Source organism: Lutra lutra, chromosome 15 (assembly GCF_902655055.1).
Source record: "Lutra lutra chromosome 15, mLutLut1.2, whole genome shotgun sequence".
NCBI lineage: Eukaryota > Metazoa > Chordata > Mammalia > Carnivora > Mustelidae > Lutra > Lutra lutra.
The window spans coordinates 31192267-31242892 of NC_062292.1; the positions used below are offsets into that span (position 1 = coordinate 31192267).

Genomic DNA, 50626 nt, shown 5'->3' on the forward strand with positions numbered 1-50626 from the left:
AGAGAGATCACAAGTAGACGGAGAGGCAGGCAGAGAGAGAGAGAGAGGGAAGCAGGCTCCCTGCTGAGCAGAGAGCCCGATGCGGGACTCGATCCTAGGACCCTGAGATCATGACCTGAGCCGAAGGCAGCGGCTTAACCCACTGAGCCACCCAGGCGCCCCTCTCTGGAACCTTTCTTAAGCTGAAATGGCAGAAGTCGAAGCAGAGCCCCTGCTTTCGGACAGTTGCGTTAGTCCACTCGGCTTTTAGGAAGGATGTGTGTTCATACCCGTTTCCACTAACGGGAACAAATCCAGAGGGGACGCTGCTTTTATGAAGAGAGCTGTCACGGCTCTGATGCAGGTGGCAGGCTTCTGGAGAGCAGGAGATCCCTGTCTTAGCAGCTCACATGCATGGTTTATGGCAGGGTCACTCCTGGTGACACACCTCCTGTGAGTTTGGACGAAGCTACAGTCATGCACATCCACGTGACAATGTCACGGAGCAGTTTCTCCATCCTCGAAAACCCCACATCCACCTGCTCCTCCTTCCATCCCCGAGAACCCATGACCACCACTGATCTTCTGTCTCAGAATGTCACCTCGCTGAGATCACACTGGGCCACATGCATGCAGGGCTTTCACAGGACGAGGAACCATCCTAGAAACTCCAGAGACCTCAGATGTCCCAGGTTGTGTGGCTGGAGACAGCACAGGGTCAGCGAGGCTGTGACCAGGGTCTCCTCCCTAGCCACCTGAAGACCTGCAGGTTCCCCGAAAACCCCATTCTGGGGTCAGACAGATTTCTTCCTGTTGTCCTGTCCCCGAGCACGTGGAGGAGGCCACCATGGGCCTGGGAGATGGGTCTCCCAGAGACGGCGGGGACTCTTTGTACACACACCAGCCACATCCCCCCCACCCCGCCCACCCTGGCAGGAGCCTCTCAGTACCAACGGGACCCCCTGGGGCACTCTGCTGCAACACCAGCCTCTGCCTTGTTCCCGCAGCTGTAAAACCGGGAATAACAGGACCCGAATATATGCAAACTTGTCAAACCAGGCCTTGCGTGGAGGACCTATTCTGAAGCTGCGAGCTGCGGGCACGATTACCTCACCCAGCCAGCTCGAGGACACTGGGTCCCCTCCCTGATATTCTGGATGTAGACTTGAGCCCACTTGTTCTCCGCAGCATGCCTCCAAAGCCCTGTCCTGTTCGCAGCTGAGGTTCCCTCTGAGCCCAGAGGCGTGGGGCAGACCCCTGGGGGCACAAGTGTTCCCCCCACCAGACCACAGCCTATCCGGGACCCATCCACTCATTCCCCCAAGTATGTCCTGGAGGACAGCATGACAAAAGGGAGCGGACTCTGTGGAACGCCTTCCCCTACCCCACCCCCATGAGTCCAAAGGGCAAAGCCATAAAAAAATGAAGTTAGTCTGATGTGACTTGTTCAGTTTGTTAACCTCCGATCTCACCGTGATTCTGATCAACCACCCCTGGGGATCTGAGGTCTAGAAGCCGTCCTTTTAGTCATCGAGCCAGACGCCGGTGTGACCCAGCACTGAGTTCCCATGTCCACGGGCCCCGCACCTGCCCTCTCCTCTCTGGCCAAGCGCCCCCCCCCCTCCCGAGGGCTCCCATGGACCCCTGACGTGGGCATAGCCAGGTCAGCCTCGGGCTCTTGGGGGCCTGGCGGTGCTGGCTGCGCTCTCTCCGCCCTGCCCCTTACGGGAGCCACGCCTGGCAAGACTGCGGCATTCAGCTTCACGTCCTTCACCAAGGCGAGGCTGTGAGCGGCCCCAGCCTCTGTCTTTTGTCTGGTTTCAACGCCACCATGACTTGTGCAGTGGGGCCGTGCCTGGCACGGAGTAAACGGCCACTATTGCGTCTGTCTCCTCTGTATGACCAGGGAATCCGGAGATGCCCCTGCATCCTTGCTGTTCCCGCTCTGTAAGACCCAGGAACCCTCTGAGGCTGGGTGAGGCCCCCCTGCAGCCCCTGTCCTTCGGGCCTGTTGCGTCCAGGCCGCTCCCCTGGGGCATCCGAGGGCCCTGCTCCTGCCCCTCCCCAGGGGCTGCCGTTGCAGTTACCGAAGTGGGAGCTGGCGGGACTCCAGATGGGGCTTCCTGGGGAACCTTGGGCCCTGAGACCAGCCCCTCTTGACCCTGAACTTACTGAAATCTAGTGTCCCAATGAGGAAGAGAATGGGCTTTTATAAAAGCCTCATAGAAAGCTCAGCAGGGAGGCCTTATCAGGATCAGTGGCTTTCAGCAGGGGAGCGCTTGCACCCCGGGGGGAATTTGGCTGGTGCCATTCTGGGCTGTCACACCATGGGGGGATGGGCATTACTGGCACCCAGGGGTGGAGCTCGGGGGTTCTGCAAACACTCTGCCTGCACAGGACAGCCCCCAACAAAGAGTCACCCCAAACACCGACCGTGCCAAGGGGAGAAGCTGCGGTTTAGGAGACGCTGCGAGAGGCCATGTCATGGACTCAGCTGACACAGGTGAGATCTGACTCCGTCTCTCTTACTCTCTTGCTCTGGATCAGGGCCCTGGGCACCCCCCCAGTCTTCGGAGGCCTCTAGAGCGTCTCTCAGAATCATGTCTTCAAATGCATAACGCAAAAATCAGTGAATTACATGGAAGCACAACTATGAAAACATTTTTAAAACAGATACGTAACAGTTTTCATCTCCTTTTCTTGATCACATTAAAGAACAAGGTAGAGCAGCAGGTCTAATCAGGACCCTAATGCAAAGCAGCAGGTGCTGTGTGACCTGTACGTGCCCCACTCTGGGGAACAGACCCCAGGAGCCCAGAGCCCACAGGCACGTGGCCGTGCATGGATGTGCAGGGGAGGACGCAGCTGCTGGGGCTGCGCCTGGGTGCCGCGCCGAGCAAGGACAGGGGCGGCAGCTCTGGGTGGGGGCTGCTAGGACCTGGCTCAGGTGCGCAGTCCCTGCTCAATGTCCCCGCTTGGACCCCTGGCTCAGATGCCCCCCACTCAGATGCCTTCACTTGTTAGGATACGGAGCCGACCACCCCTCAGTTAGAGGACACTCTCGATAATGCAAGTCACACAGCGAGGTTTATTTCCAGCTAGCTGGGGTCCAAGTATCTGCCTGACGCAGCGGGTTTCTACAAGGACCCCGAGCACTCAAAGCCAAGGGTTTATATAGCATTTTTTTTTTTTTTTAAACATCCAACTCTCAGTAACTTTCCATCACTTCAGAGACCATACATACTTTTGGCTTGTGCCCCCCTGGTGGTTTAGTAAAATAAGGTCTCTTCAACATCTGGTCCTGGTGGTTTAAGCTGATTAGCTGCAGGGTGGGTACTTTCTTTGAACTAAAGCAGGGAGGGGGTCCCTGGAACTAAAGCAGGGAGGGGGTCCCTGGAAATAAAGCAGGGAGGGGGTCCCTGGAACTAAAGCAAAGTAGGGGAAAGTTCAGCACTTGGGCCTGAGATGGCTGTACTTAAGCTAACCCACTCTTACATTCACCCCTGTTAGATGTTCATAATGAGGAATCTTGTTCATTTATAGGGCAGTCGTGGGGGCCCCCAGGAGTGGGCAACTTTTCATATTGTTGTCTTAAGATCAGGAGTTGGACAGTATTAACATGGTCCTTTACAAAATTAATAAGATTGTTTAGAATGCAGGGGCCAAAAGTTAAAATGAGCACAAAACAAATGGGCCAACTAAGGTAGAAACTAGGGTGGTGAACCAGGGGGACTTATTAAACCAAGCCTCAAACCAGTTCTCCTGTGCTTCTCTCTCTTTCTTTCTCTTAGCTAATCCCTCTCATACCTTAGCCATGGATTCCATTATTACTCCCGAATGATCTGCGTAAAAGCAGCATTCTTCTCCTAGTGCAGCACGTAGTCCCCCCGTTGGAGGAACAACAAATTAAGCCCTCTTCTATTCTGGAGTACTACCTCGGACAGGGAGGTAAGAGATAAAGGAATTGTTAAAGTAGACTTACAGGATCCTGGTCGGACCTGTTGGGGTAGGGGGTTGGTCAGGCTAGGATTGTCCTTAACAAAACCTCAAGGTGAGGGCAGTTAAGTCCCCAGGGGAGAGCCACTCTGTCTGTTTCAAGGGCTTGTCAGTAGGTAAGGAATTTTAATGATTTTCTTCTGCCTCTGTTTCCCACATCAGCTAAACTTGAGGTGGGATGGCCTTAATTTTCTCGGCTCCCACATTTCCCCCTGAACAATTTTGACCCTTAAATCTTTAAGGTTGTTGAAGGTGGAAGGTCTCATCTTCTGTAATTTCTTCCTGCTGAATAGGGGCGTAGAGTTGTCCCTACCTACTCGGGTCAACACTGGTCAGTTGGGGAATGTGTAGGGGAGTTATGAAAGACAGAGGCAGCTGAGTCCAGGGGTTTAAATCAATCATTAAAGGAGAGAGGGACTGTTTAAAGTGCTAACCTGAGTAGGTCAGAACCCAAGAAATAAAGATGGCTGCACTTATATCAGACTCAAGGTGGGTACAGCCTTGTTTTTCTTGGCCTCCACACACTCAGAACGCCTCACTCAGACGCTTCCCCTCCTGCTCAGATGCCCCCCACTCAGACCCCTCCACTAGGACACCCCCCCCCAGCTTGGATGCCCCCCACTTGGATTGCCCTGCTCAGATGCTGCGTCACAGCGCCAAGGAGAGAAGCCAGAAGAAACACGTTTTCAAACTATCAATGGTAAAACAGAAATTGAATCCGCCATGCTTACAGAAAATACAGAATTATCTTCATATTCTCTCTACAGAAACAATGATAGAAAATCACTGTCCTAGAAAGACACGAAAGAACAGAGGCCACAGCATGTAGGCAGGCATGTGATGGACTACTGGCCGCGGGTAATCGATCATTTATAGACTGTTTTATTTCTATCTCTGTGTACCATCTTTGTGATGTCTATGGGGCCAGCTTATTGAGATCTATAATTTGTTGTGATTTCTTAGTCTAAGGAAATAGTCAATTTTATACCGCACATGCTAATTTGCATCCTTTCTCTTAATGAGAGCCCCCAGACGGTGGGCCTGCCGGCTCGCTGAGAGGTGTGGGCGGCCTGGGTGACCCCCGCATCCCTCCTGGCTCTGGGGCTGAAGCAGCCCAGCCAGTGCTCAGGGTAGAGATGCAGCCCCTGTAACACGGGGGAGGTTGGACGACACTGCATTCCCCGGAGCATTGTCCCTGGCAGGGCTCCCCACCACCCTAGGGCACTAGGGAAACCATTCCACACATCTACATTACAAAGGCTTAAAAAAAAAAAGCTGTTAAACCAATATATCTTTAAGCGTTTTCCCATAGCCTGAGCCTTCCCCAGCCTTTGCCAAGCTTTGCCATGTGGCCTGGAGTCCCTTGGCCCAGTGACGTCACCCCGCGTTCAGGTGGAGCTCCCACCTGGTGACGTCACCCCGTGCTCAGGCAGAGGTCCCACCCAGTGACGTCACTGTGTGCAGTCCGGGGCGCTCCCACCCGGTGTTGTCACTGTGTGCAATCAGGCAGAGCTCCCACCCAGTGACGTCACCATGCAGCCAGGCGGAGCCCTCAGCGGGTGATGTCACCACGCAGCCAGGTGGAGCTCCTGTGGAATGACCTCACCCCATGCTGAGGTGCAGCCCCTTGCCCTCACTAAGTCCGTGTTGCTGACAGTCCTGTGGTTTTTCTATTTACTAGACAAATGTCACCATCTAGTGAAGCCAGGAGACCCGGTTTCCAGGTCTCTTTCACTGAATGTAGGACTCTGAGCTGATGTCCTTCACCTCTTCCCGTGGCTCCCAAACTTGTCAGGAGAGCACTTGGTAAGACTGGGTGGCCTCTTGCTGATGTAGCCATGCTTTTAGAATTTCCAGCTTCTGGGGCAGTTGGGTGGCACAGTGGTTAAGCACTGGGCTCTTTTTCTTTGTTAAAGATTTTGTTTATTTGAGAGGGAGGGAGAGTGGCAGCAGAGGCAGAGGGAGAGGCAGACTCCTTGCCAAGTAAGCAGCCCTACGTGGGGCTCAATCCCTGGACCCCGGAATCCTGACCTGGGTTGAAGGCAGCCGCTTAACAGAGCCACCCAGGTGCCCCTAAACTTTGGACACTTGGTCTCAGCTCAGGTCATGATCTCGGGGTCGTGGGAGCCCTTTGGGAGGCAGCTGGAGCCTTACACCCTGGAGGCCTTCCCAGGACAGTCCCACCTGCTCCTGGGCTGACCCCTTCCTCTCAAGCCCCCCACAAGGACACCTGTGGGTGGCCGGCTGCCGGCAACTTCAGGTCAGCCTGCCGCACATGGGGGGTTGCAGGCTCATCCTTCCTGTGGTGAGCGCTCCTTCCCCAGGGCTCAGCATGGTGCTGGTGCAGGGGCTCCTTCCAGGTGCCCCCAGATCCAGGGAAATCCAGGTACACCCACCTGCTGGGGCACACAGATGATTTTACATGCTATGTGGGCAGCCTTCTTTGGAAATTCAGGTTTTTGCTTTTTAGCCTTTGGGGGAAGGAAAGCGGGTCCTGGAGTGGTCCTGGCACAGGTGAGCTGAGCTACTGACCCCACCAGCCCGTGATCTCAGCCCAAAGGCCCAGAAAATGCTGGGTCCCAAGGATGCTGTCCCAGGGAGGCTTGCTCAAAGAGTCAGGTGTGGGCCAATTCGGGAATCCCCCTGAATTCAACCAGTGTCCACAACACAGACATTGAAACCTCCATGGTGCTCTGTGCCCAGAGGCCCCTGGGGGACCAAGCAGACCTGCTGGGGGGACCAGCAGGCTCTGCCCCCCAGGACAAGCCCTCATTGGAAGCCAGCAAGGCTGGACAGGGGCCTGGCAGCCCAGTGCCAGCAGCTATGGCTGCCGCTGACAGTACCGCCTGGCCATCAGACCCACCGGAGCCTCCTGCATCCATGGAACGGGAACATGGCTCCCCCCTCCACATACCAACGAACCCTCCACCGCAGACCAGCTCCGGCCCCTCCCAAGGGCATCGGTTATGCTGCCCCTCCCACCTACCCGGATCCCTGTTGGGTCTTCAGCTTTCAGAGTAAGAATCCCTGAAGGTCCTCTGTGCCTGGAGCCTTGCTCCCCTGCCAGGCCTGTCCCAGCTCCCTGCCATCCCCGTCCTCTGTGGCCCAGGCCTGGAGGATCCAGGAGGGGTAGGTTGGACTCTGCTGTAGCTACTCCTGGGGTCCAGCTCTGTGTCTCCCACCTGGTCACCAGTGAATGCTCTTTGAGTAAACAAATGAATGAATGAATGATCCTGAGCTTCTGGGAATAACTGCAAATAGCAGACACTTTTGTGCACTGCCAGAGAGGGTTTGGGGATGGACTCGGCTCTCATATGAGCAAATGGAGTCTGTCCTCTCCAGAAGGGGGTGTCTCCTCCATCCCAGAGTGGGGAGCCTGCCCCCTGAGATCCAAGGACCCTAGACCCAAGCAGCGGAGCTTCTGGGGTCCTCTCCTGCCAGACCCTGGGTGTCAGCCTGGGAGTGGAAGGTTCAAGAAGGGGCGTGGAAGCATCCCGGTGAGGCTGGTCCCCTTCTCACCTGCTTTCCCAGAAGCCACAGAAGGATCGTTCCTGTGCTCCCAGGACTGCTCAGACCCCAGGCAGAGATGCAGGATGTGTTCCCTTCCAGGACGTTCCGCTGGCACTGCTCCCTAGCATCCTCCAGGTTCGTCCGTGTGGCAGAAATTCCTTCTTTTTCAAGACAAATAGTCTCCCTTTTCGTGTTTGTGCCACACTGTGTTTATCCATCATCCATCGGCAGACATGGGCTGCTGACACCTTTCGGTTGCTGTGAACATTGGGTACAGAGAGCTCTTTGAGACCCCACATTCTGTTTTTCCTAGGGCACGCTGGGGTGGACAGCTGGATCATGTGATACTGATGGGCTCCATCCTGTAAGGAACCGTCTGTTTCCCTCAGGGGCTGCACCACCTTAGCCCAGACCCAGAATCAGCCCGGTCCCGGCACTGAATGCCCTCAGCCCTTGCAGGACACACTGGCCTGGTGCTTTGGGCCGCACGGGGACCTGGTCTCTCAATGGCCCGCTGGAAGTCACCACCAGCCACGGCTCTCCATCTGCCTTCTGGGCCAGTCCGTGTGCAACAGAAGCCTACCCAGTCGGAAACAAGGGCCTGTCTGCGGGTGGTTGGTGTGGGGAAGTGAAGCCAAATAGCACGAACAGGGCAGAGAGAGGGAGCAGAGGTGATGGTCTTCTTGAGATGTCCCTGCTGGGAGCTCGGTCTTGCCCTCTGCAATGCCAGGTGCCCCTGCCTGGGAACCCCCGAAGCACAGGAAGGACGGGCAGTGCTGCCCCCTGGCTCCTGCCTCCCTGGTCCCAGGGTGCCCCCAGGGCTGCTGACGTGGTTGTGAGTTTGGGCGGGTTCCCAGGAGAGCTGGGGTACCCCGCAAGGCAGGATGCGGACAGGCGCCCTGGCATGAAGCTGACAGCGTCGTGAAAGCCGGGTCTGTCCTTTCATGCCACGGTCTGGTCTGGGGACAGCGCTAACCCCGGATCTGCCAAAGTCGCAGCCACCTGCCCCCGCTGGCACGGACGACAGGCCTGGAGTGGGGGTGTGCAGATATCGGTCCTTAAAAACCTGCCAAGGCCTGCGTGAGCACCCTGACTTATAGACGATGAAGTGGTGGCGGAGGCAGGGCTGACGGTGCACCCGTGGTCACCTTGTGACCCCACAGTGGAGTGGGCTCAGGGCCACAATGCACACACCCAGATGCACATGCGCACCACAACTGCCAAGCCGCCCAGGCCTGCTGGGTGCCAGAGACGGCGGCGGGAAGGACGTCTGGGCTCTGGCACCAGCCTAGCTGCTGGGTTCAGGTTGAGGCCCTGTCCTCAAAGGCAGCGTGACTTTCAGTGTGTCACATGCGCAGCTGTACCACTTTCATCTGTCGTCCCCCTCGGGAGCTGGGCATCTGCTGAGAGGAGGGCCGGAGCGCGCAGTGGGTGCTCCTCAGCTGCGGGGAGGGAGGACCGTGGACACCTGCAATGTCGGGCAGTCACTGGGGGGACCTTGAAGACGTGCTCGGGGAAGGAGCCTTCTGCATAGGACTCCACTTACGCGAGCGGATGGTGGAGACATCGAGACCCTGGCTGCCTCCAGGGCTGGGCGCTGGGACCCACGGAGGCCCGGAGGGAAGGAATAATCTGGCAAGGCGGCAATGACATGCAGCCTCAAGAGTTTGGATTATGCAGCTGTTTTCCTTTTTCGAAACTCAGTGAGTTTGACCTGAACATTTCACTATAAGTACATTTACCCCAAAATAAAAATCTGTAAAAAAAAAAAAAAAAATGTTTACCTCTAGTTAATGTCACACACAGAATTTAGGGGGAACTCTGCAAATGTTCATGGTGTTCAAACCCCCATCTGGGCGAGGCCCCTGGGACACACCCCTGTCCACCCTGCCTCAGTGTGAGGCAGCTCTGTCTTCCGCATCCCAGTCCGTTCATCTGGCCTCGTCCCAGAACCTTCCTCCTCCTACTGTCCCCAGAAGCCTAGAAGAGTGCCTAGAGTTCAGCGACCGGAGTGACAGGGCCTCAGACAGCACCAGGCTCACCGGGCCAGGGAGAAATGCTGTGGGGGGAACAGGTGGGACCCGAGCCCTGCTCGGTAAGGAGGATGTCAGGTTCCCCCACAACACATGGGGAGGCCTTGCTGCCAGCTCCCCTGCCCAGTCTGCTGGTCACCGCCTCACCCCTCCTCTGGCCCAGCCCAGAGGCAGCTGTGAGGGGGCGTCCTGCCATATCTCCACAGCAGGGCCCTCCACGGGGGGCTGAGCCCAGGAAGGCTAGATACAGATGTTTCTCAGTCTGAGGGGACTGGCCACAGCCCCTGGCAGGCACACATCCCCTTCTCCTGCCAGCAGGTACCCAACACGAAGCAGCAGACCTTTGGTAAGAGGCACCCTCTCTGGCCTTGCTGACGACATGGGCATAGCCTGAGGGAGGAGGCAGAACTCTTCAGCAGCCCCTGGGGGCCCCAGGGATCCTCCCGGCAGGGCTGGGGGGCAGGCCCCACTGGCTGCAGCCGGAAGCCGGGAAGCAGGCAGGGGCTGGGGCTTAACCTCCCCACCCTCGTGAATGCAAGTACCCTGTACCAGCATCCCTCTGCCCCACGCCCTCCAGCCTCTGCAGCATCACGTCTGGTCAACAACAGCCCAACATCGGGGCTGGGACCCAAGCAGGCGTGAGCGACAATCAGCTCCATGCCCTGTTCCCCGCTGGCCTGGCTGTGGAAGTCCAGCTGAGGTCTGAGAACCCACTTTCCTAACCAGGTGGTCTAACCGGTCAGCGCTTCCCTGGACTAAAAGGGGAGTTCCTTGTTGGGCGGTCATTAACAAAATGTGCCAGACGGTGGCGGGGGGGCTTGAACAAGACCATTTTTTCTGGCAGTTCGGAGGCCAGGAGTCTGAGGTCACGGTGGTTGCATGGCGGGGTTCTGGGGAGAGCCCCCCTTCTGTGGCTCATGGCCAGTTTCCTGCGGCCTTGCCACGTGGCAGAGAGAGCGCTATTGTCTGTTTGCATGAGGACACCACCAGAGGCCCGTCATGAGAGCCCCGTCCTCGCCACCTCTTCACCCTCCAAATACCATCACCCTGGGAGTCAGGGCTTTGCACGTGGACTTCAGGGGCTCACAAACATTCAGTCCCTAGCACCCTCTGAATCTTGCCTCTCTGCCTCCCCAGCACCCATAGCACAGATTGCGTTTGTGTCTGCTGGGGGACGGGACATGCCAGGTGAGGACTGGGGAGCTGGGGGAGCCCAGGGAGAGTTCAGAAGCACGGTGTGCATGGACGTGACCTTGCCAGGTCAACAACACTCGGTCCAGTCGAGCTGCAGATGCTCCAGGCTCCTCTTCTCTCTCTCAGGACCCAGAGGTTTCTAATGCCAGACATTCCAGGCAAACAGGGACAAATATCCTTGTTTAACCTGTACTTTATGACAACGAAGGAGACTGGGCTCTTTTCCTGTGTTTACTGGACTCCTGGGTCACGTCTTGCATGGTTTTCTTACTAGGATTTCTATCCTAGTCTATCTATCTTGGGAAAACACACTTCATTCGTAGACTCTCTCTAGCCCTCTCCATCCCCTCAATGGAAATATACATCAGTTGTCCGCTCTCTGACTTTGCTTATGGACTTTCCTTGTCCTACAGAAGGCCTAATTTTCACAAGGCAACGTATTTTTACCCTTTCTTTGATGGCTTACGAGGTCTCCTCCTCAGCTAGGATGAATTCCCTCACCCAAGCTTTTACAAATATGCCCCAAAATACGCTTTTTACAAATATATGCTTTTACGGATATGCTCCTATTCTCCTACCTTCATGTTTTCTTTGGATGCAAACACTTAACTCACATAGAACTTGTTCCTATATGCACTTGCGGCAGGGTCTCTTTCTGGTCCTCTGGAAGTCGGAGAAACAGCTGTGTGGGTACAATTTAAGTAAACCACCTCTGCGTCTGGCTGGAGATGCCACCGTCACAGTGTGGCCCCCTCTGTCCGTCTGCATCTCCTCCTGGGCCCTGTCATCTGCGTCCCCCCACCCACCACTCCGGGGCCCAACCCAGGCCGTCCAGGCACTGAGGAGCGAGTCTGCGTCGTATTGTTGACTGAAGCTGGTCCTCTCTCCTTTCCACTGTTCTTCATGAATATTCTCTGAACTTTTGAAACCTGAAAGTATTTTATCCACATGAAATTTAAAGTTACTTTATCCAGTTCTTGAAAGTGGTATTTTTAGGGGCGCCTGGGTGGCTCAGTCGGTGAGCATCTTACTCTTGATTTCGGTTCAGGTGGCGATCTTGGGGTCCTGAGATCAAGTCCTACATTGGCCTCTGCACTCAGTCCACAGTCTGCTTGAAGATTCCCTCCTCCATCCCTCTCTCTCAACTAAATAATCTTTTTTAAAAAGAAGCATTTTAATTATAATTGCACTAAATGTGTATGTTAGCTTCCTAAGGCCTAACACATTCTGATATTAATACTTTTCTGCACAGAAACCCGTCTTGCACGTCTCCAGCTGTTGAAATTCCATTTTATGTCCTTTGGTTCAATTCCATCATCTTATTTGAAGAAGCAGCATACCTTTCTTAGCCTTAGGAAGTGTGTAGCTTTGTTGCTCTTATGAATGGGATAAAAAACTCTGCATTGCTCTACCTTTCTAAATTCTACCAGTTGTAATAAAACCAGGTAGATTATCTAGGTATGTTCCCAGTCATCTGTGAATGAAGGTATTTTCTGTCCTTTCCCAATATTTATTGCGCTGGGTTCACTTTCCCAACCCACAGAATCAGTTAAAACCTCCAGCACTGTGTCGACCCATCATGGTGAGAGAGCCCCAGATCTTGTTCTCGAAAGAACAGAACAACTCAAGCATTTTCTGTTTAGTAAAATGTTCGATCTGGGGTTTTAGTAAAGAGTTTTTATCATGTTTAAGTAGTTTTTCTCCATACTCAACAACTTCTTAGGAGAAAAAAAGAATACATACCTGTCAGATTCATGATAGAAGTACCAAATATCTGTGAAATTAGGTCCATAAATTGTGAGGCATAAATCATATTTCCAGTTTCTCTGCAACACTATGAAACTCATCATACTTTTGTGGTTAGAAAATTCAAAACAACAAAAAATCATGCTTTGGAAACCTCACTTCCCCCATCTCCCAGCGGGGCATCTGCACCAGGGTCTGTGGTCTCCGGCCTGGCCCTCAGCCCAGCAGCCCACTGAGTGCAGGACCTCCACGTGCTCCATTAGCCCTGGGGAGCGGTGGGCAGAGGGGAGGGCCGGTGGAGGGGAGAGAGAGGAAAGCGTGGGAGAGGCTGGCGTCCAGGTGGAGGCCAGGGTCAGAGGGGTCTGAGGTGGAGAGCAGTGGCTGCCAGGCCCGTGATGGAGAGGGGACAAAGCTGGTGTCTCTGCCACACCTGCCACACATGACCCTTATATCCCTGAATGAATCACTCCAGGGAGGGCTGTGGAAGCATGTCCGGATCCCACCGTGGGCAATGCTCTGCCACCAGGGGCATGCCCTTGAGTCCCCAAGTCTCCTCCTTGAGAGGTCTAGGTGCTCTGGCTTTGTGTCCACAGCCTGACCTGCCCCCTGGGGAAGGAGAGGTTCGCCTCCAGGGCAGCTCAGGGATGCACAACAAACATGCAGCCTGGGGGCCTAACTCTGCTGCAGGTCAGGGCCTCCTGCACCCCCCACCACCACAATTCCCAACTTGGCTGCTAATTCATATTTCTCCATATATAGATGTAGAACTGTGTCTCACCAACTTAAATATTCTCCAAGAACATCCCTGGCGTCTTCGTGTGCCCCAGGATGTCAATGTGCTCTACTTTCCTCAGCCGGTGTCCCTTTGTTAGGTGGTTCACTTTTCCCATTGTCTGAGAATCACAGACAATGCTTCAGGGATCCATCCACTCAACCATATTATTGCAAAAAGAAAACAAACAAACAAACAAAAAACCCAAATGGTTAGCAGTAAAACTAGTGTCTGAAAAGACTAAGAATTTAGTTCCCAGGAGGGTCTGAGGCAAGGGGCTCTCGGGCGGTGTCCATGCTCTCGCGCAGAAGCTAGTGGGTGCCAGGAGGGGCGTGGTGGGCTTCAGAACAGCGTGTTCTCGGGCATAACCACGCCGGCCCGGGCTGCTGGGTCGTGTGGTCCAGCTGGAGGGGAAGACACACAAACCAGACTCCCTGCACTCAGGGTCCTGGTGTCGTGAACTCCACCCAGGAGAAAAACGGCAGCCGGAGGACCAACCAGGTAAGTCGCTCCATGTCCAAGGGGAGGAGATTGGGGGGGTATGAGAGGCTGTGGATTTGGAGGAGGCCCCTCCTGCTAGAAGCAAATGTCAGGATGGGGGAGACACCTGTCTCCCAGCAGGGAGTCACACTGCTTTGGGTTGGAGCACCCTGCTTGCCCAACAGGTTGGACATACTTTCATGAGTTTATTGCCCCTTGATGCTTCTTCTCTCAGGAAGTGGTAGGTCTGGACATGCGGGAGGCAGCTCTTCGTTCACCACGGCTGCTCTCCCCTGAGGACTCCATTTGTCCCCCCAACGCTGGGCATCGGTCTGCCCCTGTGAGGTTTGGGGAGGGAAGAGGCTGAGATGTGACAGGCCCTGTGTCCCTCCAGGCAACCAGGGGCCCGAGGGCTCCGGGGAGGGCTTGTAGAGGGCTGCAGTTATGCATGTGTGCACACACACACACACGCGGACGCATGCACATGCACACACTCCCAGGGAACACTCCCAGCTGGTCGCTGTTGTTTACAAAGCATTTGCATGGCAGGGCAGGTGCGCGCGAGCGAGGACGGAGTGGAGGACCACTCACAGGAAGACCCTCGGGAGTGCTGGTATAGACCGGGAGTTTTTTTATGCCCAAACTATGAGGAAGGTCCAGGGAACAGGCCTGGGGAGCCGGCACAATTGGTCACCCCCAGCCCAGCAGTCCAGAGCATCAGAAGTAACTGACACAGAGGGAGAAAGTGAGTGTGGAGGCATGCAGACACAGGGAGTAAGACAGAAGGAGGACAGCCAGCCCCTAAGCACACACGGGTGCGTGGAATCCATGGTCCCAGGCACTCCTGGCGCCAAGCAAACCCACTTCTGCAGGCGCACACATCAGTCCTGGGAGGAAGGTGGGATTCTCTGTGCTTTCTGGAAAATTAGGTCTGAGCTGTAAGAACTGAGACGTGGCCAGGGAGCGTGTGCGGGAGCGGATGCACTGGTCTGTGGAGACAGGAGGTGTTGGCGGCTGCGGGGACACAGCCTATGGATCACAGGAGGAGCCACATTCCTGGTGGGAACCCCAGCCTGTCCTTGAGCTACAGCAGCGACTGTTTCCCCTCCCGGGCCACAACACACAAGGCCAAGGCACCACTTGCCCCCCTCCCCCCGTCCCTGCAGCTGTGCCCCATGCCCCTCACGAGTCCAGAAGTCTGGAAGGACAACCTTGGGGGCTCAGGCTGCCTGCAGACTGAACCAATGGTGGGAAGCAAAAGACCTGGGCATGGAATAGAATAAGGGCTCAGACCCCACATGCTACAGGGACTCAGAGGAAAAGGGACTGTAGTGGGGGAGCTGGAGCCTCCAGAAAGCACTCAGGAAGAGCTAAGGACAGCGTAATGGGGAGGCTGGCTGGGGGAGAGGGGTTCCAGACAGAGGTAGGAATGAGCCAGGTACTGTCACGACGACTCCAAAGGGCCTTCACACCTGGACACATGGCTCCAGGTAGACTGGGTGTTAGTCACCCACGTAAATTTCTCCTCTTCCCATTAAAACATTGGTGGGGATGGGGGTGAGTCCCCACTAAAAAATAGGTCTAACAGTCAATCTATCCCCATTCCTAACCACAAAGTTTGTAAGCCTGGATGGAGGAGCCCAGAGGCAGATAGGAGACCTCATCCCTCCCCCCAAATTCCAAAACACAAAATCCACAGTGACCCCGAAAACCAGCAGCTCCATTACAAGCAGGAAGGAGCTTTTTTCCTTCTGGCCAGTCCTTTCTTCATGCACCTGCTCACAGACTCCACTTCCAAAACTGATGGGGTGGGCAGCGAGAGGTGGCAGGAAGGAGGGACACAGGTTGGGGCCACCCCCCCCCCCCCGGAAGCAGTGGCTCTGAGCACAGGACTTTCATACTCAGAGAACAGGCTGAGGAGGACACACGTCATCCAAGGGAATGGAGGCATGATAGCCCCTAGACCTGGGAATTGGGTTGGCAGAGAGGAATCTAGAAAGGGAAACTGACACAGGGGTAAGTGAGCAGAGGAGCCACATGCCCCTCTGAGGACACATGCTGCATCTGGACAGATCCCTGCCCCCGTCCAGAAGGAGTAAAGCAAACCCCCTAAGCATACTGTGGGACACAGGAAACATCCATCACCCTGCTGCCTTAGACAATGTCCTGATCTCTATAGGGGGTTTTCTGCAGAAACCTGAAGGGAAGCTGAGAAACCCTACTTGGCATTCTGTAAAGGATCTGAGCTCATGAAGCAGAGCTGAGGGAGAACAGCCTAGGATGAAGACAAGAGGTCTTATAGGGACGATGAGAAAATCCAGGAGTGTTAAAATTCACATGGGTGCCAGATATCACCCCACGGATGGCTCTCTAACCTCAGAGGGGGAATACGTCTTCCCCACAGAGGGTCGGATGCTTCCTGCCCCGACACCGAAATCACACTGAGACCGTGGGAAATGGAGAAGGTCACCTGCAGACCTAGCTCCCCATTACAGCAGATGCAGGGATAACGTAAGCTAAACACACCGAGAGGAACAGACAAACCCCTAATGTGGGACAGTATACATGTGACACCCTGGAAAAGCATGGGGCTTTAGGAAGCGGCTGCTCTGGGTTAAAGACTAAAGGGACCAAACATCAGAAAGTGATGTGTGAACTTTGACCTTGCACGGGACTGAGGGAAAAGTCCTTGGGGGGGACAGTCGGGGAGGTCTGAATATGGACTGGTTTTTGGATACTGGGGAATTAGTCCTAGTTTTTAGGTGCAATGCAGCATTAATATTATAAAGAAGAGAACTTCCTTTTAAGAGACCGTGCTGGAGTCCTTCAAGGGGGCATGTTACAATAGTTGCAGTTTGTTTCCAGACAGATCAACATTTAAAATGTGCATGTATTACAAATGAATAAAATATCGATTATTGTTGTGTATGTGATGACCTCTGTCTTATCCTCCCAGCTTTTGCATTTGGTAACTTTTCACAATAAGAAGTGGGGCGGGGAGCCACGTTGTGTGGGTAAAGGGCTGAGCTGGCTGTGATCTACTAGTCAGTAGGAGCAGAAATGAGAGAGGGGCACCTAGGTGGCTCAGTGGGTTAAGCCTTGGCCTCTTGACTGCGGCTCAGATCATGATCTCGGGGTCTGGGGTCCTGGGATCCAGCCTTGCGCTGAGCCCTGCATGAGGTTCCACACTGGGCATGGAATCAGCTTGAGATTCTCTCTCTCCCTCTGCCCCTTTCCCCACCCCTGCTTGTTCTCTCTCTCTCTCTCTCTCTCTCTCTCTCATTAAAAGGAAGGAAGGGAAGAGAATGGAGCCCCAGCATGGGAATGGGTGGTGTTCCTGAAGAAGAAGTTGCAGCCAAGAGAAGGGATCAGGAGCAGAATTAACACAGCTCACAGCCGAAGTATAAAACAGTCTGGATTCCAGGCAAAAGCAATTAACTTGACTCATTTCTAGAAACCTTCCGTAAGTAGTCTTTGATTATAAAGAAATCCAAGAAAATACTATAACCATTACCAGAAAAAAAGGAAAATTTTAGATTTGTTTTATAAACAAAGAGATGGATTTTATGTTACGAACTTCTTGGCAATGCTAAGTATTTTCTTAAAGTTACCTCCAGTGCACTTTGAGTGAAGAAAGTAAGAATTCAAGAATATTATTCCCAGCCAAATTACTTGTGATATGTGGTATAAAAATATTCTGTATAAAAACATTCTCATGTATGGGCATAGAAAACATAACTTTTTGGGGAAAAGTTACATACATAAACATATGTCCCATTCAACCAAGAGCTAAATTTGGAACACGAGACTGGTGAAGCCACATCAAATGTGTTTGCAGGTCCTTTCCCACTGGATCTGGATCCCAATTTTAGTGTAGTCAGATTATGGCTTCCTAAAGCAAAGCATGACCGTGCAGAGTCCCCTCACCTTTTTCTTCTGGCATTGGCGTCCTTCCCAGCGCCAGGTGGTGGGGCGCACACACCACCCCCGGTTGGAGGCACCTGTTCCTGTGTGCGGTGTGTTGGAAGGTGTTGGAGGCACCCACAGGGCCTGGAAGGCACGCCGCCCCTGGCTAGAGGCTCCTCTCCCGAGCTCATGGGCCCTGAAAGAACATTGTTGCTGTTTTCTCCTGCAGCCATGAGTAGGAATAAACCATGAGAGTGGCGAGGGCTCTTCCAGGGGAATCACCCAAGAACCTTTTTCGGCATTTTCACCCAATACCAAGGAACTTTAATAGTGATTTTTCTACATTGAGAGTGGTACAGCGTTTTTGTTTAATTTTTAAAAAAATAATACAGCGGCGCCTGGGTGGCTCAGTGGGTTAAGCCTCTGCCTTCGGCTCAGGTCATGGTCTCAGGGTCCTGGGATCGAGCCCTGCGTCGGGCTCTCTGCTCGGCAGGGAGCCTGCTTCCCCCCATCTCTCTCTGCCTGCCTCTCTGCCTACTTGTGATCTCTCAGTCTGTCAAATAAATAAATAAAATCTTTAATAAATAAATAAATAAATAATACAATACCAGGAAGCAAATATTGTTAGCCTCTGTATCACCTTCCATCTAAAGTGTGTGGATGTTCTTTTATGTTAATTATTCCTTGAAAAGAGTATAAGCAGTGTGGCCCTGGGAACGTAGTACACACATGCACACACACAGCTTGGGAGAGGAGTGAGGAGAGAGACAAAGATGAACCTTATTCCCCAGGCCGCAGAGATCTCCTCCAGGGGGATATTCATGTGCCTGGGAAGTCTGTTTTGATGGTGATGTGCACGCACACGTGCACACGTACACTCACACGCACATACAATGCACACATACATGCACGTGCACACAGGTGTACACGACCACCAGTAGTTGTGAATTTCCCACGCACCTGGCCTTTGTTTTGCTGAATGGCAGATGCAAAATCAGGGGGTCCTAGCATCACTCTGGAACACAGAAAGCATTTAGGGAGGCCAACTGGGAATAATACTCACTGAATCTTGTCATGTCCCCAATGCCATTCTAAGCATTTAAGTACAACACCTCTGTGAGGTGGGTACTATTAGGACCCCCACTTTACAGGGGAGGGAAAGTGAGGCACAGAGGGGTGAAGTAATTCATCCAAGGCCCTACAGCCAGGAGCAGCAGGACGTGGGGCTCCAGCCAGGCCACCCAGGCAGCAGGGTCTGCACCCGTGGTTTCATTGTCCTGCCCTCCGGATGCCTGTGGCCCATGGCGGGCAGAAGGACCTCGGACAGGAACGTGGACACATTTGTCTCAGTGGCATCCTCTTTCCCGACTTCCAACCAACTGCTTCATAAAATAGTCTGTTCTCCTTAATGCGTGGTAATGTTGAATTTGTTCTGTGACTGCCAGGAGGTGCCATGTATGGCATGTGTGTGCGTGCGTGGATGCACTTGTGTGCGTGTGCAAGAAGAATGGCACAGAGGACACTCTCAGTGTTTTCCTGCTTTATATTGTCATTTTCTGTAATATTTTGCTTCTTAAAAATAAAGTCACCCAACTCTGCCATCACCACGTGATGGCTGCATAGCCAGTAGTTGGAAAGGAAGTCATCTGGGAGTTTAGCAGCACTTATAACTGGGTGGGTGACAAACTGTGTGGTCTCTTCCTTGCTCACTGTACTAGAACTTCCAGCCGACAGGAACCAGGTGCCACATTTGTGATGGAAACAATCATTTAAAAGGAAGTCAAGACAATTTCAGCTGCAATGAGCCATGGACTCTTAGCAAAGAGGAGGGGCATGAAGACTGCAGGCTGGGCGTTTGCCCGTGGCCAGAGGCAAGAGGCCAGGACAGAACTCGGGAGGGTCTGGCTGCACAGACCCTTCTGCTTACTCGTGTGTTCACCGCAGTCATGGGCCAACCACAGTGAGGGGCTTGGACGGAGTAGGGCGCTCCTGCACTGAGCATGTGCACGGTGAACACACAGCCAACTTCCCACTGTGCCGGGGTGCGTGAGGGAATGAGCAGCACACTGACCGGGCGAGGTGGCAGGCAGGGAGGGTGGAGTCCCACTCCTGATGAGAGGCAGGCAGTGGGAACCACAGGGACAATGGAGGGGAAGAAGGACAGGAGGATGGCAGGAGGGGCAGGGGACGGGAGTCAAGTTTGGAGGCTACCAGAGGGACAGGGACAAGGAGAAGCCACTGGAAGACTGTAAGTGGTGGGACTCCCGAGTCTCCGACCTGACACGGAGCTGGGTGGGGTCAGCCATTGGTGGCGGTGGCGGGACCCGGCCAGTAGAGAACCAGCCCAGCTGTGCCCCCAGGGTGGCCTGTGACCCCACGTGCCCTATGCTATCTTGTGGCCTACATATCTGTGGCATGCCCCCTGTGGCGTGCGTGTGCATTGTGGCCCTGTGACAGGACCACATCACCATGACAACAGCCACGTGGTCCCCACACCTGCCAGCCTGCACGGTTTCAGGCCACACGCTGTTGTCACTCTGATAACAGCCTAGGATATCCATCCCAGGGTCACAGTGCTGGGCTTCGTACGTGGTGCTGCCGAGGAGAGATTCGGCGAACACCTGTCAACAGGGGACAGAAGGGGCAAGGGCTTGACTCAGGGCCACGATGATGGGGACGGACAGGGACCTGGCTGCCAGGAAACAGGACATCCCTCTCTGCGCGCAGGAGCTGCAAGAGGAAGCCGGCGCCACCACGCCTGGCATGGGAAGGCTGACCTGGGCAGGGAGCTGGCAGCTCCGGGTCTGACCAGATCCAGGTGACCCACTGTGTCACAGAGCATGGCCTGGAGGCTGAATTGCCAGCACCTGCCTCTTCTGGGACACAGGGAGTCAACACAGACACCGTTCACCATCGAGTGCCCCTGAAGAAGGCTTTCTGGCTGGCGTCTTGGGAGAGTCGAGTGTGGGCGAAATGAGGACTCGGGGTCCATCTCTACCTCCTCCCGCCCAGAAGAGGAAGGGAAAAAGGAACATCTCACCTTCTCATGTTCTCACAACTGGAGTGGCCAGGAAAGCGTCTTCCCTGACACACATGCTTGGTGCCCAGGAGCCGGGAGGTCAGATGCCCACCCGACCCAGCACCACCACCCACGCGGCCCGCACCCGAGCCTGAAACTGCGGTGTGCGGGCGTGGGGCCCGGGGTCACCCGCTTAGGCCAACGGCTGGGTGCTCACTAGCCCCCCGCCCCTTGGGGGGAAAGGTGTCCACCTTGATGGGGAACTGGGGGTAGGAAGGGGAGGGAGAGGAAACAGGGCCCAGGAGGGAGCAGCCGTGTCATCCTGGGACCAGAGGGCCCTGGGTCTAAAGTCTACGTCTGGGCTTGAGTGGAGAGGAGAGAGGCTAAGCACACATGGCTCCTGGGAGTAAAAAGCTCTGCTTTGGCCAAAAAAGAGAAAGGTGGTGAAGAAAAGGGGAACAAGGATGAGGGCAGCAAGAGGCACTGCAGATCCCGTGGGGGTGTTTCTGAAGGCCGGGAAGCCGTGGTCGGCCCACACGGAAGGGCGGTGTCCACTCGTATAAGGTGACTTCCTCTCTGAAGGGGGAGCCCCGGCCACGGGCTCTTCTGGAGTTCAGGGCTCCACCGGGAAGGTGCAGGCTTCCCACGTCCCTGAGCTCACCATTAATGTGGGTCCTGGAGAGCCACGAATGACCTTGCCCTGAGTCTGCTGAACACACTTTACTTCTCCGACATCTGCGACCCATAGCAGACGGGCTGTCCCAGCTGTACTCCCCATGCATCCCCTTGATGGGGAGGGGGGCGCCCAACAGCATCTTCCAGGACTTGCCGATTACAGGGCATGGCCCAGAGGCCCTTGTGGGCTGCCGCAAAGTCCATGCCCTACAGTACCTAAGTGCGGCTGCCGAAAGCACAGTGAAGTCACATTGCTTTCCATGAGGCTTGCTGGTGTTCCCATTCTTCCCACCAGTGCTGACTGAGCACTGGCTGCAAGTGGTACCCAGAGCCAGGCCAGGGACAGAAAGGTGCAGATAAGGCTGCATAACGATCCCTGACATGCTTGCTGAAAACAGCCCCAGTGTGCTAACCCATGTCTTCTGCAGGTCAGAAACCCAGGTGTGTTGCTGGGCTCCCTGCTCTGGGTCTTGCAAACCTAAAACCACAGTGTCTGCCGGGCTGCACCTGTTTCCAGAGTTCGGAGTTGCTGGCAGAGCTTGGTCTCACACTCTGCGGGTGGAAGCCCCCATGTTCTTGCTGACTGGTGGCCGGACCATTTGCCCTCTGGGAGCTGTCCTCAGGTCCTGACAATGGGGCTGTCCGCTTCTTCAAAGTCCACTAAGATGGAGTGCTGTAGACGTGACCTGGTCAAGGGACAGATGACCCTCAGGGCATTGCTGGCCCCACATGCAAGGGGCTGGTGTGCCGAACGTGGACATCCTAGTGGCCTGTCGGAGATCTGCCAGCCCAGCGCACCTGCAGCGGGCTCCATCCAGTGGGACACTTCACTCTTTCTGGTGTTTAATTTCTCCTTCTTGAGATCCACATGATGATGACCTTCCTAGTTCCTCTTTCTCGGGGTTCCTATTTTTTTGTCCACTTACTGTGACTCTTCCTCTCCTTGTAGTGAGAAAAACTGGTCACACACATCACACACTCTGCCATCTGACGGTTACTGATCTGTAGTTCCTTGTCTGTCCTACTTTGTTGGACATTTGGGTGATTCCCAATTTGGTGATGGTATTGATTACCTACTTTTGTATAACGAATCACCCCCCAAACTTAGTGGCTTAAAACAGCCTGTGTTGTGTCACTGTTTCTGGAGGTTGGGACTCTGGACCTGGCTGCCTGGGCCCCCCGACTCCGGCCTCTCCCACGGCTGCCGCCCAGATGCTGACCGGGGCTGTGATCTCACGTCAGCCTCTGCCTGGACTGAAGTCATGTCCATGTTTACTTGGGTTGTTGGCAAAAGTCACTTCTCACAGGCTGTTGGATTAAGGCTTCAGGTCCTCACTGGTGGTTAGTAATCTGGCCCCCACCCCCGCCGGCACTCCCTGCCACAGGGACGCGGCCATGAGGCAGCCTGGCAGGTGGCCTCCTAAGAGAGCCAGTAGCCAGTGAGAGGACTGGAGAGAAGGTGTGAACAAGTGGAAATCATGGTATTTTGTGAGTTCATCTCAGGAGTGGCCGCTGTGCGACATTCCATCAGTGAGAAGCAAGTCTCTGGTCCAGCCCACACCCAGACGACAGGTTGCAAGGACAGAAGAATGCCAGGGGGTGGGAATCCCTGGGCACTGTTCTAAAAATTAAGCACCCTCCCATATGCCCTGTGGCATGTGCCAACTCCCAGCCATACCCGGGCAGGCATGGAATTTCTGGGTGTCAGGAGACATGGACCTTCAGCTGTCCCAGGTAGTGAGTGCCCGCTTTCCCCAATGCCCATGCCAACTCACATGCCCACTGGCAACATTTCTGTCACTTCATATCATCACCAATGCTTGTTATTACCAGACTTTTTATTTTGGGTCAACATTTGACTTTCTCAGATCACAGGATGAGGTCTGGCCTTTGTCATTTATATATTCCATGACGGTCTTGGATTTGCTCTTTTGTGGAGGGAGTACCGGCCTGCCTCTTTTGTCCATTTCCCTGTTCTTTCCTTACTGATTTGTGTAGCTTCTTTGTGTAATCTGGATTCTTGCTTCTTGGTGGTTATGGGAATTACGAGAATCTTCCTAGTTTTCTTTTCCTGCCCCTGCAGTCTTTAAATGAAATCTTTGGATGAACAGGGGTCTTATTTGAACATAATTACATTTAACAGTCTTTGTCTTTACAAACTTTACTCCCTTTCCTTGGCCTTGACTTTGCCGGTCTTCTAGATGCGGTATTTCACCGATGTCTCCAGCTGTCACTTCTGTCCTGATGCCTCCCAGCCAGCCTGTCTCCACGTACGACTTCAGCTGTCTGCTCAACGGTGCCACCTGCCCTTCCCACAGACAGCCCCACACCAGGGCACCCTGAACTGAGCTCAACCGACCCTTCCGAGTCCACCTTCTGCCATGCTCCTGTCCCCTGTGTTTCCTGATTCCATGAATCAGTTAATGCACCTACAGAACAGAACAGAGCACATGGCAAGCCCTCAGTAAACGTCAGCTCTGGATATCACGTCCCTCCTACCCTGCACAGTGCTTGGCTCATAAAAACACACAGACACTTCACTGGCGAAAGTAAATGAGTAGCACTTCCCAGGAGGGTGTGGGGAAGGGAGGAACATCCCAGACTATGTTAGGATGCCCAGAGACTCCCAGGGCCCACTCATCAGCGCTGCTCCTGGCCCCAAGGGGCTCAGTGCTGCTCCTGGCCCCAAGAGGCACAGTCCTGCTCCATGGCCCTGTCTTTGGACAGATGAGGTCACTGGGCTGGGGTGGGGGGTGGTGACAACTTCCACGTGAATGGCCAGAACCGCTAGGGTCTCCTCACATGTGGCCCTTGAGTGACCCCCCCGTTCTCTCTCTCTTTGTGGCTTGGGAGGAGCTGGTGACTAAAGTCTTTGCTGCTCAGAAACGAAGACTGTCACTTGATTTGTCCATTAAAATCCAGAGTAGTGAGGCGTGTGGGTGATTCAGTTGGCTAAGCAGATGCTTAGGTCATGATCTCAGGGTCCTGGGATCCCTGGGAGCCCTCACACCACCACGGGCTGCTCTGAGTCTCTCAGGATCTTAGAAATCTGGCTGGAGGTTTGGACAAGGGGCGGGAGCTCTGTGCGGGGAGTCTAGGAGCAAGGGAGAGCTCCTCCTCGCCAGCTCATCTGTGCCTTTGTATGGTTACTCCAGGTCTCCTCTGCACCAGGGCAGGAGGGGAGGCCTTGCTGGCCTGGATGACCCCAATGACAGTCCAGGGGCAGCCCCGTTCCCTTGGCTCCAGGGCGCCTCAAGCACCCAGCACCCACTTGCCCCAGCCTCCAGGTCCCCAAGGCCACGGGTCCCCTACCTTCTTCCTCGTCCCCGCAGCCGCAGAGCATCTGGGGAGCCTCCGATGGGCCCTGGGGTTGGAGCAGGAGGTCCCTCCACGGGTCAAGGAGCTGAAAGTGGTGGCCCGGACCGCGGGTCCGGGCCTGACGAGGGCGGGGCTTGCCCGAACGGGCAATTGGGTGGGGCCTGGACGATGGGAGGGGCGGGGATGTGGCAGGGTGGTGGGCGGGGCCGAGCAGGCAGGCAGGAATGAAGCAGGCAGGTGGGCGGAGCCAGAGCTGCTCCGGTGGGCAGGGCCGGATCTGTCTGAGGGCGGGGATGGGGGCGGAGTCCAGGCAGGTGGGAGGGCCCGGATCCGTCCGGGGGGCGGGAATGGGGGCGGGACGGTGGGTGGGGCTCGGGGGCGCCCTGCCCCGGACCTTCCAGGAGGAGGGGCTGGGAGAAGCGCTCCGTGGCGCGAGCGAGCCTTCCCCGGAGGTGGGCACCGGGCGGCGGAGGAGGACCGGGGCAGGGGACGGGACTGGGACCGGGCTGCCGGAGGGGTCGGGCGCCACCCGGGGGCGTCCCGGGCCTCTTCCTGCTCTCCTCCTGGGACCCGCGGTGGCCGGCTAGTGCCGGGCTGGTGGCCGGTGGGTGGTCACTTGCACCCCACTTTTGGAAAGCTGTCAGACTTTGTCACGTTCGCTTTCGTCCCCACCTGGAATGGGACAGATGGCTTCACTGTCTTAGAAAAGGGAGCCAGTCAGGCCGTGGAAATCCTAGAACGCTGCCCAGCTGCCCGACTAAGGGCCCGACCCCCGCCCACGGAGAGCACCGGGAAAGCAGGCTCCACGGTAAATATTGTTGGCCTTTATGTTATCAACAATCTGCCGGTGAAGACAGGGGAAAACACTGCTGGAATGACATCCTCCCAGGCGTGAGGGTGGATTTGGTTGGTTTTCTTAGGAGTGAGGTGTGTGCTGCCCCAGGAAGCCTATTTGCAGAGACCATGTTGGGTGGGAATCAGCGGCAGGGGTCTTCGCCTCCCCGTGGGTTGTGTGTAGTCCCTTAATGTTTGAACACACCTGTCCTGCACAGTGACCCACAGACAAGCAGCTTAATTAACCTCAGCATTCTTAGAGAGTGTCCCTGAGCAATGAATGACCTAATCAGTATGATGTCCTGTTTGAAGGTCAGGCACAAATAGGATGCTCTCCTCTTGCTCAGTGCCTGGAAAGGAGCCCTGGGGATACTGATGCTGGCGGTGGCCACCCTGGGGAGCAGCCAGTGCCCCACCAGATGAGTGTGGCTGAATCACTTTTCTCTGTGTTTACTCAGCCTGGCTGAGCGTTGACAAATCTGTCTAGGACCCATGGACCCCTGACTTGCTTCATCCTTGTTCTCATGGGTAGAACACAGTGGCCAGCAACTTACCAGTGAGGCAGGCACAGCCAGTTACAGGGGACACGGTGGGGCAGGGCCGTGGGGGAAGTTCTGTGGTACTATGAACTAATCCCTTAATTGTGGGGTTGCAGGCAAGTTCCATGGGGTTCCAGAGGAAGGGCCCAGGCCAGAGCTAATTACTAAGCACACTTAAGCAGTCACCCGTGCCTCTCAGCCTCCACGGTACCCCCACCCTGAATTGTCACGGGATTGTCCTGAGTGTGTCAGCTCTAAGCAAAGCAGGGAGTGTTGAGTTGCTATGATCTGAATACAAAGCTGGCCCTGCCAGGTTTTGGCTTTGTATTTTTGGAAGAAAGACTTCTTAGGTGGTTGTGTTTAGAATCACAGAGCCTTCTTTGTTCATTTGCACGCATGAGGAAGTTCAGCTTTGCTGAGTGTTGAAATTAGAATAGGCCTGCTTGTTCATTTCTGCATGCTTAGAGACTCAGCAGAAAGCTCTGGAACATGCAGTTCCTGGGTCCGGATGTGCTCGTTTCGTGCTTCGTTTCGTGGAAAGGAATGCAGCCGGCAGGTCCAGACTTCAGTCTGGCTGCATGCTAGGGTGACTGCCAGCGCTGGCTTTGCAGCCCTCACCCCGTGTGTGCTCTGCTCTGCAGGGCTCACTCCAGGCTGCGGCACTGTTCCTGCCCTCCAGAGGCTCCAGGTTCAGGGTCATCCCTTGTGAGAGCCTCAGAGTGCAAAATTGTGTGCTGTCGTTTGCTGGTTGAAAGACAGCCAGTGTGGGCTGCTCAAGACAGCAGGGCTGTGGGGAGCTACTTGTCTTCTTCAGGACTTAGAAATGGCAGTCAGGGACTGCACCGGGCAGGGGAAGAAGGCCCAAGGATAATATTTGAAGGCTATGGATACACAAAGGCCCTCACTGTCAGCCCCGTGCAGTCCAGATCCCCTGCCTCCCTTTCCAGCTCTGGCCACTCTCTTTGTGTCTCCTGACATGCTGACCTTCCAGAAGGTCTTTTTTTGTATGCCTCACTTCCCTTACATTGTTGGGTCCCCCAATAATGGGTCCGTGATTAAAGGAGCAAGACTGATACAAAGCGAAGGTCAAGCAAAGCTTTATTATGCGCCAAGGATCAAGAATCAAACCGACCGTCAAACAGCCTGGTCGGGGCCGCCCCTTACAGAGAGGACCACCCCTCTCTGTTTCACCGACTTTTATAGAGCAAAGACCACGTGGTTGGGCCTGGCCACACATAGGTGGCTAATGAAATTGTAACACACAGAGAAAGCTGCACAGTCATGCTAGGTGACCAATTGAATTACAATTTACCCTAATAGACATTTGAACCAGCCTATCACCTTGGTCAGAATTGGCGCCCAAAAGGTGCCCAAAGGGTGGGGCCCATACTCCTTGGTAGCTAGGAGACAGTATGTGCCCCCACTGATTGAATACCTCCACCTGACCTGACCCACCCTTTTTACTGGGACTTTGTTACCTGGGACTGATTTCCGGGGCTTGTTCTTAAGTAAGTTCCCCTGGGCGGGGGGCGGGGGGCAGAGTCAATTTAAGTTTTACAACAAAATGGCAGTTCAACTGGGGTGGGGCTGCTCTGGCTGAATAGGCCCTTACAACATTTGCTCTCCTGCCCTGGATGTCCTGTTGGGTAATCCTCTGCATGTCAGAGGGCACCTTCTCCAATGAAGACAGGCAGAGCTGGAGAGCCCCGCCTCTGGCTTCCATTGCTCTCTGAATGGAGCTCTGTAGGTGCTCTTGCCCCAACCCCCCCATTGCCCTTCAGATGGGAGGGGTCTTTGCCCCACTTCCTGCAGCAGGGCCACGTCTCCCTCATCTAGGGACCCTCTGAGCCACTGCTGGTGTTGGCACAGAGCAAGCATTTGGTAAATAATCCTTGGTTGCAGTCCAGCCACACACAGGACACAGGGAAGTGCCTTGCCCACTCGGTGCAGAAAGTGTGGGCCGAGCATTCTTCCTGGGACTGTGAGACTGGGTACATTTAGTGGAGCCAGATCCCAGGGGGCTTGAGGAGTTTGTGTTCTATGCAGCAGAAGGAGTACAAACCCCAGCAGCCCCCACTGCCCCCAGGACAGAATGCAGGTCCTTCTTGGCAGCGGAATAGCCTGTCTAGCCCCAGCCCCAGCCGTCCCAAAAGCTCACAGCTGCACCTACCTGGCCACTCTGCCCACGGGGGCCTGGGCTCCCTCCCACCCTTGACCTTGCTGCTTGGCAGCCTCTGTGGAGATGGCTCCCTGCTCTCCCTGGCTGACGGCTCCTGTGGCGGGGCATGGTGGTGTCACGAGAGACTGGTCCACTGACATGCTTCTCACTCCAGGTGAGGCCAGAGCCAGAGAGAGTTACTGGGAGCATGAGTGCTGGGGATAGTCCAACCTGTGGGAGCAAAGGGGATCCATGAGCCAGGGGGTGGGGGGAAGGAGAAGGGAGAGGTGGAAAATGGAATGACAGAAAGATGGGAGGAAAGTCAAGGATGACAAAGGAGGAGGTATTGTAAGAAGAAACAGGGGTCCAAGAGTCCATACTACAGAAGACACTGGGGAGATTCAGACAAGAATTGATGAGGAGGTGGTGGGCTCCAGGAGGGGTCCTGGATGCCATAGGGAAGATGGGGGGCCAGCAGAGGCCAGCTATAGGCAGTGGAGACAAGGGGCCCTTCTACGGCTTCATGTCTGAGGGACTGGCCCTGAAGGGAGCAGTGATCAAGTCAGGAGAAGATTCTGTTTGTCTTAATGATAAGAGATCTGACCCCTGTTTGGGAAACAAAAGTGGGAAGACCCTGCAAGCTTCTCCAGCTACACACCTGGCTTCCAGGTCACCCTTATCATGATAAGCATACAGAAAGGGGACAAGGGAAATTAAACTTGTCAAGGATGCCCAGATGGTGGCCACAGGAGGACAAGAACCTGACTTTCCCCTCTCCCCACCCAGGGCTTTGGCCCTGGGGTCCTGCATCTTGGAAGTTACCACCCACAGCTAATTGGAGCCAAATCTCTGGCCAAGTCCACCCCACCCAGAATGGAGCCCAGCCTCCGGGCAGTCAGCCCAGGGTGGATCCCACCTCATGAACCTCCCTAGGGTAGGGGACACAGGCTTCCAGTAGGGGCGTGTTCCCCAGCCGCCCCTGTTCCCAGTCCTATCAGAGCCACCCGTGAAATCTTCCCTCCCACATTCCTCCCCGCCCCTGGCTGGGGAGACGCAGGACTCTTCGTCCTGGCCTGGCTCCCTCCTCACCCTCCCTTCTCAAGTGTTGTGTAATCTCTCTTCACATTTCCATTCTCCTTGTCTAACAGATCAAAGTTTAATAGGTTTTCCTTCCCTGTGCCTCCGACCGCTGCCTCAATTTACATCGCAATGACGATAATTTCTGCCCTCAGAGAGATCTCTGTCACTACTTCAGGGGATGCAATGGGGGACTTCTCAGCTTTCTGCTGGGGGCTTTGGCTCCCGACCTTGCAGCTGCCCCTCTGTCCAGGCAGTTTGCTTGGCCACCTGCACGCTGACTTTACCAAGTTGCATTTGGGGGGAATGTGAGAGCCTCAGATGTGAATTTTCTGCAGATGGAGAGGGATATTCAGTTCCTTGGTGAGCTCTCTATTCTCAAGGAGTTTAAAGGGGGTCCTGCTAGTTGTTGGTCTTTAAAAATCACCCAAATGGAATTACTTTCTTCAGTCAGATGTTTTAAACCTGTACTAAGGAATGTGTAATGAACAGACTGAAGAGAAGCCATTTTGTTGGGTTTGCAACATACTGTCTTCAGAATATGGGGGCCTCCGCATGCCTCAGTGGTGTGGGGGGGACCACCACCTGAAGACATTAAACACCATCAGGCAAGATTTTACATAACCTCCTGTGAGGGCGGAAAAGGGAAGCAGCAGATGGCCCCAGTATTGGGAGAAGCTCTGTTTCCTTCGCAGTGCTCTCCTTCGGTGGTTCCTAAAGGGAGTGTGTTTCCAGCGAGGTGCACTCGGATAAATGATGTCTGTGTACTTACACGCAAGAAGCATTAGCGGGTTTCGTGTCAGTAACCGGTTGCTCTGGGTTGGGCACGGCGGTGTCCCTGGGGAAGTACACTTTCTGTCGCCAGTGCAGGGATGATTGCACTGGTGCTCAGAGAGGCAAGGCGCTTGCTCCAGGTCACACGTCCATTAAACTGGGAGCCAGCACTTGAATCCAGCTGCAAACTTGGTCCTCATTCCGATGCAGAGCTCCGAGTGCGCGTGGGCGGGGTGGACAGTCCCTTCTGAGACCGGGCTGGGGAAGAAGACGCCCGGGTCCCAGCGAGCCCTGCTCCCCGTGCGCCCCCGCACCTGCTGGCCCCTGGAGCCCGCCTCTGCCGCTCCCTGCCGGTCGGTGTGGGGGGGGGGGGGCGGAGCGCCCCGCGCACCTGTGTCCTCCGCTGCGCCTAAACCCGTGAGGCCCGTCCCACCCCCTCCCAGAGGCTTCAACTGATCCCCCTTTGCAACCATCTGATGCTACACCTTCAGGGCTGCAAAGAGTTGGGGGGCGAACTCAGAAGTGATCCCGCAGCATCTCGTCAGCAGTGAGCGGTGACTGAGGACAAGTCACTTGCCACTCAGGCTGCCGTGGTGGGTCGGGGCACTCGCTGGGTCAGGATCTCCTGGAGGCTTGCTCCAAGGGCGGAGTCTCAGTTCCCAGCCCAGCCTGCTGACCTGCTTTTCAGCAATGTCTCCGCGTGATTTCTGTGCAGAGCACCCACTCGGGCTCTCTACCTGCTTCCTGGTGTATTCCGCCTTGGGTATTTTGGAAGATCAAAATGATGACTAAGTTTGCGGCTGGATGTAAGCCCCAGTCCCCAGTGTAACAGCTGCGTGAGCTGGAGCAAAAGCCCGGCCTCTCTGAGCATGTGTGAGATCACGTCTGCAGTGAGGCCAAGCGCCAGACATCTCCCACCAGCAGGACCCCTCCTTCTCCATCTTAGCCCTGGTGGTGTCCTCCTCAGGGTTACCTCACTCTGCCCTAACTTACCTAGCCGGACTGCTTAGAAATGTCCCACTCTGATGGCAACCTTCGCGTTTGCCCCAGAAACCCGCAAGTCCCGTGCTCACCGCGGTGCAGTGAGCTTCCGCTGCGTCCCTGGCTTGGTTGAGCCTCAGTTGCCAAATGCCTTTGGGGATTTCATGGAAGGGCCTTTCAGGTCCCACAACACCCTTCCTCAGCACCGCTCTGATTCGGTGAGGAATGCTTTTGATTGTGAAAGGGTAGAGTTTCCCTCTCTGGGGTCCCAGGGAAGCGAGTTGCCTATCTGCCTGGCACCCACAGCCACCTTCTGAACAGGGGCTAGGCCCGAGGTTTCCAAGAACCTTCAGCTCTCAAGTTCCACGTGCCTTGACTCACAAGATGGTCTTGGTTTATTCCAATTAAAATTCCGCTCCATAAGAGACCCAGCTATAATTTCGAATTCCTCCACAAAGACAATCGCTGTATGGCATAGCAAAATAGTACACAGTGGCCTCCGGGAAGCTCTGTCCCTTGAGCATCCGACTTGGTTTCTGCTCAGCTCATGACCTCAGGGTTGTGAAATTGAGCCCCGTGTCCCGCTCTGTGCTCAGTGCGGAGTCAGCTTGAGATTCTCTTTCCCTCTCCCTCTGCCCCTCCCCACTGCTCATGCGTGCACGCGCTCTCTCTCTCTCTAAATAAGTAAATAAAATCTTTAAAAAGCAAAAAAGCAAAAAAAAAAAACCCACATGCATAACGTTTTCTGTTTCTCCTCCTTAATTAGCTTCTCTCCTTTAAGAAAAGCAAAGCCCTTTCTCCTGATTTCACCAAATTAACGCTGACCACCCTCATCACTGATGAAGCTCCTGTGGTCTTGGGAATGGAAGCAGTGGATCGGTCAGGGGCCTGGGCCCCTAGAATGAGGAGGTCATGTCTGGAGCTCCCTGTGTTAGGCCTAGGATGTGAGTGCCCCTGATGAAAATAAATTTTCAGAGAATCAGCAGGCAATATTACTGGCGTGTTTAAGCTACGCTACTTCAGGTATATAGCATGAATAAAAATGGGGTCCCTGCCCTCAAGAATTGTGCACTCTTGGGGGTTAGGCATGACATTATGAATATGTTGTCATACGGGTGTGACTGGCACATCAGGGCTAGGGAGATAAAATGGGCCCAGAGGGGTGTGAGGATTGTTTCATAGGGGAGCTGGCCCTGGATGAGCCCATGGGATGGACAGAAGCCCTCCAAGCCTGGGGTCCAGCCTCAGCAGGGAACTTGGGTGGAGGGTAGGTCCCAGGACTGCGGGCTAGGTCTGGGGCAGAGGCCCGGACTGCTGGTACCTCCAGGTGGGCAGGCTGGCTGAGTTCATCCACAGTCCATGGCACCTGGCCCTGAAGCCTTCGGTCCTCAAGAGTGTGACCTCCAGGGGCACAAGGAGCCAGTGAGGCTGCTGACCAGAGCTGAGTGAGAGGTGCGTGTGTCACTGGGGGACCAGCTGGGAGGTCTCCGCCCTGCCCAGGTGGGGGTGGGGGCAGAGCCATGTCCAGAGGGGAGGGGAGTCGATGCTGGCAGTGTCCTGGGGTGAATCTCGTAGGACAGGCCACCAGCTGCACCAAGGTCACACTGGAGGCTTCTCCCAGTCTGACCTTGCCTACTGCTCTAGGGTTGAAGAATATGTAGGCTGAAGATGGAAATACACAACAAGGGTTGGGAAGGTTCAAATGGGCTCGGAATTTGGAGATAGTGCTACAGGTGCCCAGAGGGATATTTCCAGCTGTGTCCAGATGAGCGGGAAGAAGAAGGGACACACTCACTCTCGGATGCTGATGGTGTAGCGCTCACAGGTAAGTGCTCCCTGCCAGGAGGGACATGACCGGGACCGGCTCCTGCCCAGACCAATCCTTTCAGGGACTCAGAGGATGCACACCAGTCCCCAGCATGCTGACAACAGTGCCTGCGGGGTAGGGGAGTGGGGAGTGGTGGCCACGGAGCAGGAGGGATGGCCCAGAGGTGGGATGAGGCAAATTCAATCACTCAGGGGACACCTGCCACATGGTACATCCTGGCTGCTGGCAGCGTGGCAGAGAACCAAAGAGAGGACACCTGTCCTCAGCAGCAGAATTCTGATTTACAGAAAGATGGCTTTTAAAAGGACATGGCCCTCAGGACAGCATGGCCTCCCAGGTGCTCCCTGGCAGGTTTGTGTCTGTGGGATGCTGTGTTCTGCTGGTAAACACGCGTGTCCTTTGACTCCATTTGGTGTCCTGGCCTCGAGCCTTTGTGCAAGGTGGACCCAGCCCTCCACACCTGCCTTCAGATTCAGTTCGGGATTTTCACAGCTACGTGAACTCTGGAGAAACTCTCGCCATCCCCATTTGGAAATGAACTGAGCGTTTTTCTCAGTGAGACCTCCATGCCTGCCCGCTGTGAGCCACCACCAGCCTAGCTCAGACTCCAGGTGTCCAGGACCAAGAGGATCTGTGAAGGATTGAGGGGCCCCCCTGGCTGGGGCTAAGTGTGAAGACGTGCCCAGAACTCATCTGAGCTTAGCCAGCCTGTCTGCTGTCCCAGCCATTAGCTCAGGAAAGGGCACCTGCTCCCCTAATGGCTGGGATCAAAGCTAAGTGGATTCAACTGAAATGGGAGGGCTGCTGGCCCTCTTACCCCCAGTCTCATTATCATAATTAACAGTGCCTGGCAGGGGTAATGGGCCGCACTGACTGTGCCACTCCCGTGGCCCTCAGAGTCCAGACTCCAGCTAGCTCACGTACATGGACTCACGCTGTCTCTGGCCTCTGTGACTGGGCATGATGTCCTCGAGGATCACCAGGTCACACCAAGCATTGGCATCTCCTCTGCATCAAGGCTGACTCATACATTGTGTGGACACCACGTCTTGTCAACCTACTCATTTGTCGGTGGACGTCCCCATTGTCCCCAGACCAACTAAACCATCTCTTCATGCGGACCCATGTACCTGTATTGTTTTCATGTCTCTGGTGATTTCAAAGGACAGCTGAGTTCAAGAACCCTCCATCTACACCAGAGAGTCTCCGGTTTGCGTGTGCAGAAAATTCACCCTTGTTGAGAGTCCAGAGGCCTGTTGTAAGGCTGTGTCCTGTCCCTGGACTTCCTCCTCTGGGCTCCCCCAGGGACTCTGACCTGCCATCCTGAGAAAGACTTTCCTTGCTCGTCTGTCCCTTGTTGAAGTGTAAGCACACCAGGATTGGGGAACAGATGCACCCAGGTCCCTGAGCCTCTGGGATCTTGAGTCCACACCAGACCCAGAAGGTCCCCGAGCCCATCCTGCAGGTTCACCAGGCTCCCAGACACACGGCAGCTTCTACCTCCCCTGAACTGGATCCCTTAGCCTTGAACTGGAGCACAGTCCCTGCTGCTGTAGTGTGCGGTGTGAATAGCCATCTCGTTTGATTCACATGCTAGGAGGTGCGAATTTCATGTGGGCTTGTGAGCAGTTTCTTAGGTTTAAATGAAGAAAACTGGGCCCAGCTGAGCCACCCTACATTTGAATAAACGCGACACACTTGGCAACCCATCACGGACCTTGGTTCCCCACCCACATCTGCTGTCACAGCAGTCCACCTGCTTCCAGGGATCCCTTGTGCGCCGTCTCCCTCAGCTCAGTGCAAGCCTGGGACACAGGCTCTGCGGCCCTCAAGGTGAAGGTGGCCTACTGTCCTGTGTCTTTCACAGCTATATAACACCTCTATGACTGTACTACCTTCCCTCTATCAGGTTGTTTTTCGGTACCACTGGGGAAGATTTAGATGCTAGCCTCCTCTCCCCAGAATCCCTGTTTCTGTTGTGTGAATTTGTGTATCATGGGATCCTGGGGGAGGAACGCGTGTGTCGCCGGATGCACACACCATTAACACCGTAAGCCTTGTCCATCATGTGCTCCGTAATGATTCAGGAGCGCATGTCTGTGTCCTGCACCTGCCGCTCCCAGCAGCTCTAGGTGTCCGCTCTCTGCAGCAGAGCCTGGGGAGAAGTGAGCGGGTCCTCTGAACTTTGCTCCACGTGCACACACCCTTCCTGCTCCCCCTGCTTTGCCCCACGTAGAGGCCCTTGGTCTTCTGTCTCAGATTGTCCACACCTGCTGTCGTGTGCTCCCGCGTGCTGCCTGCCACCCTCTCGCGGATGTCTGACGGGGTCTGGAGCAACTTCGCAGCTTGCTTCTCATTGTTAGATTCGACATGCCCTACAACAGGACCTGTTCAAATTTACTTCAACCCACGTTGGCTTCTGGCTCCCATTCCAGGACCCTCCGCTTGGGCAGTCACACCTCCCCACACCTGTCGGCTTACCTGTCCTGGAGCTTGACCCCCAAAGCCCCCTTCAGAGGTAGAAATGTAGCGTTTCACACCTTCCTGCATTTCATACGATAATAGGTCTGCATAGTCTCTTTGTGGTAAAACATATGCCCAAATAATTTTCTTTAAAATCTGGCCTTACCCATCTCACTGTACCACAGGCTTGACAGCTCAGTATCTTGGAGTGTGTTGTGTGGGGCTCCTGTATAGCCCTTGTTACCGCCACAAGTTCAGGGCCAAGCTCCCAAACACGCATTTGGGGGATGACTCCAGGCAAGAAGTTGCCTGGAACAAGGCAAAATCGAAACTCGGAAATTTGACTCTGTTATTCTGAGCCAGTGTTCTCGATTGCATGTCTCTGCAGGGGTTTTTCTGTCTGGTTACATAAGATGAGAATTCATTCTGATGTTTGAACAAAATAGCAGCTGTGAGATAGTCAGCAGTGGGGGTCGAGCGAGCTCTTCCTGCAAATACTGCTGGTTTGGTACCGGAACACATTTGTCTTACACTCACTAAAAATCTTCATTTGTGAAATCAAAGTTTCTGTTCTGTTCAAGGACAAAGGTTGGCAAACTGCGGTATTTGGACCGCAAAGCCTGAAATATTTACCATCTGGCCCTTTGTAGAACTTTTTTAAAAAACATTTTTAAAGGATTTTTTTTAAAGGTTTTTTTAACTTACTCATTTGAAAGAGAGAGACAGAGAGGGAGTGAAAGCATGAGCAGGGGGGAGGGTCAAAGGCAAAGGGAGAAGGAGGCTCTCCACCGAGCAGGAAGCCGAATGTCCATGATTCCAGGACCCTGGGATCATGACCTGAGCCAAAGGCACACGCTTAATGGACTGAGCCACCCAGGCGTCTCTGCAGAACGTTTTCTGATCCCCGTTCTGGAAGGTGAAATGTGCTGGTTGTTCCATGTCAGTGATGAGCTGGAAGGAGCAAATGTCACGAGGTCTGTGAACCCCCGAAGCTAGGGGCAGTTTGGTTTGTTATGTGTATATGCATTTTTGGAGCTCAAGGAATCAGAGCTATGGGAGTCTCAAAAGGGTCCATGACCTCAAAGAATTAAGAACTACTGTGGAGTGTGGTCCACGGATGGGCAGGGAGGCTGGCGTACGTGTGTCCCTGCCTGTTGCTTTAGGGCCCTGTTCCCACTGTGAGACGGGAAGAAGGTTGCAGGAAACAGAGTGTGGTCTTCTCTAACCTTGTGTCTCCCACATCCTCCATATTCTTCCTGCCTCCTTCTAAGCACATTTGAGAATCTCTGTGTGTTTCTAGGAGAATCTGCCTCCTGAGAACCACGTCTCCCACTGCGTGGCCCAGTGTGGACCACCACAGCTGCACCAGATTCTGGAACTGCAACCCGGAGCACCTGCCAGGAGGCGGGAGCCCGATGCGGGTCACCACCAGAGACCTGCAGTCTCTCATCTCGTCTCCGTGAAGGTGCCAGGCTGCCCTTCCCTGGCTGGTTTGCTCAGGAATCGGGAAGGCAGGGATGGTGTTGTCCCAGAGCTGGTACCTGCGCAGGGCTGGCGCTCTTCTGGGGCTGCTGTGGGGCTATAACCCCACATCTGGCCTCACCCATTCCTATTTGCTTTCTGGCGGGTCTCCACCTTATCTACCGAGATCACCCTAAACTTGAGTCCCACTTCCCAGAATGCAGGTGTGTCTACTGTAAACTCAAGGACACTGGCTCCAAGGACCACCTGAACCCAGAAGAAATTTACTGAGGAAGGAAGAGGCAGTTCCGCTGTCAGGACTCCGTGAGATCATCCCTGCGAGAGACAACCGCAAGCTACGTGGGTGGAGAGGCAAGGGAAGAACTTCTGGCTTTAATCATCATGTGCCTCTGGTGAGCGGGAACTGGAGGGACTGAAAGCTTTGCCTCTGGGCTGCAGTGCTGATTAATGCAGCTTTCTACGACAAATGTTTAAATCCCCAAACTTTTCCATTTTGAAATGGAATACAGCTCTAATCTAATTCACCCATATGCATAATTTTAATGAGATCAACATAAGGTGCCCTAACAGGAATATCCAAAAGAAATTAAAGGGAAAGTCATTTATGACGAATTAATAGAAGCTGCACACGAGGAGGCAAAATGAGTGATTTGGACTCTCCCCTTCATGTACTGGATTTAAGAGACGTAAGAAAATACTCAATGGACATTCCTTAAGCTTTTTTAAAAATTACATTCGACATTTAGAAATGAGGGCCCAGTAAACTAGCTCACACGCACGCGCACACACTCATGTGTGCACACACACACGTGCACACACGAGCATACAGACGGATGTGCGGCACCCTTGTGAACACGTGCACACGCAGAGGTGAGTGCACACACTTGTGCACACGTGTGTGTGCACAGACAAAGCACACATGCGTATACACACACACATGCACGCGTACCCATACGGTTCCAGGCGTCCCCCCACCCCGGGGCCTGGGCACCATGAAGGGATTTTCCTGGAAGGGCGAATAAGTCCCCCTAAAGCTCCAAATGGTAAAGGTACAAGCTTCCCTAGATTCACAAGGTGGTCATGTACCTGGAAAAGTCAGTATTTAGGAAAACAGTGCAAGCAACATGCCGTTGGCTCTGAGAAGAGAGTCAGGCTCTGAGGTGATTTTGAGCATAGGTTTCACCCCTGCGGTGGCCTGGTGGGACAGCCTCCTGCTGTGGGCGCCCAGCCAGCCTCCTTGCTCCCTGGGGGGCTTCTGTCACCTCCTCTCCATGATCAGAACCCCCTGTAGCCTCCCATGTGCTCACGGGATGCTCTGGCCGAGGCGGCTTCCCTATAGGGAGCCCCTGTGTATCCAGGACGTTTCGTGGATAAAATGCAGTTTTCTTCTTAGCAGAGACATTTCCTTCCGCAGATCGCCAGTGGGGTGACTCATTCCCCTTTGTTTCTCCTTTTAAGCAGCACACATCCTTCCCAGCGCTTGCTGCACTGACGGCAACATAGCCACCAGGGAGACAGACGGCAGACAAGGAAACCGGTGGCTGCACAAGGTGATTCAGGGCTTGGGATCACGGCTTTCACAGAAACACACAGGGTAGTTTCCAGAGAGTCAGGGGTGGGGAGCTGTTGCAACTAGTGAGCGTGGGGCAAGACTCTTGAGGAAGTGTTGATGTGAGATCTACCCACGGGAGCGGCATGCAGGAAGCAGCACGTGCCAAGGCGCTGGGGTTGGACAGATTTGGAAGAGGCAGATGGAGCCCCGTGTGACGGAACTCCCACATCAGATGCTGGGCCTCTCCTTTTCCTGTTCTTTCCTCGGGTCTCTGCTCAAAATATCATCAGGGAGGGCTTTCCTGGCCACTCCACAAACAGCCACCGGCCCCCCGCCCTGGCAGTCCTGGTCTCCATGTTCCCGGTTGATGGTTGATGTTCCTTCTTCAGTTGGGTGGTGCCCTTTCCCCACTTCCCTGCACTATAACGAGCCTGCAAGGAAGAGTGTGGTCTGTTTGTTCACCCCCTCCTGTGTCCCAAACAGCGCCCAGCCCATGGCCGACATGCAGATGATGCTCGGGAGACAGGCGGAGCCAGACCGCAGAAGTGGGAGGAGGGGACCCGCCTGGGGAAGGCAAGGAGAGGCAGGTGGGGGGGGGGTGTCTCCAGGCCACAGGGAGGGCGAGTAGCCCACGGGAGGTGAGGGGCCTCTGCTGCTGCGGCCCTGGCCCCCGGCCTCGGCCTCAGGTGGGAATGGTGGAGAAAAGAGGGGCCCTGGTCGACAATCTCGCTCCGCGGTGTTCTTCCCCTTGATTAGTAAATGCGCGGTTTGGAGGCTTGGGGTCAACTCCGGCTCCACGCCCACTTCTGATTTGCTATAATCTATGTGTCTCAGCCTCAGGGTTTCCATGGAAACCCCACCACAGATCAACCCCAAGGTGGAGCAAAACCTCCGCAGAGTCATGGTCCAGCCCCACAGGACGCTGTGGCCGTGGCTGCGGGTTAACGCTCGGTGCAGACCCGCACCTGCTTCCTGTTCCCCTCCTACCTTCGCCCCATTCTCCATCCAGAGAGTCACAGAGTACTTCCTTCCCTTTGGAGGTTCCACAGAGAGCAGGCCGAATGCGCCCCGGGCACAGCAGGTACAGCCCCTCTCCACCTGGTGCAGGGCTGGGGACACAAGCCAGACGCAAATAGGGATGCCCTGACCTGCAGCCTGCCCACCCCATCATGCAGGCTGTGTTGACCTGCCACGTCTGATGCTCGTGGAGGGTGAGGAGGACCAGCGTTTGTATGATGCAACAGGCCGTGTATGTGTGGAGTGAGGGCAGAGGTGTGGACGGGCCCGTGCCCTGGGCAGGGTAGGTGGGGAGCTGCCACAGAGCAGGGGGAAGAGTGGTCCCTGGCAGGGGAGGGGGGAGGGGAACACAAATGTGTCTCTGCCTGCTGTTCTCTTCAGCTTCCACGGCAGACCTTGAATGACTGATTGCAGGAACGAGTGAATGAGAAACGGACTTGTTGTAAAGGTCAGGTATTTCTGAGGTGCTTAGAACAGTGCTCACCACCCTGCACCGCAGTGCAAGTCGGAGTGAAGAGCACTGTCTACACAGACACATAAGCCATGGCCACGCCTGCGGGGTCTTGGGGAGCTGGCGAATCGCGGGAGTGCCCCCGAGGCCGAGGGACCCAGTGCAATGCCTTGAGCTGGGACGGCTGTGTTTTCATCCTCCCTCCTTCCCCACAGGATCATGGGAGGCCACCTGGACCTTCTGTTGGGGGTAATGCTCGTGGCCAGCCCTGTGCTAACAATTCCTTCCTGCACCTCTGATGGCCAGAGGGCCTTGTATCGATCCTGCAACCTAACCCAGGTGCCACCAGTCCCCAGCACCACCCAGATCCTCCTGCTCAGCTTCAACTATATCCGGACTGTGACAACCACGTCCTTCCCCTTCCTGGAGCAGCTGCAGCTGCTGGAGCTCGGGACTCAGTTTACCCCCTTTACCATTGGCAGAGAGGCCTTCAGAAACCTGCCCAACCTCAGGGTCTTGGACCTGGGCAAGAGTCAGGTGGATTTCCTGCATCCCGATGCTTTCCAGGGGCTGCCCCGCCTGCAGGAACTTAGACTCTTCCACTGTGGTCTGTCCGATAAGATATTAAAAGATGGTTACTTCAGAAATTTGGAGTCTTTGTTTCGCCTGGACCTGTCCAAAAATCAGATTCATAGCCTTAACCTTCACCCTTCGTTCTGGGAATTAAATTCCCTGAAGTCCATTGATTTTTCCCTCAACCAGATACCCGTCGCGTGTGAACACGAGCTTCAGCCGCTGCAAGGGAAAACGCTCTCGCTATTAAACCTCGCCTCCAATCAGCTGTACAGCAGGGGCTCCATGGACTGGGGCGCGTGCATGAACCCATTCAAAAACATGGTCTTGGAGACCCTGGATGTTTCTGGCAATGGCTGGACTGCAGACATCATAGGCAACTTCAGCAGGGCCGTCAGCGGGAGCCAGATCTCCTCCCTGGTGCTGGCCCACCACATTATGGGGTCCGGGTTTGGCTTCCGGAACATCAGGGACCCCAACCGGGACACGTTCGCAGGCCTGGCCAGGAGCAAGCTGCTGTGGCTGGACCTGTCCTATGGCTTCATCTTCTCCCTGAACTTCCGAGTCTTTGAGGCCCTCAAGGACTTGAAGCTCCTGCAGCTGGCCCACAACAAGATCAACCGGATTGCAGGAGAAGCGTTTTATGGCCTCGACAGCCTCCAGGTTCTCAACATGTCCTACAACCTCCTGGGGGAGCTTTATGATTCTGATTTCTCTGGACTCCGTCAGGTAGCCTATATTGATCTCCAAAACAATCATATTGGGATCATTCAGAGCCAGACCTTCAGGTTCCTGAAAACGTTACAGACCTTGGATCTGCGGGACAATGCTCTCAAAACAATCCCTTTCCTGCCAAGCCTAGACACCATCTTCTTGGGTAGCAACAAGTTGGCGGCCTTGCCAGACACGGAGCTTAAAGCCAACTTCATCCACTTGTCCGAAAACAGGCTGGAGGATCTGGACGATCTCTACTTCCTCCTCCAGGTTCCCGACCTCCAGGTCCTCATTCTGAATCAAAACCGCTTTTCCTCTTGCAGCCGTGCTCGCGGCCCGGCAGGGAGCCTCAGCCTGGAAACGCTTTTCCTCGGAGGAAACATGTTGCAGCTTGCCTGGGAAACTGGCTTCTGCTGGGATGTCTTCAAGGGGCTTTCACGGCTCCGGGTCCTGTATCTGAACAATAACTACCTGACCTTCCTCCCGCCCGGGGCCCTTGGCGATCTGAGCGCGCTGAGGGGTCTCGACCTCAGCTCCAACAGGTTGATGGCGCTTGCTCCTGGTGACCTGCCTGCCAACCTGGAGGTGCTGGATGTGTCCAGAAACCAGCTCCTGTCCCTGGACCCCGACCTGCTGGCGTCCCTCACCGCTGTGGACATAACACACAACAAGTTCATCTGTGAGTGTGACCTCCGTTCTCTCATTGTTTGGCTCAACCAGACCAATGTCACCGTGCTTGGGTCTGGTGCAGACATCTCCTGCATGTACCCCAACACACTCACAGGGACCCCCCTCTCCTCTGTCTCCATGGAGGACTGTGATGAAGAGGAGGTCTTGAAGGCCCTACGGTTGTCTCTTTTCGTCTCCTCCACGGTGACCCTGACTCTGTTCCTTGTGACAGTCTTCGTGTCTACCAAGCTCCGGGGCCTTTGTTTTGTCTGCTACAGGGCGGCCTGCGGACTGCTGCCCACGGTCCAGGCCGAGCGCCACGAGTCTGAGCCGTACAGATACGACGCATACCTCTGCTTCAGCGGCAGAGACTTTGAGTGGGTGCAGCGGGCACTGCTCAGACACCTGGATGCTCAGTATAGTGCCGAGAACAGATTCAACCTGTGCTTTGAAGAAAGAGACTTTGTCCCGGGGCGGGAGCACATCGCCAACATCCAGGACGCTGTGTGGGGCAGCAGGAAGGTGGTCTGCCTCGTGAGCAGACACTTCCTCCGGGACGGGTGGTGCCTGGAAGCCTTTGCCTATGCCCAGAGCAGGTGTGTGTCTGATGTGGACGGCGCCCTCATCCTGGTGATCGTCGGGTCCCTGTCCCAGTACCAGCTGATGAAGCACCGAGGCATTGCAGGGTTTGTGCGGAAACGGCACTACCTGAGGTGGCCCGAGGACCTCCAGGACGTGGGCTGGTTCCTTCACACACTCTCCCAGCACATTCTGAAGAGAGAGAAGGACACCGTCAGGGATGGCAGCATCCAGCTGCAGGCTGTGGTGACCGTCTCCTAGCCAAGGAGCATTTCCCCCTAATCTCACTCCACAGATAACTCTTACTGTTTTGGGGTCCTATTTTGGAGGTTTGTTTTTTTTTTTTCTTACTAGGAAAACAACATAGCTCTGAATTCTCACAGCCACATGATGCCTGGTCTCACTGACCTGGAAGTGGAAAGGAATCCTGTTCTTTCCAGACTCACTGACCACAGGACACACCTTCGTCATGGGAAGGGCACGAGGAGAGGTGTCCCAGGTGGCTGAGAGCCTTTCTCTGGTGCTCACTCAGTTGGCAAGGGGTGCCCTGTGCTCTGCAGAACAACACTGAGGAGGAAGAATGGAAAAGACGGTGTGTCTCCTGCTTCCACCTCGGGGACGACACCGCTGCTGGGAGCTGGTCCTACTTTGTCTGAGATAAGCACTGGCCCCACAGAAGCTGGCAGGAGAGGACCTGGATCTTGTCGAGACCATAGCGCTCTCCCTGCTCCTCATGAGCTCTTCTTCTTCACACGTGGCCTGTGTTCCCCTTCCTTCTCTCCCACACCCTGTTCATCCACTGTGCTACACGGGGAGCCCGGTTCCAGGCCTGATTCTGCTGCTCAGGCACTGTGTGACCTCAAGCACATGACAACCCCTCTCTGGGCCTGCTTTTTTTTTTTTTATCTGCGGGCCAGGTGCTATCTACCAAGAACCTCAGGCTTCTCAGATCTTTTCCTTAGTTACCTTGCTGGCCCCAAGGGCATGCGCACACAGAGGGGCCTTCTGGAGGCAGTCAAAACTTCTCTGAAGTTGTATTTTTTTTTTAATCTTAAAAGAAGTCTCTGTATATTTTGCATTCTGTCTTTTTGTATGTTTATTTTAATACAGAAATGTTTTTCTGCAGAAGTATTAAGAAAATTTAAACCAAGGAAGGTGTGCCAGAATATTGCCGGTGGCTTCACACACAGCCCCCTAAGCCCAGCAGCCCCAGCTCGGCTGCCACATTTGAGGGGCGCCCTTAGGTCAGGGGCCAGTGTTCCAAAATGTCTTTCCTGTCCCCTGGCCCTAACTCCTCTGGAACATCCCCCCCCCACCAACCCCAACCCTCCACCTCTTCCTTCTGGAAAGTTCTCCCAGCTCTGCCCATCCGTCCTTTGTGTTCTTCAAAACCCCACCCACCCAGCCTCTTGGGAGGCCTCCAACCCAGAATGCTCTTAAATTCTCAGCACCTAACCTGTTCTTCTAAGACAAGCACTTGAGACTTCCTGTGAGAGCTGTGAGCCTGTCTGGCCGCTCACCCCTCTGGACTATAAGGTCCATGGGAAGACCTTCCTTCTGTATCCCATCCTCACTGGCTGTCAGAGACCATGAATGGTTTTGGGAAGGAATTCCTTCTCTCCGTCTTCCTCCTCATCTGCCTGGCGAATTTCCTAGCACAACTGCCCTTTCCTGTAACCCTACAGATTTTTGTCACTGGCCTAGATAGTGAGCACCTGATGGCAGGGATGTTGTCTTATTCATCACTGTATCTTGAGCCCAATATGGTGCCTGATCCATAGCACATGCTTAATAAGGGTGTGGTGAATGGATCAAGTGTGCTGGGAAGCCCAGCTCCTGGGAGGTGCTGGGTGCTGAGTGGAGAGCCAAAGGGCCAGGAGCCCGAGGCTCATTTCAAACCATGCAGCATGGTGCGGGACTCCTGGGTGGAGGGACGGTCTTAGCCTCTATGAGCAACCAGGGGTTGGACTAGAATGAGGAGATGGAGAGATTAGATGGGGGGATGGAGGGGTGGAGGGATGAAGAATGGTGTGATGGAGGAATGGGTTGATGGAGAGATGGGGTGATGGAGGGTGGGGTGATGGAGGGGCTGGGGATAGAGGATGACGGTGTGGAGGATGGGGGGATGAAGGGATGATGGGGATGGAGGAGTGGAGAATAGGGGATGAGGGGTAGAGGGATGGGGCGTGGAGGGATGAGGGGGATGGTGGGGTGGGGTGATGGAGAGATGAGGTGATGGAGGGGTGGGATGATGCAAGATGAAGGAAGAGAGAGAGAAGCAGCTTCTTGTGAGCGTTGTACTAGGAAATGCAGTGACAGAAAACACCCACCACACTAAGGCTCTGCTGTAGGAACAGTTGTGACCAAGAATCAGGAAGATGGTAAAAGGCTACCGACTCAGGACAAACCTTCCTGCCCCCGTGGGGCAGGCGTGCTTCTCCCCACGCTGCAGGAACCTGGACTTGCGTCAGGACCGCTGGAAGGGCATTCCCTTGTCCTGGTGGGGTGGGGGACTCAGGGGCAGTGCTAGCCCAGGTACCCCCTTGCTTTTGGGGAACTGTCCCCATGACTGTTTTCCAAGCCAAACCCGGACCTGTGGAAGGACAGGGGTGAGGGTATCTGTGGGATCAGTAGGTTGGAACAGGAGCATGGAGTCCATTTCACAACCCTTTCTAATCCTCTGACTCAAAAACCCTAATAGCAGTAATTTTCCTAATGAAACACATTTAGAAAGCACCTTTTTTGATGTTTCTGTCATAGTTAATGGGGAGCTGTTCACCACAGATGTCCCAGCCACTGTTGAATCGACAGGCCACTCTTTATTCCTGAATTTCTCTTTTCTGGCAAAAACCCCCAAATTTTTACATCCTTTTCATTTGCCTTCCCTCCCATCAGGAGATCCAACAGTTAGAATTCTGTTTCAGGCCATTTTTCTAAGTGTTGCTTCACAAGAGCTGGGGGAGGAAGGGCTGGTTGTATCATGTTGGGACTGTGACAAGTGAACAGTGACTGTCTGTGGAAGTCCTGCTGCTTCCACAGGGACCCCAAGCGAAGCTGGAGATGCAAGTGCTATGGAGAGACCATGCAAGGAATTTGCAGGACCTGCTTGGTGCTGTGGTCGGGGTTACCTGGACAAGGTGGCCCCATTCCTGACTTTGTGTGGAGATAGTGTTTGTTTTCTGAGGGCAGGCACCTCGCCTCCCCAGAAAGGTCACCTCCCTGAGACATGATAAATCTCAGTGACATCATGTCTCACTGGGGCCCCAGGCCCTGCAGGAAACAGGTGTTCCCTCAGAGTTTTCCCACTGCCCTGACCCGGGCTTGCCACTGGAGCAGCCCTGAGGGCTTAACCCTTGAGGCTGCGTTCGTGGTTTCCGATGACCTTGGCCATCACTGGTCTGGGCTCTTCCCCGATGCTGCTGTGTTATAAGGCCAGTGTGGTCCAGGCCTCAGGTCGTGCCAAGCCTGGAGAGGTTTGCAAATATAAGTCACCAGGGTTTCTGTGTGCCAGGCCATTGTAAACAAGAGGACTTTTTGGAGAGAGGGCCTGGAGTCACCACGTGCTTCTAAGGAAGACCGTGAGGCACAGGAGTCAAAGAAAAGGAGAGAGGCCCGGGTGGGCTGTTGGCCGGCACAGGCACAACCCCTAGATGAGCCAGGGCTGCGTCCCCAGCGAGGATCCTCCGAGGACGCCACCGCGGAAAGCACTCTGCTCGCGGCATCCAGCCAGCTGGGTGCTGTTGAACTGCTTGGAGCCCCTAGTTAGGGGGGTTTTGTCGTTGACCACCCCCCCATCTCCCAATTAGAAGAAGCAAGGAGCATGGTTCCAGCACAAAATAACTGTGTGTCAAGGCCGGGTGGGGCATGGGGAGCGCACGGGCCACCCACTCTCTGCGCTCTGTGAGGCCGGACGCCCATCCTTGCGCTCCCGGCAAAACCAGCCCGTTGTTTGAGACGGAAACCTGTGGGTTGTTCTGTAACATGAACACAGATCCCACGTGTACACGTTGATGGGTTCGTATACACATCTGCCCAGATGTGAGCTCTTCCTCAGCCAAGACGGGGAGTGTTTCCGTCACCTCGAGAACTCCCTCCTGCCCCTCCCCTGCAGAACCTGCCCATGCCCCAACGCAGGCGGCCGGGGCCAGGGCTCCTGCCAACACGGGTGAGTGGAGCCTTCTAGAACTTCACCTAAGTACAGTTATTCAGTTAACCCTCTGTACCTGGCTGGACATTGAGGGTTTGCTCCTCTTCCTGTGTTTGATGGAGTCACCAGCAGGCATCTGTTGTGTCTCCCACAGAGGCTCGCCCTCCCCCACAGAACGGGGCTGCTGCACATGGAGCAGGTGCTGCTGGTCCTTCACGGCTCTTTGCATCTGCTCCCATTGCTCTGGGGTAACTAACCGGGGTGAAGGGGTTGCAGGATAGTGTCCATCCGGCACTTTCCAGAATGGCTTTCATGGCTGCCAAGGGCATGAGGCTCTGCTGGCCCCACGGCCCTAGCCTGTGGCACCTGGCCTCCCACCTGCTTTTTCCTGTGGACCCTTGTGATGAGCACCAGCACAATCAGGAGCCAGGTGATGAAGGGTGAAGGTGGGGAAGGTTGTTGGGGGCCGCGTCTGCTACCCGCCTGCACCTGCTGCGTCCCGGCTCCTTGCTGGAGGCCCCGAAAGTGGGCAGCGGGAGGGCACACCCCTGCGCATGGTCCCAAGCACGGCACCATCTTCCACACTTTCACAGGACGAAACACAGACCCATGAAGGATGAGCGACCCGCTCAGCTGGTAAGCTGTCCACACTGGGGTTCCCCAGACTCTTCTGTTCAATCTCACGTGGGGCCTGAACTTGATCCGTGACTCCGGGGCAAATTGGCAAACTCCTCTGAGTTACGTTTCCTCACTTGTTTTATGGGGTGAAGAGCAGGGTTTTATGATCTTATCCAAGCCCGTCTGGGTGCTTGGTGTCCTGCTCGGGTGTGGCGACCCTGCGGGTCTTCACTAGTTCTGCTGCTGCGTCTCCTGAGACAGACAGTCCCTGTGGGGCGGTGTCTGCTGCCAGGGACAGCGGGGTCCTCCTCCTGAGCATGGAGGCCCCTTTGGGACTGTCAGGGACCAGCCCACGGGACCAGCAACAAAACCAGTGAGACACGCGTGCTCCCCGCTCCCATCTGAGGTCTGAAATGCGCTTATGTTTGCAGTAAGGAAGCTACGCTCTTTCCTCCATCTTACAACCTCCTGCGTATCTGAGGATGGACCCTCGCACGTATTATGTCAGGAAAAACAGTGGCATTTCAACGACGTTCTCAGCCACCCCCCTTCACCCTCACAGTGCAGACCCCAGCGAAGCTAGGTGGAGGCTTACAATGAGCTCTATCTGCTTTCCCACACCTGACGCCCTGTGGCGAGTACGGGCGGATGGAGGAAGCAGACGTGACCGCTAGATGGCAGCCGCGAGCAACAAGCTGGGTTTCCGGTGGCGCCTGGCTGGTTCCCCAGGAGGCCCAGGCCTGCCCCAGCTGACCTTCCAGAGACAGTGAGGCCGCAGGGGCAGAGGGCCTTCGTGTCTGGGCTGGGTCTTTGCACAGAGAGCTCCGAAGGGCAGCGGCGATCTGGGGCCTCCTGTGGTCCCAGGGTCCCAAGATCGATGGCTGGCAGCTGTTGGGTGTTTTGTGAGTTACGGGTTATGCAAGGCCAGCAGACTTTAACTGGTTATAGATCTACTCATCTGATCTGTGTTTAAAGCAGCTGATGCGTAAAAATTTGACTTTGGTGCTGGCAGGCTTGGTACTAATGGTCCCACCCCCACAAGAAGCAAACCCTACAGGGTTCTCTTGTAACCCATTATACAGGACACCCCTAAAGAGAACAGTAGGCAGGGTGCAGGGTCTCCTTCAGTCACTCCACCTTCTCCTCCACTGTAGGGCCCATTCAGAGAGCTGCAGGTTGTCCCCAGACTGCTGCCTGAGTGGCTTGGATCCCCCATTCCCGCACCGCGTCTCAGCCATTGCATGTGAGGGCCCCGGACCCTGGGAGCAGACCTGCCACCTGTCACCACTGGGGTCAGCCTCTCCACATGTGCTTCTGAGGTAAGGACAAATTAAGCTTCAGGGCATTTCAAAGGTCCCCACCACCCCCTCAGCTCGGCTCAGTTGGCAGATCCTCCATCATCCCAGCAAAGCCAGGCGACAACCTACTTCATCCCAGGACCACCAATGACATTCTGGGCTGGGTATAAAAATGAAAGTGAATAATGCCATCGCATTTGAGATGCTGCCAACTGTGTTATCTGATGAACCAGTAATACATGGGACGACTGTGTAATGCACCCTGTTCGTTCAGTGTTAACTATGAAAACACGCTCCCTGACTCTGCAGATGCAATGGGTGAGTGTGGCTGAGCCATGCTCTTCCTGCCACACACAACCCCCGCCCCCGCCCCGTGGTGTCGAGATGGTCTCCGAGGTCCCTTTCTGATCCCACACCCCCGGGTGAGGCTCAGAGTGCCTTCTCCGGCCCAGATGCCCTCACAGGAGGAGGGACCCTCGGTCTCTCAGACATGAGGAGCCTCAGCACCTGACATTCTTAGCCGCAGGACACACAGTGGCTGGTGGGAAGCAGTGGTCCTCAGCGGCAGGTGCTTCCAAAAGTGGCAGCAGATGGAGGGTTAGGGCAAATGCTGGGAGGTAGACCCCACCCAGGAGGGACCACACGTGCCCCCTAGGGATCGAAAACAAATGTCCCTCCCACCTTCTGAGTTCCCAGAGGAGACCCCTGTAATGAGAGATGGATGGGTACAATTGTTGATGTAGAGATGTCCAGGGCACGTGAGTAACCCCCGAGGTGGTGCAGAGTTCCTGCCTAGGTGCCACCCTGGGGAAGGGGGGGCAGGCCTCCTGGGGGAGACGTAATGTGTAGGACAGGGACTGGACCAGAATGACAGCCATGACAAGTCTGCCCAGGGTCGACGGTATTCCATCCCCTGTCCTGTAGCCCAGTCAGTCCTCCCAGGATGTGGTCTGTGACACCTGTGGTCCTTTGGAGGATCCATCCTCAGGCAGACAAGGACGTTCAGAGAAACCTCCCCCTGTACCTGCTGTCCTCCAAGGTGGATGGGTGGGTGGGTGGATGGATGGACAGATGGAAAGATGGATGGATGGATGGATGGATGGATGGATGGATGGAAGGATGGATGTATGGAAGGATGGGTGGATGGAAGGATGGATGTATGGAAGGATGGGTGGGTGGGTGAGTGGATGGATGGGTGGATGGACACATAGATGGTCACTGTCAAATGCTATGTGGAAATCCCATAAATCCCATAAGAAAGGGCATGGCTTATCTCGTGAAGTTCACTGATGCACTCAGAGCAGTGTCAGGAAGCAGAGGGCAATTGTTTGGGGGAACTTGGGGGAATGACTAGTGCTGGAATGGCTAGTGGAGACAGCAAGTATAGACTGCTTTTGGAAGCAGCTTGGCTGAGGAGGGCAGAAAAGACAGGTATTTAGGAGATAGGGTGGTTAAGAAAAGGATTTGGGTCTGCTGTAAGATGGAAGAGCCTAGATGCGTTGATGTGCTGGTGGGGAGGGTACTGAGGACCAAGGAGCAAGGGGAGGGTCCTGGTTGGGGGCAGGTACAAACAGGGGTGTGCACAGCGTGGTGAGGGGAGGAGGGTGGGATGCAGGCTCAGGAGCTTCTCCACGACACCCAGGGCTATGGCCATAGGACATGCCTGAACTTGGGAGAAAAAGGATAAACCTTAGTCTTGCAGACCTGTTTTTTTCCCTGTGTGAATAAAAAGCATTTGAGCTGTACTTCATGGACACCTCTCCGCCTTCCCCTCCCAGCGCATGGTGGATGGGCTCTTGGCTGCACCAACTCTTCGTTCTATGTGTTTGGGTGGAACTTTCTTCATCGGTCCCGTCAAGCAACATAGTGTGTATGTGATTTCATCTTATTTAAAGTTTCAGTTGGGAAAATTAAGCCATGTAGATTTGTCATGGAAAGAAATGTTCACTTTTGCTAATAATCTGGATTTGGAGGGAACAGGAATTTTAGTGAACACTGAAGAATTCTCTCTCCCACGAACTTCCTCCTCATTAATTGCACTTCACTTTCATGGAAAAATATTTCCTTGAAGTGTTCTATGATCTGAGCCAGTCTTGAAGTGAATCTTTTGGGGGGAAAAGTGAGCTAAAATTGCTTCAGCTGTTTTTGACTGGTGGGATGTTGGAACACACACACACACACACACACACACACACACACACACAGACACACTCACGCGCGCGTGCTTCCTCTCTTTAAAAGAGA

At 54.8% G+C, this 50626-nt stretch overlaps 1 protein-coding gene across 16 annotated transcripts; it reads left to right on the top strand.

The window, feature by feature from the left end:
- The first annotated feature begins 25038 nt into the window (after window positions 1–25038).
- Window positions 25039–43397, top strand: TLR5 (toll like receptor 5). 16 transcript variants are annotated; one of them, XM_047705264.1, is made up of 8 exons: window positions 31676–34652; window positions 36583–36747; window positions 36961–37156; window positions 38223–38314; window positions 38800–38889; window positions 39357–39397; window positions 39492–39616; window positions 40000–43397. In XM_047705264.1, exons 7-8 carry the CDS (start codon window positions 39549–39551, stop codon window positions 42578–42580), a joined length of 2649 nt encoding a protein of 882 aa, XP_047561220.1. In that variant the 5' UTR covers window positions 31676–34652; window positions 36583–36747; window positions 36961–37156; window positions 38223–38314; window positions 38800–38889; window positions 39357–39397; window positions 39492–39548; the 3' UTR covers window positions 42581–43397. The 16 variants fall into 16 exon arrangements, with proteins under 16 accessions (XP_047561215.1, XP_047561220.1, XP_047561219.1 ...); XM_047705263.1 differs by having other exon boundaries at window positions 38226–38314; XM_047705273.1 differs by lacking the exon at window positions 38800–38889 and adding an exon at window positions 39715–39781 and having other exon boundaries at window positions 39151–39616.
- Window positions 43398–50626: the final 7229 nt, after the last annotated feature.

Bases quoted from the DNA above. Each gene is read 5' to 3' on its own strand.
- TLR5 (XM_047705259.1), top strand. From the start codon at position 39,549: ATGATGCAACAGGCCGTGTATGTGTGGAGTGAGGGCAGAGGTGTGGAC. The intron at 39,617-39,999 runs GTAGGTGGGGAG...CCTTCCCCACAG, and splicing joins GGGCCCGTGCCCTGGGCAGG to GATCATGGGAGGCCACCTGG.